Here is a 72089-nt window from a genome sequence, read left to right as displayed (position 1 = left end):
TGTGGATTAGTGTTTCCAAATTTGATTATGCCTCAAAATTATCAGGAGAGATCTTTTAAAAGATGCATTCCTAGTTTATATCCCCAGCCCCCAGAAATTCTTAATTCAGTGGGTCCAGGAAAGTGCTAATCTGGATTTTTATCAAGATTTTCTTAGGTGTTTTTCATGGATGGCATGGCTTGAGGATCACTGAACTGGGGATATTTTTAAGAACTTGTATCTTTTTTCTTATCCCCCAGAACTTTTGTTCTTCTAACATTTTCACAATGTGCCTTTTGTAGTAATTACTTTTCTATAGCTTATCTCCCCCGTGTTTCTGTTCTCTGAAGATAGAGCTGACTATTTCTAATTATTGTATCCCTTACAGCACCTAGCACAGTTTGTAGTGTAAAGTAGATATATTAAAAATAAATTGAATTCCTGTCATCATTCATTTTGGTGCATGTTGGTATGCCCTGATCACTTATTTCTTAACCCCAATCTCTGAATTTAGACCAATATTTCATTGTTTTTCAGAGACAAAAACCAGGACAAAGGTAAGGGTAGGGTGAGATGTTTGCCAGACCGCTTTCGGAGAATTGCTGCAGAAGAAACCACAAAACCTCTCTTAAAGATGCTTTACTATAGTGATCACTAATATTTTTCTTTTCATGAATAAAAATATTTGGACAAATCTAAAAATACTTAAGGAAGCAAAGTATTTGAAAATAAGGGTCTTAGAAGGTGAAGGATATGTGGTCACTAAGCTCAAAGCATGTGCAGGTGAATTCATCTTGTGTCAGTCACACATACACATGTGGAGAGAAGGGCTAAACCTAAAATATTTCTTGAAATATAATTAACGCAACCTTCCTTAAACAACAATAAAAATATATTAAATTATTGACAAAATATTTTTACTTCAGAACCCACCGAAGTATAATTCCATCAATGTGTATGGGTTATTCTTTTAAATTACCTCTTTATAAAAAAAGAAAAAATACATAGAAAAACATTTCACTTTTAACATGTAAACTACATTACCCATTCCATGTTTTAAAAATCTGCTTAGTAAGTATAACCAAATTCTGTTAACATCCTTGGAGAAAATGTAAAATGTAGCTCTAAGTTTTTTTCAGTAATTATGAAACTTTGATAAAATAGAAAACTATTATTTCAAAACATTAAGCATGCCAAATCACATAATATTTTCAAGGTTTAGCTACCTGAAATTGTGTTGCAATATTACCATGATCTACCTTAATTTTACAAAAGATAGAGACAGACTAATCATGAGAATGGTTCACATAAACATTGCTATCTATATTTTTCAATTCAAAACAAAAGTTGTGTGGGAAGGGAGGAAAGTGGTAATTTTAAGCATGCTTACCCCAACTCAAGTCTGGTTTAGGAAATGTAGCATTTCTTTGATTTTTAATTGTTTCTGCATTACTTGTGAATGTGGCCACATGACTATAGTTTATGCTATTATGTTGTCAGGCTTCTGATAATGGGAAGGAATGTTTGTTTAGACTGTGTAGCTCTTCACTTTAATTCACTCTGGCTCCAGTGTGACATGTTAAAACTGCTATCAATGGAAAATCCAAATTTCCCAGCAAGACTTAAAACAACAGCAACCCCTGTGAACCAAAATTATCTCCTATTGAGGCTAATTACCTTAGTCCACTCAGGAAAGTACTGCCATAGGAAATCGGTTGCCTTGGAGTCTCCTCTTCTGTAAAGTGCTTTTAGCTGATATTGAAGTCGTATATTTGCTGATTACTCTATTGCATCTTTCAGTGCCGGTCTAGGTGTGAGAAGAAACACAAAAGCTGAAATGACATATTGTGCCATAAACAAACTTATTACATAATGCATGCAACTTTTCTCATGGCTTTAAGCCTGTGCTTAGAGAACTGACCCCATTAGAGTGTGAGTTTTAAAGGGGGGAAAATGGAAGGCTTAAGATATAAGGGGGAAAAATTTGAATTACTAAATAAAAAAATCTACTAACTCTGAAAACTCACATATAACAAAGACATAACGATATTTAACAGATAAACAAGCTGTGTTTTCTTATCTTTTGCTGCTGTTTTGAGCATACCATTACTCAATCCTTTAAAAAAGCCGAGTTCTCTGGGCACATTATTTAATATAAAAAATGATAGTGATTCTATTTGACATTTACAAAAACAATCATAAAGTGAAAGGTAGAGACCCATAATTATTCTCAATTTTAACAAGGTAGTTCTTGATAACTCTGTAAAACTATATTGTTTACTTGAATTTAGGGTGAAATTGAGTGTTATTGAAATCAACATTAAATGGATATATAAACCAATTATTTCTGGATCCTAACAGAAACATTTTCACTCTTCATTTATCATTATACTTGCTGCCAATTAACTGTTGCAAATTGGGCAAAAAAGAATCTGTCCAACAGGTCTATTCAACTCAAATATGGTACCTAATGCCACAATGTCAGGTTTTTATTTGTTTATTTGTTGGGGTTTGGCCAGCCAATTTTGCTGTCTATAATTATGATTATTAAGTAATAATTATTCCATGATTATTCAATTCCCATCCCATTTTTCTACATTAAAAATGTTGCTATTTTTTTTTATTCATACAGCACATTGTCACATTATTTGGCCTTCACTTAATGTAAGTGGGATTGTAAACACATGCACAAACATGAGAACTGATCTTGAGCAGCCATACTCAGACATAATTGGTCATCTACATCGTCCAGTGTATGTATATATTAATTTTTGGGATTATCATGAAAATAGAAACACAAAATTAAATTCTCTTTCCAAGAATTCAGTGATGTGGGTTTGAGGAAAATTGTCTAACATAGGGGCTCAATGAATATGCCTATTAAAAGTCTTTGATTTACAATACTTCATTTGAATTTTTTATGATGTAATTTTTTTATTACTTATATTCAAATACATGTTAACTTCTAATCTGCTTTTGGCATTAACATTATATAATCAAAGTAAAATCTAATTAAAATAAGTTTTACAGTAAGGAACTGAAATTGTGTCAGTGTTTCTCAAGCATTTCTAAAAATAAATTAAAATGTTTTGCATGAATTAATGAAAATAACATATCTGTAGCCAACACTATGGGTAGAAATACGAAATACTAATAATTAAATACACAGGCAGAAATGATCACCTTCCATCAAAAGTAGAGTCAGCTTGTGAAGTATGTTTCCTAAATTGTCCACCATACCTCGTCCACAGTCTTTTCCTTGAATAGGAAAAAGTAGAACCCCCAGAAATGCCATTGTAAAGTCCATCTTTGTCTAAGTGTAAGCTGTGTCCAAGGTCATCTTAGCCTCATTCTTCAACTTGATGTTCTACAATTAGTCACTGAAGTTTGGGAAGCTGGTGTCATGCTTCCATACATGATTTTTAAAAAATAATAATACTTGCAAAACTTGTCCCTTAAGGCCTTAATGAGAGGAGAGTTAATTTATCTCAGAGGTGTGAGTAGTAAGTCTCTCTGATGCCTATTTGCTCATACGTCTTGACTGTGTGGAGGGAATAAGTTTAAAAGTCTTGTTTCTTTACATCCTTGGATGAAGAGTCAGCTGTATAAAGAACAGCTTTCTGCATAAAAATCACCCTAAAAGCCCTACCTGGTTTGGCACAGTGGATAGAGCATCAGCCTGCGGACTAAAGGGCCCCAGGTTTAATTCCAGTCAAGGGTACATGCCTGGGTTGTGGGCTCTATCCTCTGTAGGGAACATGCAGGAGGCAGGCGATCAATGATTCTCTTTCATCATTGATGTTTCTATCTCTCTCTCCCTCTCCCTTCCTCTCTGGAATCAATAAAAATATATTTTAAAAAATCACCCTAAAACTAAGCAGTTTAAAACAATAAACATAATATCACAGTTTCTGTGGTGTCAGAATTCTAAGTATAGATTAACTAGGTATCTGGTTTATGCCTGGTTTCAGGATTTCTCATGAGATTACCGTCAAAGTGTCAGCTAGGAGTGCCGTCATTTGAAGGCTTGACTGGGGCTGGAGACTCTGTTCACACATGCCTTGCAAGTTCGAACTGGATGTTGGTGGAGGCCTCAGTTCGTTGCCATGTGGACTTCTCCATACGGCTGTTGGAGTACCCTTCCTGTGTGGCTAGCTTCCAGAATGATCAATGCAAGAGAGAGGAAAGTGGGTGCCTCAGTGTCCATGTTGTTTTAGCCAAGTTTGAAGTTACACAGTCATTTCTGTAGCATATTATTGGTTACACAAGTCAGCTCTATTAAAAATGGAGGGAACTAAGCAAGCATGGATATCAGAAGGTATGGAGGTTGGCTACTACACTCCCCTAGTGCGGCAAACTCTTTCTTGGGTAGAGCCCCTAAAATCTAGACATAGGGTAAAATATATTCTTCAATTCCGCTACTTTAGCAATTTAGCTAACATTTTGGTTCTGAATCTTGTATCTGTTTCTTAAATAGTTACTCTCAGAGAGGGTTGGCTTATGAATTAGTTAAATTCCACAATTAGCTCCCCATCACCTTTAAGATATACCTTGATTTTGCCTCCATTCATTCAATTTGTATTCCTAATGCCACCCTTCTTACATCAGACCCCTATTAGCTCTTTGGGTGACTATGGAAATAGCCCTTAAGTGATTTCCTTTCCTCTAATGCTTGATGCCATTGGCCTCTTCTCCATACCAGCACTGCTCAGTAGAACTTTCTATAATGGTGGACATGTTCTCCATCTACATTTTCCGTATGTAGCTTCTGAGCACTTGAAATGTTGCTACTGCAACTCAGGAACTGAATTTTGAATTTTGTTTAACTTCTTGCCTTCTTGCCTCTATTAACTTTCCCACTAATATATCCTAAGTATTAACGTTGGATTAAATTTTTTTCAAAACACTGTATTCCTCTGGTTGTTCAATGTCTCCCAAGTCTTAAGGGATATAGCCCAATCGCCTAGGTATAGAATATAAAAATTATCATATTATAAAAGTATTTGACGCCCTCTAAATTTGACCAAAACTGGCTTTCCTTTTCATGCTGTGTCCCATTATTTCCCTCCACTGTTTCCTTATTCAAGCCAGGGGCTCTTCATATCAACTCCCTAAACAAGTTCTTCTTGGTCTGGTCTTGCCATCTTTTTCCTTCTACTAATTGAAATGCCCTTATTCCTTCCAGGTTAAAGACTTTCCTAAATACCAGAGCAACACTAGCTTTCTTTTCTAAAGTTTCAATACACCATCCTCTCAACTGCAGCATAATTTATCTACTTAACGAATTGGAAGGTCTTTGATAACAGTTATCACTTGTTACGCTTTTTCGCATCCCACAATTAGGGCAGTTCTTGGTGCATGGTAGAGATATAATAAGTACTTCTTGAATTAAATGTATACTTTTTCTTGCTACTTCTTTTATATTTTAGTGTAGGAATGATAATCAGAGAAATCTTGTATAGTGTTCCTAATTTATAAATTTAAATCCCCAATCATAACAGTTAAAATAAGTCTATTTTTATTGAAAATACATGTTATTGATATACTAATACAACGTAGGAAAGATACTACTTGAACAGAATAATGCAGTGTGATAAAATGTTTTTTATGACTATATGGACATGTTTACAAAGTTTCTCTCCTACTTTAAATGTACCCAAAGGCAACATGAATTTATATTTGCCATTTCTCACTGTTATTAAGTCAACAAAATTGACTTTCATAATGTGCCTTTATATAGAAGCCTGGTGGTCTCATTAATTTGGTGGTAATATAGAAATATTTCCATAACTCAGTAAATAAAAATAATTAGAATAAGTACAAAGTACCAAAAAATAAAAGAGAGATAATTTAAGATAACTAAAGTCCACAAATGTTAGGTAAGAATCTGTTCATTTCTAAATGTTTTATAAATAATATTTAAAAACCTGTTTCTTACAATTCAATGATTGCTTTTTCTCAATTGCTTTTTTTGTTGCAATATATAATTATTATATACATTATTTGTTAAGTAATGCTATGTGAACATATACAACAACATGGCACCTTTTCACAAATACTATTATAAAGTTATTTCACATCCAAATGCTTTAGAAGAGCCCCCACCTCAACAACCCCTTCCCCTCAAGAATTAGCAATGTGCCTTGTTAGCAAAACTTCAAAGTAGGAACGTGATTTTGCATTTGGCGCATTACAATTATCTGTGCTGGTTGCCAGGTTTCCCACTGATTGAATTTGTGCCAACTTAGTCTCTGTTTTAGTTAATTAAACTGTAACTTTTCCATGTACTAGGGAAATCAATAATGTGCTACAATTAAAAAAAAATTTCACTTCATCAGTAGCTCAGCTTCCTGTGTTGTGAATACACAGATTTTAATTGACGTGGGCTTTTATTTTCAGTGAGATAGCTAATTTGAAATTGTAGTTAAGGTGAAAACTAAAGATTGAAAATCAGAAACTAGAAACAAGACAAACTGTGGCAATTACTTCTATGATTATCATCTTGAAGAATATTTTATACATGTTTATACTAGATTTATATGTTGTGGAAAAGCTATTAAAGCTACTAAATCTCTTTGATAAATTCCAGAATCCCCCAAATAAAAATTCACTCATTAAAAATACCTCTCTGATTATGTGGTTTCAGTAACTAATGTAATTGATTCTTATTCACCCACACAGCAACAAAAATTATATTTTATGTATGCTTTTATTTAGTTCTTTAGGTAATATCACAACCTTCCTTGAAATTAAGTTGTATCTCTAGTATGTTTTTACCAAAATGAAACAAAAAGGTAACAATGCTGTCACAAATCACTCAGCATATATTTTTCTAAATAGTAATACTTTAGCTGATATTATACATTATCTTTTTGGAAGAAAAATTAAACTTTTCCTACAAAGACAAAGATTTATTATTTAGAGATACAACTATTTAAATTTCCTTTTTAAAAATATAAAACATTTCTCACAATCTGGTTGCTTTTAAAGAAACCCCATTTCCCAAAGATTTACATTAAAAGATTAACAACTCCCTTGACATTCTGCATAATCAACAGCAAAGAAACTCTTGGAAAGGGGAGTGGAATATGATTCAAACTCATTGTACAGTATGTGTGAGAATTTAAATCAAAGTATAACAACACATTTTTCAGGGAGAAAAAACACATTATTCATCAAAAATTATGAATTTGAAAATAAAAAACAGTTCTTCAGTCATGGTAGGATAAGAATTGCACATAAATGCCCTCTAACCTTTGACTCAAATCTTTTATGTCCTATAATACAAACATAATTCCAACAATGAGGAATATTGATTGGACTGCAAAGCATCCAACATGAAAACCTAACACATTCCACAGCTGTATTCTGCTACCAGCAGGAGCCATTCATAACCTGAGTTCAACAGGGCAACCAGAAAAGTCTCCATTTGAAAATGCAAGTTCTACATGCCACAACACACGTGGCATTTTTGTCCCCAGTGAATTAAAAGTAGAGCAAATGACAACACTGATGAAAGTAAAAAAGAAAGCCAGAGACAGAAAAAGTAGAACATTAAGAGGTTACAAGAAACTCCCTTTTTATGATTTTTTCCCCTACCATTGTCCCAGATGTGAATTGCAGAGGTTCTGAATTATAGTTATTCAAGATGTGGTAGGCAGATTAATTATTTGACTGGCAGGTGATAGAGTGGAGGAAAGGCAGGAAAGATTGTTTCCTTCAACTTCTGATGAGTAAAGATACACGAGGCACAATTGCTATGCAAGGAGAATGAGATTAATGATCATAACTCTTCTCTCACACAAACATCACAGTGTGTAACTAACTATAAATGTTCCTGATTGCACTGCATTCCAGTGATAGAGATATAGTTCACATGTAAATAAAACTAGCCAAATCCAATCGAGAATTTTGCAAATTATGCAAAAACAAGGTTCATAAACATGTCTGTTCTCTTTACTAATATCCCAAATCCTAGAATTCTACCCTGCCCATAGTAGGCGCTCCATACACATGGAATGAAAGAAAGAAAGAAAAATCCTTATAAATTAATCATGAATGTTAGTTTGGAAATAAATACACAAAATTTTAAAATCTATTCTAAAACCAGACACATGGGGTAGTCTTTGTATCTTTCAACAAGGGAACGGATTAGGAATTCCATAAACTGCATCTGCAGGCCATTAGGATTCAGAGCTTCATCCTGTGGCAATTGGGAGATTGAAATACAAACAGATACAGTCACGTGCCGCATAACTACATTTGGTCCCCTAGGATTTTAATGGAGCCAAAAAACTCCTATTGCTTAGTGACATTGTGACCCTCTTCATTGTCTTAGTGCAGTGCATTACTCCTGAGCTTGTGGCGATGCTGGTATAATCAAACCTGTGCTTCCGGTGTATGAAAGTATAGCACATACAGTTACGTACAGGACACAATACTTGATAAGAATAATAAACAACCATGCTACTGGTTTATGTATTTACTGTACTGTACTGTTATTATTATTATTTTAGAGTGTAGTCTTTCTACTTATTAAGTAAAATTGCTGTAAAGCAGTATGCAGGGTTTGTGCAACAGCAGCTTCATACATCTTGTGTTTACTGGGAACCTAGATTGCATCATTTTCTCTTGTGCTTGATTTAATCTGGTGATGGCTTATAAATTTAGTGTAACCAACGTGTACAGTGTTTATAAAGTCTATAGTGGTGGACAGTCAAATCCTAGGCCTTCACATTCACTTACCACACACTGACTCACTCATAGCAACTTCCTGTCCTGCAGGCTTCATTCATGCTAAGTGCCCTACACACGTGTATCATGTGTTATCTTTCATACTGTATTTTTACTGTACCATTTATATATTTAGATATGTTTAGATACACAAATACTTACCATTGTGTTACAGTTGTCTACAGTATTCAGTAAAGTAACATGCTGTGTAAATTTATAACCTACAAGCAATACCATTGAGGAGCTATACCATAAAACCTAGGCGTGTACCATCTAGGTTTGTGTAAGTGCACTCTGGATGTTTACACAAGTACAAAGTCACCTAACGACTCATTACTCAGAATGTATCCCTGTCTTTAAGCGGCACATGACTGTAATCTAAGGGCACGTCATTTTAAAGATACCCATTCATATGTGTAATTTATTTTTTAAAAGACGAAAATGGATCAACTGCATTGGAGGTCTAAAATAATTAGACTTTTGAAAGCAAAGGAGATACCTCTCTTTATCACCTATTTGCAGGGGCGTTAGAAAGAAATACATTGAGATTTGCTCGTGAAAATGTTTAAAGCCGTAGGCTGTGAATTGATGGGGTGTGGTGGTATAGAAGAAAAGACATGTGTGGACAAATTATGAGGCTTTCCCAGCCCAAGTGCCACTTATTAAAAGTTTATGATCTGCCCACCAAGTGGCCAGATATAGTCCCTATGACCTTCACCACACACTTGGTTATTGGCATTTTGACACCTTTTTTGCACAGTGGGAGGCATTCCTGACACTATCAATATAATATACCTGTTTCAGATCACAAACATTACTCATTAACCTCAGGGCAGAAATTTAACATAATCAAATATCCCTTTACCACCTAATTTAAGTCAACAGGAGATTGGAGAGATTGGAAAGCAAACAATAGAGGGGGAAAATGCTCAAGAATTTATGTAGGGCTTTTCTCTTCTCAGAGTTCAAAATTTGTCACAGTTCCCAGGTTATTAATTATTTTGGACACAGTGCACTAAAAGGGGTTCAAAATATGGATACTGTCATTTAGGGGAATTACACTCTTTAGCAGAGTCACTTTTACTAGTGTTCTCTTTCCTTTCAATAAATATTCATGTCCTCAAATATGACAGAAAAGTTTTCAAGAATTAAACTATTCCTTTTTAATTCTCCCTGATTTCCTAAAAGTCACCTCTTACAATCAATTCAGAACATACTGTTTCTATTTTGGTCACACCACTCTTCTAAAACCTGTATCTCCTGGATTTGTATATTGCAGTTAACTAAATGTGACAATAATCACCTGAAAAGTTTAAGAGAGACAGGGCTGTCCCTACCTTGTCTCACTTACCTGACCTCCTGATAAGCAGGGCCAGGAGGAGGGTGCCTCACTCACTTCACCCTTTTCCCTGTTCTGCTGCTGACCAGATGCTAATTATGTCCCTAAGCAGTGCATATTTTAAGACACAAAGTGATGAGAATTACTATTAGATTTGTTTGTTTTCGTTAATCCTCACCCGAGGATATTTTTCCATTGATTTTTAGGGAGAGTAGAAGAGAGAGGGAAAGACAGAGAGAAACATCAATGTGAGAGAAACACATCGATTGGTTGCCTCCTGCACAAGCCCTGACCAGGGCCTGGGCCGGGGAGGATCCTACAACCAAGGTAAGTGCCCTTGACTGGAATCAAACCCAGGACCCTTTGGTCCATTGGCCAATGCTCTATCCAATAGGCCAAACAGGATAGGGCACTATTAAATTTTTAACTTCTAAATCACTATTGTATCATCATGTTGTCCCTAAAGATGCTTCCTCACTTTAATCAGAAAAGATAAAAAAGTAGACTTTAACATTGGAGCAAAGCTTAACCTCCAGAATTTTTATGGAACTTACTTTAGATGACGTCAGTTTTACCATGGCTCTTCACTACTTGAATTATGTCTAATGGGCAATATGCATAGTGAAAATGCTTCTATTACAAGTAGATTGAGATTTATTTTATATGCAGAGAAGATAAAGAGAAGAGTTGATTTTGTAGTCCAAACACAAGCACAATTTTCTTATTTCAAAATTTCAGTGACTAAACAGTCATCTTTTATTTTGGGGGCTCCTCAGATATAACATTCATTATGTTCATTGTATATTATCCTAACAGCATTATTTAAGTGTTGCTGAATCACACTGAAGGACAATTCTGTCTCCTTTCTGAAATATAAGAAGCAGTAGCTCTGATGGCAAGATGTCAACATCTAGTCCCTTCCATGAGCAGGAACATGAGTGAGGCCAAGAAAATCTATGGCAGCATATATAAAAGCCAATTACATTCCCCATTCTCCATCTGTCTCTCCTGACTTCTGTAGTATCTTCTCACCTTCACCCAAAGCAGGTCCAAAAATACATATATTACCTGGCAAGTCATCTACCTGCCCAGCTGCACTCAATGGGAATGTCTGGGTGTCATCCAGGCCAATGCTTAGGTAGGATCTGGAGCAGTCCAAGGAAGCTGAACACCCAGGCTTCCCTTTGCCTGGCCACAGGGAACGACCTGATGTATTTTGATGTGGTCATGTTTCAGAGTGGTTTAGAGCTGTCTAAGGACAATCTTGCTCCAGAAATTTGAATGAGAAACAGGAAAAAATACCTTTTCTCCGTGCCTCAATTAACTCCATATTTATGTACATCTAAATTGTAGTGTGGGTAAATCTGTGTAAAATTGTAGTGTGAATAAATCCACTACAATAATAATATAGTCAGTCTTCGGATCTGAGACCAGAAACACCTTGGACTTTCCCTCCAAAAGCTATCCCCATTCCCGGATAGAGTCCAAGTGGCCCCCACATTCTCCTTGGAGGTAATTCACTTCTTCATGCTCCTGCCTGTGGTACTTCTCTTCACTCAGTCACTTGTCAGCCATGACAGGTTGCTAATGTTACCCGTCAGCCAGCCTAGACCCTCTCGGTGAGTGACACTATCTCCAAATCAAGCCCAGTGTAAGGACTATAACTGGGTATGCCAGCCATACTCACCCCTCTAGACCAGCCCTGTGGCTCAGGAATATAGGTAGGACAGATCCCGGGGATTTCTTCTGTCTTCCCAGCTTCTTATTGAAGTCCCCACATGCTTCACAATTGAATTTTCTTTCCTCGATTATAGCACAACTGGTTCAAGAGTCCCGGAAGGGTGATCTCATTTTTTTAGTTTCCTGATGTCCCTTGCTCAATGAACTTACATTTTTCCAACTCTGAGTTGGAGGACATTTGAATAGAACCTGAAAGCGCTCACCTAAAAGTGTAGTGTACTCTCTGCCTCAGACATCTGGTCATTTCTTGTTTCTGCAGTTTTCTGCCTATCTGAGGTGTTTCTAGAAAGCTTCTTCTATCATCCTTTCAGAGTCTTAATTCCTATAGCCTGGAGTCTGATCATTAATTCCCAAATCATCTTTCATAATGTCCCTAGTGGGTTTATTTGGTCCTCATAAAAATCAGACCCCTCTTGCTCTCCTCATATTTTAAGGGCACACTATATGCTAAGCACGCCACTAGACTTTTGGGATTTCATCCTTAACCTGGGGGCTTTATAGGTCTGAGTGGGAGGCAAACACAGAACACTAGAAATCCCAAAGTAATCTGTATCCTCAGAATTAATATTAGAAACACACATGAATTCTCAATCTGAACTTGGGACACATTCGTTAAAACTGCCAATATTTCCGCCCTCACAGAGAGTGGAATAATCACCCAAGTGTCTCACTGGTCCTGCTTAAAACTGTTAACATGTACCAAGCTTTTGCAATTTATGAACTGAAACTAAAATTAGTAGATCGCTAAGCACATCTGAAATGTCTTATTATTATTTAGCCCACGTTCAGAAATACCATGAAGCTAACAAAACATGAAATATGCAAGGCACCTATTGCCTCCTGGATTATCAACTAATGGTAGCATGGTTGACGTAACAAAATTAATTTTACTTAAGGAAGCAGAGACAACAGGAACTGAGGTCCGATAGGTGAAAAATGAGTGCTTTATCGGCTAAAGTACTCAGCTCCAAACTCCCCTTTTTCTTAAGTACAGTGTCATCTAAGTAATGTATTACTGGGTTTTGGTGTTACATTGCATGCCTACCCATTCTGTCATAATTAAAAATTGGAGAGACCTAAAAGCTGTTAATGGCTCTCCAAATGCTCACTAAATGAAAAATACCCACTAAAACAGATTTCTGTGAATCAATCAATTTATAGAAGACTAGATATGACATGGTTATCACATAGAGGTTTTCAAAAGATAAACTATGGGGGAGATAATCTTCAATTATTAACACACTTAAAGTTTCTTTTGTTGAATTTTATTTTCCAGACAATTTACTGTGTTAAATTTGACTATATTTTAAGATAAGGAGTTGAAATATTCTCAATTAGATCCTTCATCTTTTTAAAAAAATTTATTTTGGCATGTGATAGTATGATTTGATTATCAGCTATAGTGTTTGGTTGTCATAATCTGTAATTTTAACACCTTATGCTGGGGTCCTTTCTAATTTATGGACTGGGATAGCAAGGAACTAAATCAGCCAACCATGCAGCTAGGGAGTTGCAGGTGACCAAGACTCTGCCATTCAGATACACTCCTGAGAGTCTTGGGCTTAAAAGAAAGTAAGACGAGATAACAGATATAGGGCCATCATGTTAAAAGATAAACTTGGGGGTATTATGCTTCATTATAGTCTTTGCTTTTATAGGCTTATTTGGTGACTTTAAGGAAAGGCATGATAACTTTTTGCTTAACTGCACTTTAGGAAGTTAAGATGATGCATTTATTTTGTGTTGTTGAAAGTTGTTAAGAATGTTCTGAAGTGGTTCTTAAAAAGAAACAACTTCATAATTTTATAAATGTTGGAAAGCTATGGTTTTCAAAAAATAAGTAGGTGTTCATTTGGATTAGCCACTAAAGAATGTGGGGAATGAATAAAAGCATAGCTTACATACATTAAAAAAATTTTTTTTTACTTTATAATGTCAAGTTCTATCTCAGTTTGTATCTACTTCCTGCCTTGACTTCACTACAAATTTCAGACTTGTGAGACTTGACATTTCTTCCACTTTGTACAGACAGTTCCCCAAAAGAAAATATGGAAGGTCTAGATGTTTAAAGTCAAGCTATGTTCTTATTATAAAACTAGAGGCCTGTTGCACGAAGAGATTCGTGCAATAGGCCTTTCCTTCTCCTGGCTGCTGGCACCGGTTTTCCTCCGGCACCCGGGACCCAGGCCTTCGCTCTGGCCGGAGCCGCCTTCCATCTTCGCTGCTCCAGCCGGAGCTGCCTTCAGTCTTCCGTCTTCGCTGCTCCTGCTTGTCTTCAGTTTTTGCTCCGCCGCTTGGAGCCTACGTATGCAAATTAACCGCCATCTTTGTTGGGTTAATTTGCATACTCTCCTGATTGGCTGGTTAGCGTAGTGAAGGTACGGTCAATTTGCATGTTTGCCTATTATTAGGTAAGATGAGGAATACTTCATGTCAGATTCCATTTTAATGCTCGTAGTAACCATGAAAAATGTTAGTTACTATTTAGCATTTAGAGGACTGTGTCCTCTGTGGAGTAACACAAGCTCTTCACCAAGCTCTACTTGTCTGCCTTACTGGATTGTCTCATGCCTCCATGCTAGGAATACAATACAGTGACTGCTATTTGGAGCCTGCCAAAAGCTCCGGCTTCATCTGGCAATTTTGCTGTAGGGTCCCATGCACTCTTGTGATCACAAGTCAAGTCATCTTTGAACCAAGAGTCAGCTGTGTTTTATCTAAACCTATTCATGCTAGTTGTATTTGTTATTGTAAGTATGTAATTTAGTTAGATATTATATAAATCAATTAAATATTAGTGCAAAAAGAAAGGTATCTTCTTCTGGAAACTAAAAGGAATGCTTCAGAATATTTTAATAAAACTACTCACTGAAATGATTGCTGTTGAAAGTGGTAAAGTAAGAGAGATTGGGAGAAAATCAATGTAGATGAATTTTTGATCATATTATTTTGAAACTTTCTTATTCACTTGAAAGAAAACAGCAACCTGAAATTGTAAATAATGCCCTAAATGTGTGATTTATACTAGAAAGATGCTTTAGAACCCCGATGACATATCCATCAAAGAAAGGCTTGGAATTGCATAAAATTTTAGTAAAATTCATGAACATTTATTGTTTTCAAAATAACTAAAGTATATATATAATATTCCCAATGATTCCTCTCTCTGTCTCCATTACACAAGTGAACACCATTATTAATTGTATCATGAAAGATGTCTTTTCCTGTAAAATCAAATGAATTGCAAAACCAGTTTTCCAGACTAACCAATCATCACTGAAACTTTCCACTGGATCTCACAGATCTAATGAGACACTGGATTCTATTTCCCAAGCCCCTTTATATGTATATTATCATTTTCCTGAACCAGACTTTATCTCCTCAAGCCCCAATAGCCCTACTTATCCTCCAAATGTATCATCACTTATTGTCTCCTTTGGCCCCACAATATTATAAAATATTATGATATTTAAGTGCTCATAAATTTGTTGTATTATATCATTTAGTCCAAACTTCACCTAGCATTACAACTTGGGTAAAACTGGTCATACCCTCTGCTTTCTCATTACTCTTTGATTTGAGCACCTCCCTGGTGTGGGGAGCCTTCCTGCTGTCCCCTGAATGCACTCTACTGAATTCACACCACAAGGCAGCGATAAATTCTTCCTGCTTGGTGCATTCCTGCCCATTCTTAAGTGCCTGATTCAATTCATTGCCTCCTCCTTCAGAAGGTTTTCCATATATGCATACTGACTGAATTTTCTTTATTTCCATTTGTCGCACATTCTATTCTATAGACTGACATGGTTATTGAGGATGTGGGTTGGATGTCTTCTCTCACCAACTAAATTCCCATCTTTGAAGATGGGAATCAGAGTTTTTCATTTTTCTAGTTGCCTATCATAGTACATTGTATGTACCCAGCTTTTAGTAAATGTTGTTGATTGAAAAATGATGATACTAAAGAGAAATAGTGTGTTTGAAATACCCATAAAGTACTTCTGTATTAAAAGCAGAATACATAGGTACTTATATCTAGGATAAAATTTCATTTCTTGCACTTATAATGAGTGCAATTTCCTTCGTTTCAACAATCCCTTGGTTTTCACAGGATTGTTGTGGGAATTAAGTAAGGTAATTCAAATAAAGAATAGTGCCTGAGACATCACAGGCTATCAAAAAAATTAATTCCTTTTCTATCACTTTTTTTTCCATTTATACACTTTAAGTTTTGTTTGACTAGAACTCCAATTTTTTTCTGAAAGCAATGTATATTAAACTTTTTTAGTGGGGTATCTCAAAGAACAAAATGATTAATTTGGTATATATAAGTATTTATTATGTTTATCTAAAAACTTCAAGCAGCTCATACTCCTTAATAAAAATGAGAAGCAGGCAATGAGTTGATAATGTGACTGAAAATTTACAGTTGAGGGAAAGGCAGTCACCCAACTCAGGTGCAGGCTCACCTTATCTCCTTAAGTCAAAGTGAAGGGCAGTGGACCCTTAAGGAACACCACCAATGGTAGGTTCTAGAAGAGACAGAAATGAATTTCTGTATTTAGAAATCAGAGCTGCAAAGATTTACATATTAAACTATCATGTAGTCCCAGAGTAATGTATGTCAAAGGAGCATTATTTTTACAAATAGGAAGTTTCACTATGAGTTGATGGAATATCTCTCTTTAAGTTTGCTGAAATCAAGGTTAGAATGGGCTGTCATAAAGAATAATTCAGAATTAATAACCAAGACTTAATTTGGGAATTCGTATTTATTTAAATATTGGCTAGTTGCACTGTTTAACACACAGTCCTCACTCTTCTTTAAGCACCATCATAAGGCAGGTTGTTCAATCCAAAAGTCCCAAGTCCAAGCAATATGTATCTATCCAAAGTATATCATAATTTTAGAAAAAAATCTGAGAAGCAATAAACATTTTTGAACAGTTCTATTGTGAAATCAATTATATTATTCCTGATTTACTGATGAGAAGACAGCAATTCTAAATATAATTCAGAACAATAGATCCACATCTAAGGGTTTTTGGATATGAGGGAAATAGAGAACTAACAAATTATTACATATTACATCATTCAGGAAAATAGATATTAAACAGTGGAACCCATTTTCTTCATGGTTATTGCCTCCACCCAATCCCCCAGATTTCTGAAGAGGCAGATAATTGTCTACCATTAAACTCTTTTTTAAATTTTTTTTTATTGCTTAAAGTATTACAAAGAGTAGTACATATGTCTCTTTTTTTTATCCCCCTTGACCTTCCCCCGGCCTTCCCTGCCCCCCCAATGTCTTGTGTCCATTGGTTATGCTTATATGCATGTATACAAGTCCTTCGGTTGATCTCTTAGGAGAAGAGTTTGAAACGAGCCTAGAGACATAAGGCTGTTAGCTGGCTATGGTCTCTCATTTCTCCTGAAAGTCACTGGAGCACCGATCTGACCATCTCTATGGGTAAACCAGAAAAGCCTGACATTTGCTATAAAAATGACACATCCTTCTCAAAGGTGGCATTAAAATGAACTAGCCCACTAACAATTTTTGTTAATTCACAATAAGATGTTTCATTCACCCATTTACACCTGGAAAATTTCATTAAAGGTCATATTGGGAAAGAAATCTTTTTTTCTAATTGTGCTGAATTTCTCCCCTTAATATTAACAAACAAATCAGTAGCTTTCACCATGTACCAAGCCTTGTCCTGAGTAGCTTATGAATTTAATTTTTTCAACAACCTTGTGAAATCAGTTCTATTATTATTCCTGATTTATAGATGAGGAAACAGAGGCACAAGTGCTTAGGGATTTATCCAAGATCACATAGCTGTTAGGTAGTGGAGGCAGGAGTCAAACCCAGTCTCCTGGCCCCGCAGTGATACTTTGGCCCCTACACTCAGAGAAATGGTTTTCTGAGCTAGATGCAAGACATACAAGAAAATGTCCTTCCTGGAGAGCAAGGCAGCATGCTCCCATGTAGCAGAACTGCCAATCATGTAAAACAGCTTCTCTAGTCTCAGAACCACTGCAAAAAACTAGCTTAATGGGCATAAGTTTCATGTATATATGAGTGCCTGTGGGTTTGTGTGTGCATGCATTAGTGAGAGCATCTGTGTTCGTGTGTGCGTGTGTGTATAGTGTGACGATCTTGGTTCACACTTGTGTGTGTGTGTACGAATGCATGTATGCATGCATGAGTTATGCATATGTAAGTTGCAGAGCCAGGATTCAAGCCCAGATTTGTCTGGTGCAAAGAACACATTCTTCTGCTCTATTTTCTCAATAGAAAACAGGAGATAGTAATGGGTATTTCTGTTTGACTTTAAGGCCTGCAAAATTATGTTGTGCACTTTGCCTCAACTGAATAAAGGAAAGGCACCATGGAGTCTTCCATCTGCAGGTCCAGAAGGTTACCTGGAAAGTGGCAGTCAAATGGGTTGGGAGTTGTGATAAGTTTATTGTGTGTAGCAGCTGACAGACCAGGATGGGGAGGAGGGTGTAGAAAAAAAATCACGGAACAGAAACAATACCTTTAGGAATATATCGTCCTTTCATCAAGAAATCTCAGAGCACATTTTGGTATTTTCTACCTAATTTTCCCACGCATTGGATAGCGTTTCCTTTGTTTAAGGTACACAGTTCGACGTGCAGATTGCTTATGTGATTGTCCAGAACCAGGCAGCAGGTCAGTGGCTCGGCCAAGTTGAAAATTCAGCCTTTAGGAATTCAGCTCTTCAGGGGAGACCGCAATGCAGCCTTTAAATGACTCGGCTATTTTACCACAAAGGGATACAGTTGTCACCGCATCCTTTAGGGCATCCTCCCTTCTGATGCCAGCTCAGTTTCCTGTGGGACGCTGGTCCTCACCTATTACCGAGCTCCACCAATAGCTTCAATAGATGGTCTTGGAAAGAATCAAAGGCCATTCCAGCTGACGCTCTCCAGAGGAAACATGAGGCAGACACTCTCACCTCCTGGTCACTCTGACACACTAATTTGCCTCCGCCACCTCACTTCAAGACGAAGTCTGGCACCACGGTGGCGGGAGCCCTAATCAGATACCAAACCAGCGCTGACTGTGTCAGAAATGATGTCAGATGGACGGCGGTCCCGGGACCACTGCCTCATTTGGGGCAAACACTGAAACACTTGTTTTTCAGGCTACTTTATGACTTGCCTGAAAAATGACTTTGTTCACCGTGGAAGGCCACTAATGTATGAGGTGTTACCCCAGGATTTTAGCACTTCTGGTGTATGCACAACCTCCTTTTATGTACATAGCTACACAAACACTGGAAGTATCATTGAACTGCTTCTATTATCAATGCCATATATCAGGGGAGAAACTACATGGCAAAAGGTGCGTTAATACTTTCCTGTATGTAAACTCGAGTAAGAATTTTCCCAAAGATAGAAGGCGAAAATGTTTTCATTTTCAGCCAGATGGTTCGGCTTATATCGGATTTACACATGCGGAGTTTCTTATTTATTTTTAACGGTGGTCCCTCACCTCAGGTACATGAAGGCGGTTTTCACCTCTGCTCTGTTGGGACTGTGCCTGTCAAAGGCTCCATTGACTGTGGCTCTGAGCAATTGCTGGCCCTTCTGTTGGCAGGGTCTTCCTTTCCTCCTATCTCCTCACAGTAAGGTTCTGTCCTCTGTAGAGCATCTGGCTCATTCAAACTGCCACCCTTTCCTGCGACCAGGACTGTCTGCCTCCTGACACCACTGCGGGTCCCACTGTCAGTCACTCACCAGCGACTGCGCAGAGAATATCGCTTCTCCTCACGCTCCCCTTTCCCTCCCTACTGCTACTAGACCCAGCCTGGTCTCCTTCTGGAAATTATTTGGTAATAAGAAACAGACCCGAGGCGGTGCTGGGAGGTGAGGCTGTGACCTTTCACCTTTGGAGACCTGGGTTCCAAGGCTGTCTAGAGGTTGGTGGTCTTTGCCTAGTCAACACCAGGAATTTTTCAGTGCCGCACAGCCGTATGGCATTGGGGAGCAGCAGTACCTTGATCCCCAGGAGGAATCGGTGGTAAGGTGGCAGACACAGGATTGTGGGGAACTACATGCCATGTTCCTGCATCCCCAGTGTCTCAGGTCCAGTAGACTTTCTGGTTTGATTTCAGTAACTTCCAGTTTCGTAGAAAATAATGTGTAGAAGGCAGGGTGCTGGTGGCGATAGATCAACTATTTTGTCTATGTCATGGTTTTCTTAGATTCATGGTGTTGGTTTACAATATTTCTGTCTAGGTTGTGATTAGTCCAGATTCTAATCCATAATTTCTAACATGAATATCATTCCTTTGATTCATTACCTATCAATCTTCATTTGGCATTCCCTCAAATTATAACCCAGAAACTCTGATGTAGAATGCTGTTGCTATAATGGTAATACATGCTTTTCCACTTTATTTACCTTCAAGGATAACCTAATATATCAATTTTATCCAGTGGTAGCTTTCTTTACTCTAGAAAGAAATCCACTCCATTATAGTAACTAAGAATGGCTTTATACTATTATCACAGTTCCAATGCTAAACTTCAGACCATTTGAAGACAAAGTTCCAGGTCTTTGTAAGCCCTCACAGGTCCAGCTCACAGAAGCTAATTATATATCTAACCTTGAGTGGCTCTGAGGCTAGTGGGAACCACATTGCTTGGATTCAAATCCACAGCCCTGCCCTTAATCATATGGGTGATGGTGGGCAAGTTACTTAGTCTCTATGCATCTCAATTTTCTCATCTATAGAATGGGAATTAGGGCTGTTGCGAGCTGATCTATGGTGAGTGCTTGGGGTTGTATCTGTCTCACAGAGTGTTATAGAAGGGTTTACTGTCTTTCACAAGAGAAAAACAACAACAAACCTCCTTTAATTTGGCAAGTATTTCCAGGTCACAAGAGACCCAATTGATAATAAAAAGTATTGTCCATAAAAACCTAAAAGTGAATGGTCTAAATAAAGATAAAAGAGAAAGAAGTTAAAAGGAAGTTAAAAGAGAGAAAAAGTGCCCTAACTGGTTTGGCTTAGTGAATAGAGCATCGGACTGCTGACTGAAGAGTCCCAGGTTCAATTCAGGTCAAGGGCATGTACCTTGGTTGTGGGCACATCCCCAGTAGGGGGTGTGCAGGAGGCAGCTGATCGATGTTTCTCACTCATTGATGTTTCTAACTCACTATCCCTCTCCCTTCCTCTCTGTATCAATAAAGTATATTAAAAAAGAGAGAGAGAGAAAGAGGGGGAGAGATACAGACCCCTCTATTTAGTCAGGCAAATTTCAACACTACTGTATTAGACCAGCCAGTACCCCAGAACTGAAATTAAATGGAGAGAGGACCAGAGGAGACCGCCTCCTCTCATTTCCACCTCAGTTTCACCCATCGGTATCCTCTAACGCTGAGTGTGCTCATGAGATTCTTTGGCACTTTTATTCCAAAATATTGTTTGGCACTACACTGTGCCTAACAGCCCTAAGTAACATTAAGTCTGCAGATTGGTGCAACCACTGTGGGAAACAGTATGGAGTCTCCTCAAAAAATAAAAAATGGAACTGCCTTATGACCCAGCAATTCCCCTTCTGGATATATACCCAAAAAAACCCGAAACACTAATTTGAAAAAATATATGCACCTCTATCTTCATTATTTACAATAGTCAAGATTTGGAAGCAGCCCAAGTGCCCATCAGTCAATGAGTGGATAAAAAAGCTATGGCCTGGCTGGTGTTGCTCGGTGGTTGAGTGTCAACCCAAGCACCAAGAGGTCAGTGGTTCAATTCCCAATCAGAGCACATGGGTTGTGGGCTTGATCCCCAGTAGGGGCCATGCAGGAGGCAGCTGATTGATGTTTGTCTCTCCTCAGTGTTTCTATCTCTCTCTCTCTAAAATCAAGAAAACGTATTTTTTTAAAAAGCTGTGGTATGCCTAGCTAGTGTGGCTCAGTAGATTGAGTTTTGTGAGGTGCACCAAAAGGTTGCTGGGTTCAATTCCCCGTGAGGGCACATGCCCAGGTAACATGCTCAATCCCCAGTAGGGGCATGCAGGAGGCAGCTGATTGATGCATTGCTCTCAAATCGATGTTTCTCTCTCTACTTTCCTCTTGCTCTAAAAAGCAATATATACTATAAAAGCTGTGGTACACTTACACAATGGAATATTACTAGTCTGTAAAAAAGAAGGAAATCTTAACCTTTGCGACAGCATGGATGACCTGGAGAGTGAAATAAGCCAATTAGAGAAAGACAACTATTATATGATTTCACTTATATATGAATCTAATGAGCAAAAACAAAATAGAATCAGACTCATAGGTACAGAGAACAGACTGATAGCTGTCAGAGGGGAGGGCATTAGAGGGCTGGGTGAAAAAGGTAAAGGGATTAACCAAAAAAACACACAACAACTCATAGACATAAATAGCAGTATGATGATTACCAGAGAGAAAGGGGGGTGGGAGAGGTGGATAAGAATAAAGGGGGAGTAAATGGTGATGGAAGGAGGCTTGACTTGGGGTGGAACACAGATCACAATTTACAGATGATGTATTATAGGATTATATACCCGAAACTTATATAATTTTATTAACCAATGCTACCCCAACAAATTCAATTAAAAAAAAACCTCTTAAAATATACCTATTGGGATTCAAGTAATCAAATTAAGTAAAGTTAAAGAAATCTTAGGGTTAGGTGGAGAATTTAACACCTTGGGCAGTGAGTAGAACTTGGAAATTTAGGACGAGTCTAATCTTATTGCTGTTTTTTTAATTGAATTTATTGGGGTGACATTGGTTCACAAAACCATACAGGCATCAACAAAACATCATCCAACACTGCTTGACTAAGGAATTGCACTTTGTTGAAAGACGTCTGGATGAAGTAGAGCCCTTGGCATGCCAGGCTCAGGGATTTTCTGAAGACAACTAAGCTAAGAAACTCTTTCTTTGGTACAAAAGTCTTATCATTCAGGTCTTAGCCAGAGCACAGAACCAGCAAAGAAGTCCAGACAAAAGATGAAAATAGATTCCTTCCTCTGTGTCGTTGGTATGGGGGCTTCTTTCAAGTGAATGAAGAACACACACACAGCAATAGGGAAGTGGGAGCTGTGCCCCATATGGTGTGTGTCTAATTTCAAGCACTTAACCTGGATTTCAATTCCTTTTTACAGAAATAGATTTGGCTTATCTAAATTATAACTAGTAACCTACTTTACGCCTACATTTCAGATCTTGGCATTGAATATTCCTTCATAGAAACACCTAGTGTAAAAAAAACCAGAATCTAGAGAAATTTTTTAATTATTAAAAATAAGAAAAATAATTATGTTATTTACAAGCTCATCATTTACACTTACATTGTGAAATTGCTGAGCGAACACTGGTGTACGTGTTTTCCTGTTACAGAAAACCGAAATATTTTTTAAAAATTTATAAAGGCGTACATGAAAGCACTTACTCATGCTGTCTACAACTTTACATAAAAATTGTTACAGAAGTAACAGATTGGCTTGCCAAATATTGAAAGATCCACTTTAAAGTTTTATATGTCTAGCTTTTTCAAATATTTGGGCAATTTTGAAAAAGAAAGAAAGAAAGAAACTGTGTGCAATTTTATGCCTGTGAGTCAAGGCCTGTATTTCTTATAAAAGTCAAATTTTGGTGGTCAGACTTCCCACTAACAAGAACCAAGGGTTCTTAGAGGAATAACTGATTTGGGTTGAGCAAATGTGTAAGATGTGTCAGAAAGCAAGAAATCTATCAAAGGGGAAAAGTAGCACATCTAAAGGGCATAAACGATACCTGAAGGGCTCCCACTAGCCTAAGACAGGATCATTTTAGTATGAAAATAACTGCAATGGATTAAAATGCATCATATATATACAAATCTTTGCATTTATAATGATGCTAAAAAGAACCCCACTGTGGGCACCTTCGGGGTTGTTAGTGAAATAACACATTATCCTGAACCTCAATAAAGGAAAGAGTCCTGTGTTTCTGGGTAACTAAAAATGGATAAAGTAGAATTCCTTTTATAAAAGAATTCCAGAAATGACAGAATTAGCGAATTATTATCTTGCCAACTGCAGTGAAATAATGAATCTATGCAGTGGTAGTGAATCAATGTTAAATTAAGTGAAGTGATGGGGATCATCATCATGGAGAATCAGGCTGACCCCATCTGGACCCACTGATTAGTCTTAGCCATACAAAGCAGGGTGACCAGACAGGTGCCTCATAACTGGTTGCAGTAAGTACTCAGTGCCACCCATCAATCAGGTCCCTGAATGTGATCAAGCCTCTAGATCTAAATACCAGTTTATAGGAAAGCTCCAAAGAACAGAGATGACAGGAAGAGGAAGCAATTGGCCAAATTCAGAACTCAGGACACTCCAATCCCTCTATCAAATCAATGGTGCAAAGCAAGTGGGGTTGAAGAGGACTATTACAGGTTAAGAGAAACTTAAAGGAATAACACAAAGAGCAGTATATTGATCTTATTTTTCAGCTTTACTGAGATATAATTGGCAAATAAAATTGTAAAATATTTAAAGTGTACGTCATGATGATTTGATATATGTATATACAGTATTATGAAAGGATTCCTCTCATTTAGTTCATTAATACATCCATTCTATCTATCTATCTATCTATCTATCTATCAGAATATATGTATATATATATATATATATATATATATATATATATATATATATATATATGTGTGTGTGTGTGTGTGTGTGTGTGTGAGAGAGAACATTTAAGTTCTATTTCTTAGCAAATTTCAATTGTACAGTATAGTGTTAACCATAGTCACCATGTTTTACATTAGATCCTTAAACCTTATTCATCTTATAGCTGAAAGTTTTTACCCTTTTACCAATGTCTCTCTATCTGTCCCACCCCCTCCACCCCTGGCTACCTAAGTGATACCATGTGGTATTTGTCTTTATTGATATTATTTGGATCTTTCTTGGAACCAACCAGCTGTAGAAAGACATTTTCAAGATAATCAGGGTAACATCAATGCAGACTGGAAATTAAGTATAGATGATATTTACCAATTGTTAACTTTGTTGGCATGGGGCATGTTGGTTCATTTTTTAAAAAGTCCTTAGAATTTAAAATTGCATGCTGACAATATTTATGGGTAAAATGACATGATGTCTGAGATTTTTTTAAATATTCCTAAAAAATGTTGGGGAAAGGTGTCTAAAGATAAAAAGTGTTGAATAATGTTGCTCACTACTGTGACTCAGTGAGGGGTACATAGGGCATATTGCAGGATTATTGGTACCTTCATGCATACTTGAAAATTATTTTAAAACTAGTGTCCTGGTGCATGGATTTGTGCACAATGAAAGGAAAATAATTAGAAGAAATATTTTAATATCGTTATTCATGTCTTGCTAATGAAAAGAAAATAGGATTCTACCGAGTCTCCTATCTACCTACTCCAGGACTTCTGTGAGGATCAAATGAGATGAGACATAGGAAAACGCTTCACAAACATTTGGTTACCAGCCGTGGGCAAACTACGGCCCGCGGGCCAGATCCGGCCCGTTTGAAATGAATAAAACTAAAAAAAAAAAAAAAAGACCGTACCCTTTTATGTAATGATGTTTACTTTGAATTTATATTAGTTCACACAAACACTCCATCCATGCTTTTGTTCCGGCCCTCCGGTCCAGTTTAAGAACCCATTGTGGCCCTCGAGTCAAAAAGTTTGCCCACCCCTGGGTTAAACTGTAAAACGTTTGCACCTGGCTATAAAGTAAGTCAGGTTCCTGGGCTGAAGAAACTCCAAGGAGGCTAGTCACTAGGGAGAGGAAGTCGGGTGTTGCTATGTGACATCATTACCCGGTGCCCACAGCCACCATTTCTGGGCTGGGCTATGGGCTGCATTTTGTGCCATGGGGTCTTGGCAGCGTTGGCTGCGATTTGGTGGGGTGTGGCTCCAGGGTGGTGGCAGGGCCTATGTCCCACTTGGGGCAAGCCAAGTGTTGGCTTGTCGAGGCCAGGTCCATGGTGCAGTTTACTTTTAAATGGCCAGTGCACGTCATGGCAGCTCCTGCCTTGAGCGTCTGCCCTCTGGTGGTCAGTGCACATCATAGCAACCAGTCGGACGGATGGCCACTTAGCCTTTTATATTATTTAAAAATTGATAAACAGTGTCTCAATGATGATTCTGAGTGTCTCCAGTCTGGGTATCTGGATAGATTTTATACATCAGGCCACCCATAATGTTGTACAGCATATGAAGAATTTTGTCCCTAAACTTTTCTGGCAACATTTCTAGACTATTTTTACATGGCTACAGCATGATAAAATATCCGTCATCATTAAGTATTCTTGAGGTTTTGTGCTTTTTTTTGTACTAACTTATTAGGCAATGGTATGACATCAGCTGTACATATTTTAGGTGTTTTCTCACTAATATCCTTGGCAACAACTGAACACATGGCTATTTCTAAACCATTTCCTTTAAAAATAAAGTTGATGGAAAAAGGGTCCAGCTCTTGATGAGGCATTCTGGGGCAGCATGTAAATACATAACAACACATATTTCAAAATCTGTCCCCCCAAACAGGGGCAGAAGCAGGGACATCCTTGGGCAAAACTCAGAAATGGGGATGTGAGCATGTAACCTCTTACTTCAGGTTCACAAATGGTGCAGGAGAGATTATTTGTTACATTCTCTATGAAAAGAGCAGCTGTTTGAGGCTCTGGGGTTCTCCTAGATGACAGCTGGAAAAGCTGGAATCCAAGCAAGGGCTAGCTCCAAGTATCCAACAGTATTCCCTGAAAGACATAGTCTGTTAGTGAAATAGTCACAAACTTGTCAACACCAATGACGTCTGGTGTCTGCACATATTACTATACTGATATCGTTCATCATTTTGACACTTGTATTAGAATATTATCTTTATTTTTTGGCTGCTTCATGCCTCAAATTCTAAAAATGAATAAATGTCTCATTGCACTATTCTGGGGTTTATTAGTAAACACCTGAGACAAACTAAATAAATGGCGAACTGTACCATTTATCATTTATATGTGTAGCAGAGAATATAGTGTAGTACACTTAACATGGTTTTCTTTACATTTATAAATTTCTCTTAAGACTCTTTATAATTTATCTTCAGAAATTGTACTAGGATTATCCCGCTTTACTTTATCCAAATGACTGAATCAAAAGTCCTGCTTTGCTGTAAAGCACCAAAGCAAATCAAGAATAAGTAGAAATGCATGTATGTTTCCCATTATGTATCTGCTGGGCTATCTAACTCTCTTAAAGAGACAGGAGAGCTTTTTATTTTTTTAATTCTTTATTGTTTAAAGTATTACATATAGTATTACATATGTCTCCTTTTTTCCCCCATTTACCTCTCCCAGGCCACCCCCACTGCCCAGCACATGCCCTCACCCTCCTAGGGTCTGTGTCCATTGGTTATGCTTATATGCATGCATATAAGTCCTTTGGTTAAGGCACCCCGCCCCCCGCCTGCCTTCCCTCTGAAGTTTGACGGTCTGTTCAATGCTTCTATGTCTCTGGCTCTATTTTTGTTCATCGGTTTATGTTGTTCATTAAATTCCACAAATGAGTGAGATCATACAATATTTATCTTTCTTTGGCTTATTTTGCTTAGCATAATGCTCTCCAATTCCATCTATGCTGTTGCAAATGGTAGAATTTCCTTCTTTTTTATAGCCGCATAGTATTCCATTGTGTAGATGTACCACAGCTTTTGAATCCACTCATCCGCTGATGGGCACTTAGGCTGTTTCCAAATCTTAGCTATTGTAAATTGTGCTGCTATGAACATAGGGGTGCCTATGTCCTTTCTGTTTGGTGTTCCTGATTTCTTGGGATATATTCCTAGAAGTGGGATTACTGGGTCAAATGGGAGTTCCATTTTTAATTTTTTGAGGAAACTCTATATTGTTTTCCACAGTGGCTGCACCAGTCTGCATTCCCACCAGCAGTACACAAGGGTTCCTTTTTCTCTGCATCCTCTCCAACACTTGTCGTTTGTTGATGATAGCCATTCTGACAGGTGTGAGATGGTATCTAATTGGAGTTTTGATTTACATCTCTCAGATTATTAGTGACTTTGAGCATGTTTCCATATGTCTCTCGGCCTTCTGTATGTCCACTTTTGAAAAGTATCTATTTTTAAGTCCTTTGCCCATTTTTTTTATTGGATTGTTTATCTTCCTTTTGTTAAGCTGTATGAGTTACCTGTAAATTTTGGAGACTAGGCCCTTATCAGATATAACCTTGGCAAATATGTTCTCCCATGCAGTGGACTGTCTTGTTTTTTTGTTGATGGTTTCTTTTGCTGAGCAGATTGTATTTTGATGTAGTCCCATTTGTTTATTTTCTCCTTAGTTTCTATTGCCATAGGATCTGTATCAGTAAAGATATTGCTACGACATATATCTGATATTTTTCTGCCTTTGGATTCCTCTACTATTTTTATGGATTCCTGTCTTAAGTTTAAGACCTTTATCCATTTTGAGTTTATTTTTTTGTGTATGGTGTAAGTTGGTGGTCTAGTTTCATTTTTTTGCATATATCTGTCCAATTTTCCTAACACCATTTATTGAAGAGACCATCGTGACTCCATTGTATGCTCTTGCCTCCTTTGTCAAATATTAATTGAGCATAATGGTTTGGGTTGATTTCTGGGTTCTCTGTTCTGTTCCATTGGTCTAGATGTCTGTTTTTGTGCCAGTACCAGGCAATTTTGAGGACTGTGGTTTGTAATATAACTTGATATCTGGTATTGTGATCCCTCCAATTTTGTTCTTCATTCTCAAGATTGCTGTGACTATTTGGGGTCTTAATTTTACATGAATTTTTGGAGAGTTTGTTCCAGGTCTGTGAAATATGCCATTGATATTTAATGGGGATTGCATCGAATCTCTAGATTGCTTTGGGTAGTATGGAAATTTTAATGATGTTAATTCTACCAATCCATGAACATGGTATATTCTTCCATTTGTTTATATCTTCCTCTATCTCCATTTTCTATGTCCTGTAGTTTTCCGAGTACAGGTCTTTTACCTCCTTAGTTAAGTTTATTCCTAGGTATCTTAATTTTTTTGGTGCAATAGTAAATGGGATTCATTTTTTTGTTCCTCTTTCTGTGAGTTCATTATTGGTGTATAAAAATAACAGATTTCTGGGTGTTAATTTTGTATCCTGCTACATTGCTGAATTCATTTATTAAATATAGTAGTTTTTAGATGGAGTCTTTAGGGTTTCCTATGTACAATATCATGTCATCTGCGAGTAATGACAGTTTTACTTGTTCTTTTCCAATTTGGATACCTTTTATTCTTCTTGTCTGATTGCTAAGGCTAGCACTACCAGTACTGTGTCAAACAGGCATAGTGAGAGTGGGCATCCCTGTCTTGTTCCTGTTCTTAGGGGAAATGGTTTTAGTTTTTGCCCATTGAGTATGATGGTGGCTGTAGGTTTGTCATATAAGGCTTTTATTAGGTTGAGATATGATCCTTCTATTCCCACTTTGCTGAGTTTTTATCAAGAAAGTGTTGGATTTTGTCAAATGCTTTTTCTACATCAATTGATATGATTATGTGATTTTAATCTATCACTTTGTTTATCTGATGTATCACGTTTATTGACTTGCAGATATTGTATCAGCCTTGCATCTCTGGAATAAGTCCTACTTGGTCATAGTGTATGATCTTTCTAATGTAATGCTGGATCTGATTTGCTAGAATTTTGTTGAGGATTTTAACATCTATGTTTATTAGATGCTAAAATCTTCTAATTCTCAGGCCTGTAATTCTCTTTCTTTGTAGTGTCTTTATCTGGTTTGGGGATTAGGGTAATGCTGGCTTCATAAAAAGAGCTTGGAAGTGTTCATTTCTCTTGAATATTTTGGAATAGTCTAAGGAGGAAAGATTTTAGTTCTTCTTTGAATGTTTGGTAAAACTCCCCTGTGAAGCCGTCTGGCTCAGGGCTTTTGTTTCCTGGAAGTTTTTTTTTTTTTTTCTTTTTTTTTTTTACTGCTTCAATTTCCTCCATAGTTATTGGCCTATTCAGATTCTTTGATTCTTCCTGATTGAGTTTTGGAAGGTCATAGTCATATTTTTCTAGGAATATGTCCATTTCTTCTTGGTTGACCAGTTTATTGGAATAGAGTTGTTCATAGTATTTTTTTTTTTTTACTAACTTTTGTATTTCTGTGGGGTCTGTTATTATTTTGCCTCTTTCATTTCTGATTTTATTTATTTGGGTCTTCTCTCTTTGCTTCTTGGTGAGCCTGCCTAGAGGTTCATCAATCTTGTTTATTCTTTCAAAGAACAAGCTGTTGGTTTCATTAATCTTTTGCGTTGGTTTTTGATCTCGATTTCATTTATTTCTGCTGTGATCTTTATTAGCTCCTTCCTTCTGCTCACTTTGGGCTTTTCTTGTTTCTCTCTATATAATTCTTAAAGTTGTAGAGTTAGATAATTTATTACCAGTTTTTTGTTTTTGTTTTTGTTTATTTGTTTTGTTTTATTTTTTTGAGGTAGGCCTGTAATGCTGTGAATTTCCCTCTCAGGACTGCTTGCACTGTGTCATAGGTTTTGGATTGTTGTGTTTCCATTGTCATTCGTTTCCAAAATGTTTTAAATTTCTTCTTTGATCTCTTTGGTAACCCAATCATTTTTTAATAGCATACTATTCAGCTTCCAAGTGTTTGAATTTTTTGATTGTTTTGATTGTAATTAATTTCTAATATTATGCCATTGTGATCTGAGAACATGCTTAATATGATTTCAATCTTCTTGAATTTGGAGAGACTTTGCCTGTGACCCAATATGTGGTCTATCTTTGGAAATGTTCCATGTGCACTTGAGAAGAATGTATATTCTGTAACTTTGGTCTAAAATGTTCTGAAGGTGTCAATTAAGTCCATCTTATCTAGTGAGTCATTTAGGATTGCTGTTTCTTTGCTGATTTTTAGTCTAGAGGATTTATCCAGTGATGTTAGTGGGGTATTAAAGTCCCCTACTATAGTCATATCGCTATCAATATCTCCCTTGATATCTTCCAGAAGTTTTTTAATATATTTGGGTTCTCCTGTATTGGGTGCATATATGTTTACCAGACTTATATCCTCTTGTTATATCGACCCCATTAGTATTATGAAGTGGCCATCCTTATCTCTTGTTACGGTCTTCACTTTGAAGTCTATTTTGTCAGATATAACTATTGCTACCCCAGCTTTTTTTTTCTTTTTCATTTCCATTTGCCTGAAAAATATTTTTCCATCCCTTCACTTTCAGTCTGTGTGAGTACCTTGTTCTGAAGTGGGTCTCTTGTAGACAGCATATATATTGGTCATGTTTTCTTATCCATTCAGCCACTCTATGTCTTTTGATTGGAGCACTTAATCCATTTACATTTAAGGTTATTATTGATAGGTACTTGATTGTAGCCATTTCTGTTCTTTATGCCTGTGTTCCTTCTTCCATTTCAAATTCTTCTTTTTACAGCAGTCCCTTTAGCATTTTGCATTGCTGGCTTGGTAGTGATAAACTCCCTTGGTCTTTTTTTGTCTGCAAAGCTGATTTCTCCTATTTTGAATGATAGCCTTGTTGGATAGAGTATTCTTGGATTCAGACCCTTGCTTTGCATCACTTTGTTTACTTCATTCCATTCCCTTCTGGCCTGATGTGTTTCTGTTGAGAAATCATTTGATAATCTAATGGGAGAGCCTTTGTAGGTAGCTCTATCTCTCTCTTGCAGCCTTTAAGATTCTTTCTTTGTTGTTAACATTTGCCATTGCAATTACAATGTTTCTTGGTGGTCTTTTTGGGATCTTCTTGTTTGGGATTCTCTGTGCTGTGTGACTTTTTCTTCCCCAAATCAAGGAAGTTTTCTGTCATTATTTCTTCAAATAGGTTTTCCAATCCTTGCTCCTCCTCTTCTCCTTTTGGCACCTCTATTATATGTATATTACTTTGTTTCATGTTGTCCCAAAGCTCCCTCAGGCTTTCCTACTTTCTAATTTTTTCTCCAATTGCTGTTCAGATTGGTTGTGTTTCACTGCCCTATCTTCTAATTCACTAATTTGGTCCTCCACTCCTTCTAGTCTACTGTTGAAACCTTCCATTATGTTTATTATTGTAGCTATATCTTTTTTTTAATTTTCTCTTGATTCTTACATAAGTCGATTTTCTCATCCATCCAGTTTATGAACTGTATGACCCTTACTCTGAGTTCTTTTTCTGACATATTGCAGGCCTTTGTTTCATGTAGTTCCTTTTCTGGCAATTTCTCTTTATCTTTCCTTTGGGGGTTGTTTCTTTGCCTCCCCACTTTTGTTGTCTCTTTCTGGCCCTGGGCTTCCTGCTAGGGGTGCAAGGGGTTGAATTCCCTAGCAATGCAATGGTCCTGGACTTTCTAGCCCTAGGGGACTGAATCTGCCTTGAGTTTCATACCTTTATTGTCTCTGCTCTGAGTTTTACACCCTTCTCCCATGGTTCTGATCCCTCAGTTATCCATTTCTTGTGGTTGGTGGGGGTGGGTGCACAGTTCCTCTGGTGTGTGGGCCCAGAGCCCTCTGGCATGCAATTCGCTTTGTAGCCCCAGGCTCTAAAGTGGGATGGTGCCATAGGTCCACAGTGCACTTGCAGTGTGGTCCTGTAACCTGTGGCTCGGCACACCAGGTTGCACCAGCAGCTCTGACCTGGGCTAGGGGTAGGGCGCATGCTGGTGACAGCTCTGTCTGTGCTGGGTGCAGAGTACACAGAGACCAAAGTTTCTGTCTGTGCTGGGGGTGTAGCACACACTGGGTTGTAGCTCTGTCTGTGTCAGGGGCAGTGTGCACACCAGCCAAAGGTTCTGTCTGTGCCTGTGGCGGAGCGACCTCTGTCTGTGCTGGGGATGGGGAGCTTGCTGGGCAAGGGCTTGAGATAGGAGAGCTTTTAACCTCCAATTCATTTTGTGCCTTTGACAACCTCTTGCTTAGGCATAACAGTGAGCACATATGAGTATTTTCAGAAAAGAGAAAATCTTTGTCTATGATGGGTCACTTTTCCATTGTAATGTTTAAGCTAAACCATCTGTTCAACATTCAAAAAGAAGGAACAAATAGAGAGAGCAGATGTCACTGTTACGAGGGACAGGTGATGTTCACTGTGTCCTTGAGAGGAGCTTGAATAGTCTCATGGCTTGCATGGGGCTTCTGGGTACTGATGCCTGACTGCCTACACAGGTTGAGCTTTGCGATCCAATCAGCTCTAAGATCTACCTAGTACCTCTCCAACTTCCTTTCCAAGCAACTGAGTCTAGGAATGCAAAAAACCCTAACTCACTTCTCTTCAATCCTAGCTTCTCTTGTACCTAACCCACAGCTTGGTCTCTGATATCTTCCCATTGAGGTATTGAGTGAAGTCCAGTCCAGTAGAGTGGAGAAAATGACCTCAAGGTCTCCACACATTGACGATCAAGGAGGAGAGTTTAACATATTATCCCAGTGTACATTTTATTACAAAATCAAAACACTTTCCACTACAAACCGGAATGTTACAACTGCACCAGTGAAGCAGAGATTCCTTTTTTTGTTTGTTTTTTCTTTAGCATCCTCTTATTCTTCAGACTCTACCCAGTCCTCAAGGCCCCAGCTTACCCACAGTCTTCCAGCATAGCAATCCATCAGGCTTGGCCATTATGGATGCAGCCCAATTTATAAAGTTTTCAATAACCTACCCTTCATTCCTTTAAAATTGTACCAATCTTGTCTCTAGGAACATACTAGTAGCATTATCAGGTGAATGAGATTTAGTTCATTACTAAATTTATAAATGTGTATGTATTAATATAGAGGAATCCTATATAATAAAGAGTGAATATGCTAATTGACCCTCACACCATCACAAAAGATGGCAGTGCCCACAGCCAATCAGGAGGGAATATGCTAATTGACTGCCCCACCCTCAAAGATGGTGGCACCCACAGCCAATAAGGAGAAAATATGTTAATTGACTGCCCCGCCCTCAAAGATGGTGGCGCCCACAGCCACAAGATGGCCAGCAGGGGAGGGCAGTTGTGGGCAATCAGGCCAGCAGGGGAGAGCAGTTAGGGGCTACCAGGCTGGCAGGGGAAGGCAGTTGGGGTCGACCAGGCCAGCAGGGGAGGGCAGTTGGGGGCAATCGTGCTGGCAGGGGAGCAGTTAGGCATCGATCAGGCTGGCAGGGGAGTGGTTAGGGGGTGATCAGGCTGGCAGGCAGAAGTGGTTAGGGGCAATCAGGCAGGCAGGCAGGCGAGTGGTTGGGAGCCAGCAGTCCCGGATTGTGAGAGTGATGTCCAACTGCTGGTTTAGGTCCAATCCCACAGGGCCTAAACCAGCAGTCAGACATCCCCTGAGGGGTCCCAGATTAGAGAGGGTGCAGGCTGGGCTGAGGGACACCCCCCTCCAGTGCACAAATTTCATGCACCGGGCCTCTAGTATATTATAATTCTTTCACTAAATAAAACAAATTACTTTGAGTAAAGTTATTTTAAAAACTTATTTCTTAAAAAAGATACTTAACCTCACAGAGTTGTGGCAATGAAATTGAATATATAGCATCCTCTTATTCTTCAGACTCTACCCAGTCCTCAAGGCCCCAGCAAAGTCAACACTAAGCCATTGCTTAATATGCACAGAGGATATTCAGTTAATGTTGATATTAATGATACTATTTGATTGAGCCTACGTTTGGCCATGTTTCACCCAAATGAACTATTATTTTTATTGTATATAAAGCCCAGACATCCTTTTCCTCAAGATAGTATGTTTACAATGGAAAATATTTTCAAAATAATTAAGTCACTTTTGAAAAAAACTCTCTTTAACAGAGTACATGCAAAAGTCTTGTTATAAATTACAAACAGTGGTTTATGGCTGTAAACAATATATATCCCATTTGTGCATAATAGTTACACATGTTGTTAGATGTACTATTGTGGAGTTAGGCCATGCCAACGGACTTGGCTGCCATCAAATAGACACAAATCCAGAAGACCACATATATACCCAAAACAATTGCATGGGGTGTGATATCCTGGAGCAAGGAAAAGGAACTGGGTATCAGGATTATTCTAATTATGCTAATACAAAGGCAAATAGAGACAAAGTAAATACAAAATGAGGAAGCTATGAGGTAATAGCTGTAAAAAACACCTGCAAAATATAGAAAGGATGAAATAAATTAGAAAAGGCATAGCAAGATATAAAGAAAAAGGAACATCAAAAACAACAAAAGCAAAATGATAAATGTATTTTCTAAGTCTAATGTGTGACCAGCCATAAATAAACTGAAGAGAAATATCAAATCGCCACGTTTCAGAAGAGTTTGACAATCTTGGTTCTGTAATGACAGGACCACGAAGGGAAGAGAATAATGAAATGCACACAGGACTCCCAGTGACATCCTTTTCCATGCCCAGTGCCAGTGGTAACATGCCGGCATGAGGACAAGAAAGTGAAGATAAATATTTTCATGCTGTGCTTGTTAGTGGTTAAAAAAAAATCTGTGGTAAAAAAGTGGGTAAATAAATAAAGTGACAATATTTTTATAGGGAATACAAACTCTTCATAGCCAACTGTCCAGCAGGAGGAAGCTTCTGAAGCTGAGGTCCAGGAGCACCAGTCTTTCTCACAGTCAACCAAGGAGTCGTGTAAATACACCGAGGAATTTAAGAGCGTACCACAGGATTTTTATGAAGTCATCAAAAGTGGAGAAGACCCATTTCATATCAGCCATGATTTTACACAGGGGCTGAAACTGTGGCTTATGAGGCGAGATGTTGCAAGTGTGTGGAAGTTTGAGCCAAAGAAAGTATTCTTTCTGAAGGCAAATAATTCTATTTAAAAGGAAAATGTAAATGTCACATTAAGAACTGGACTGTGGCTTCCATTATGTAGTATATTGGCCTCTTAAAAAAAGCAGTGAAAACCTCATTATGGATTTTATTAAGGGAAAGAAAGGACATGTGTTAAGGTAGATAATGACTCTATTCAACTATGAAATTGATTTTATATATGTATATATCTAAATAGTATGTATTATATATGCAGGGTGTCCCAAAAATATATACATTGTTTTGCCAGCTGATAGGTCAATTTTGAAAATGAAATGTATTTTAATAAACACGGCCTTTATAATTATTCAAAGCGTGTGTATACATTTTGTGGGGGCACCCTCTTATATTATATACAGCTGGGTCCTTAAAGAAGACAAGGAGTGATGGAAGAATGTCAAGGAGGAGATGATCAGTGCCTTGGCCACTACAAGCAGATCAAGATTAAAAAAAACAACAACACTCTAATCTTCTGCTTCTAAAGACAGGAGAAAGCTCAGGAACTTGAGGCCAGACCTCACTCACAGAGCTGCTGAGCTGGTCCTGCTCCACTGGACTCTTAAACAGAGTATGTTTTTTTAAACAAAGAGACACATAACTGTCCACCTGTGTCTCCCCTCCCCCTTGGCTGCATGGAGCCAGGAACCTCATCAGAGCCTGAATTTTGCCTTTGGTTCTGCCTTTGGTGCTCTCCCTCCCCGGAGAGGGTGAGGGGGCTGGGAGGTTGGAAAGGCAAGGAAAGAAGGGAGTAAGATGCTCTTGAACCTGTGCTCATTTTGCAAATCAATCAGTCATTTGGCTTAGAATGTTCATGAAAAATAGTATATATAAGTGTATGTAGATGTGCATCTGTATACAATAAACATTTATTGATTCAACAACTGTTTATTGATTGCCTGCTGTCTTCCAGGCATCAATCTAAGTGCTTAAGATACTTCAATGAATAAAACATTCAAAATACCTTTGCTTTTGTGAAACTTATGTCAAGTAGGGTAACATACAACAGACAATGAACCTAGGAAATAATATTCTATTGTATGTGAGAAGAGAGTAAGTGTAGAGGGGATTGGTAGGGTTATAGTTTTTAGGTAGCATATGCAGGGTAGACCTCATTGAGCAAAGATAGTGATGGAGTTATAGGCAGAGCCATATCTGCAGGAAGGGCAATCCAGACAGAAGGAACAGAGTGTGGGAGGGTTAAGGCATGCGTGGTGTGTGGAGGAACAGCTAGAAAGCCAGAGTGAGTAAATTAGGGTGAGGGAGAGTGGAGACAAGTAGAAGAGGGCTAAAGGGGAGCACATTATGTAGGCTTTTGGCCACAGAGAGGAATGGGCACTAGTTAAACTCATCATGTACCCATCGAGACACAGGGCATACAGACCTGGAACACAACCTCACCCATGCCCTCTTAACTGGCTGTCTGTCTGCTTATGGATACAAGCAATTACAATGCGATGCGGAAAATGTGGAAGGGGTGCCCTGGGTGCCACAAGTCCCTGTGAGTGTTCCATCTTTTCCAGATCTGGAGGTGGGGGGTAGAAGACTTTTCCTAAGTGGCCCAAGTTTTGAAATATGAGGAAAATTCAGGCAGGGGAAGAAAGGAGAAGACTTTTCTAGACTAAGGGAATGGCATGCAGGCATCATTCTATTAACAAATAATTATTGGACATTTACTAAATTCTAGGAATAGTTTTAGGCCTTGGGGAAACAGTGGTGAACAAAACTGATGCATTTTTTAAAATCCTTGCTCTTATGGAGAGGGGAAGCATGGGGTTATTCAGGGAACTTCAGGCACTTTGGTGTGACCTGGGGGGAAAGTGGCAGAGGCGAGGCCAAATGGTAGTTAACAGTGGCAGCTCCTAAAGAGCCAGTTTTCATGCTAAGAAGTTTGGCTTTTACCCTAAAGAAGGCGGTGGAAGAATGTCACTGGAAGATATTCCTCAGGGGAAATACTTAGTTTCCCTGGGTCCATGTCAGATACCAAAAAATTCTACATTTGAGAATACAGGAGATAGACTACCATTGTTTTCAAAAGATAGCTTGCAAGCAATGGCCTTCCCCCACCTTCCTCTTCTTAGAATGTTTGGAAAGAAAACACAACTGGGAGAGAAGATATTTGAACATAACTATATGTGAGTGTGTGTGTGTGTGTGTGTATGCTAGTATATATATAACTATATATATATATATATATATATATATAGAGAGAGAGAGAGAGAGAGAGAGAGAGAGAGACTTTGGAGTATTTACATGGTTTATGATTCATTGCCATTCCCTTCTCCATGGGAAAATTTCACTTGTGAAACACTCACATTCTTCCATTGTAAAATAAAAGCTTAAAAATAATACCCATCCATCCTTGTAAAACGACAGGCCAATTTAAACTTGGGGGGGAAACAACTGGAAACAGGTTGGGAAAGGGAGCAGGGGCCTTTCATTCACGGACTTGTGTGAGTTGACTAGATAAGGACACACTCCCGGCTTTTATGTGGGCGAATCTCCCATTGACCCCCCCCCCGCCCCCCCGCCCCAGCCCTGCTGCGGCATCCATCACAAAGTAAACAGGGCCCTTTTTGCTTTCTAATTGTACCCGCTGACACTGTTTTTCTCCCTGAAGATAGATTATCTTCTTCTTCCAATTACTTTTTATTGCCTGAATTCAGCTTATATTTTATTCAGAGTCTGATGTGTAGAAAGTTTTCTTTTTAGGTACATTGGGGTAGAAGGGTTAATATAATCTTCCTGTTAACACATGTATTTTACGGATCTCAATTTTTTAAGACCTCATGATCAAGACTGGTTTTGTTTCCCAAACAGGACGATCCGGGGCAGCTAAGAACTGGCCCTGGAACTGAGCCCCACAGGCTAGTTTACAGCCTCCGAGTTTCCTGAGCCAGACGCTGGCGCTTGAAAGCAGCATTACTCACCTTCCCCAGGAGGTGAAATGAAGTTCTTTTCAAAAGTCGCCAGAGACTCTGCCTCACTTAAGAAACCTGTGGCATCTGAGGCGATAACAGAACCCAGTCGTTTCAGGCTGGCTGCCCAACTCGGCTGAAAACTTAGTGACAGATAAAACATAAATCAGAGCCCTTATCACGCTGCTTCCTTGCTTGCCAAATGGGGGGTTAGTTTATCAGCGACCTGTGGGCCCACTGACGGCTCTTCCCCTGCGTGCTGGGCAGCGCAGCCAAGCCGGCGGGAAGCTAAATGGCTGTTCTAAAACGTGTTCATGTAAACAAGCCAGGGTAAGACTTCCTTGAACTGCCAGTTAGTGAAGTGTCATCCATCTCACTAAACTGTACATTTGATAGGGCCATATCGTCGATATCTTGAAAAGAAAACAAATAAAAAGGAAAAAAAACCAAGTTCCCCGCTTTAGGCTGGGACCTCTGGTGTTGATAAAAGTACTAAGAATTAAATTGCCTGGCCCAAGAAATGGCTACTCATTCACAGGAAGGCAGGGGGTGGGGCAGGGAGGGACAATTTTTTTTTTTTTTTTAGGACATTTAGAAATATCATTGGCATCCTCCGAAAAAGCATGTGGTTGTCCCTTTCACGTTCGCTATACTAGCTCTAGTAGGTTTTCCTAGTATTTAAAGAAACAATTCTACAAACCTGTTCGGAAGATGTTAAAATTGATGTTATTTTTTCATGGTTTCATATGGTTTGCTGACAGGAACACCATGGTCTTCTAGGCATAGAGGTAAACCCAATCCAGGGTCACTGCTCTAGCCTAATAATTTGCCAATACCTGGAAAGAATTAAGTCCTCTTTTATAAAGCACCAGTACCGCCCCCCCCCCCCCCAATCAGCACCCCCAGAAAAGTAACAACAGCTTGAAGATCTCACTATAAGATCTTCCTCCAGGAGAATGTAAGTCTCTCCTTTGGAGGAATGGATACACATGTTTTCAGACATAGCTAAGGCAACTCTACTTGGAAGGAAAATATGTGACCTTTATAAAAGGCCAAATAGCTGTGTGCTGGCACCGAAGTTAACAGGACGCGTCCAGCCAGAGGTAGAGTAAATGTCTGGAAGTTAACTAAGCTCGGCCTTGTTTAAAATGTTTGAATGTGGAACTGACACTTTAGGAAGAAGAAACAATAGGTGCATTTTAGAAAGACCAAAACAAAATACTTTTCCTCGGCACCAGGGTGAGAGGAGGGACACCCAAATGCGTTCAGATAAGTGATGAATTTCCTTATTGTGGTAGGAACTCGAGATGCAGATGCATGTGCGTTATGTTGGCCACGCCTATACATTGTATCATGTGTTGTGTGAACGCTACTTTCTCACTCGAGATTGGCGCAGTGCCACTGAAAACTCAGATGTTTCCATTTAAAAATTGATGCATGAATATAAATATAGAGAAAATAAACCTGTGACCTGCCAAAGATACCAGCACACAAGTTTACTAAACACTGTGAAAACTGAGGCCAGACACATTAAAAAAAAACACACAAAAACCCAAAGGCTTCCACTCAAAAAGTCATTTTCATTGTAGATTTCAGGTAATGCATCACAGGTTATAAACCAGGCTTTTAACTTGATCAGGGACCTTCTATTTAAATAGAATGTTTTTTATTAGAGTTTGGTGGTTCCATTTGCTTTTCTCGAGTTGATACATGCAGTGACTATTCTTTCACAGAGTCATTTGAAGCCATACTACCAGAAGAACTTAACTTGCAAAAGATTTTAAAACATTGATATATTTACAGAAATTATTGATAACCTACAGAAGACTGATCTCACAATTTATCTCACTGGAAAAAAATCCAAATTCTATTACACTTAAATGCAGCATTGGCTTATGAAGTTTTTGCTATATACATGTATTAGACCAAACTGGAAACATGGGGATTTGCACCACGCTTTGGCTACTTTTGCCACCTAAACAGTGCAAGTGCAGACATTTGGGTTTTTTATTATTATTAAACATATATATATATAATATATACATATAATATATCTATATATATATATATATATATATATATATGTCCATTCACCAAATATTTTGGAATGACTACATGTCTGATAGCACATATACACATTTAATGAGTACACTATAGTTCTATGCTTACAAAGGCATATAATAATAAAGTAATACAATAGACTCAGATCTTGAGGGGCTTTCAGTCCAGTTCCAGATATAACATTTTGATACATTTTAAATGCAAATTTTATAAGACAGTGATGAGATGTCACAAAATAATACATTTTAAAGAGAATTTTATTACATCTAAGAAGAGACATTAAAGATGGCTCCACTTGGAGGCTCATTGTGTTTGAAAGGGCTAGTGATCTTGTCCGGTCTTGTCACCAACTTTCAGAAGCACTCCAAGTATCTGAATAAGTACTGATATTGGGGTCGCTATCTTAAATTGTCTTCTCCAATCTTATACTTATCTGAGACTTCAGAGGAGGCCCTACTTTATTATCATTGCCCTCCAGAAAAAGAAGAGTCACAACCTGTCTCAAGTGTTAAACAACCCTGACACTTAAGAAATCATTCAAGTTAACCTCCAACCTTCATGCTGCAAGCTTAGCTTGTTTCATTAAGTCCTCAAAGATGTTTGTTAAATTGTTTTGTCATTCTCTCCTTCAAACTGAATAATGCCAAATCCTATCTTTCCAGAAGTAGTCCTTTCATTGTCAAGTACACTGTTGATGTTATTAGCGTTATTGTCCATTTGGTATTATAACAACTCCAGCTCTTTGAGAGCTAAAAGCTCTGGGAAACAGCCCAGATTAGGGGATTGGAATGAGTCAGGAAGTATTGCAACGCTGTGTTACCAGACCACGTCTGGTCTAGGTCAGTAATGATACCAACATAGGCGACACTTCTTTGGTCTACATACACCAGCACTCTCCATTAACAATATAACTCAAGACATATATGCAGTTTTAAATTTCCTGGTAGTCACATTAAAAAGAATGAAAAGAGACAGGTGAAACTACCTTCAATAATATATTTCATTTAACTCAGCACACCCCAAATATTGTCATTTCAACATGTAATCAACAAAATTACTAATGAGATAGTTTACATTCTTTTTTATGCTAAGCCTTTGAAGTCTAGTATGTAGTTTACACTTGTAGCACATCTCAACTTAGACTAGTCACATTCAAGTGCTCAACAGCCACATGTTGCCAGTACCAGACCACATAGGTCTGCATAAACTAGATGGCAGCCCTAACAGGTTTGTCTCAGTGGATAGAGCATCAGCCTGCGGACTGAAAGGTCCCAGGTTCGATTCTGGCCAAGGGCATGTACCTTTGTTGCGGGCACATCCCCAGTAGGAGGTGTGCAGGAGGCAGCTGATCGATGTTTCTCTCTCATCGATGTTTCTAACTCTCTATCCCTCTCCCTTCCTCTCTGTAAAAAATCAATAAAATATATTAAATAAATAAATAAACAAACAAACTAGATGGCAGTCTCAGTGAGTCTCAATCTCAACACATGGAATCTCCCCTGCTGATAAGGCCACTGGGTATGAAAACGGAATCCATTCTCCCTATCAGAGGTGGTCCTTGGTCTCAGTCTCTCTGCTGTTTATTCCAAGTTTGAACAGTGGTCATTATAGTCAGTTTTATCACATTTCAAAATATTCTCAAATGCTACTTGAAGTCTACAAGCTGAATGGCAATTCCCTAGTACTCCTTAATGAAGAGAGACATCAGGTGTGCCTTGTTTGTTTGCTTGTTTACCATATACCACATCTCTGTTTTCAGAATCAGTCAGCCTGTCAGGCAATATTTATTAGGGCCAGGCATGGTTGAAGTGCCAGGGACAAGCCATGAGGGACACAGAGTCCTGGTCTTTAAAGAACCTCTCTCTATTCTAGGTCCACCAGGTAAAATGATTTCTGTTTTTCACAAGTTTTGTCTCATGAAGGAATATAACACAGACTTGTCAGACTACCCATTTGCACAGTACCCTCTAGGGCAGTGGTTCTCAACCTTCCTAATGCCGCAACCCTTTAATACAGTTCCTCATGTTGTGGTGACTTCCAACCATAAAATTATTTTTGTTGCTACTTCATAACTGTAATTTTGCTACTGTTATGAATCGTAATGTAAATATCTGATATGCAGGATGTATTTTCATTGTTACAAATTGAACATAATTAAAGCATAGTGATTAATCACAAAAACAATATGTAATCATATATGTGTTTTCCGATGGTCTTAGGCGACCCCTGTGAAAGGGTTGTTCGACCCCCAAAGGGGTCGCAACCCACAAATTGAGAACCGCTGCTCTAGGGTATAAAAATAAAAAATGAAAAATATCTTTAGTCTCTTTTTGTCCTGTAACACTCAGTTTGGCAAAGTTTTTTGAAAAATGAAAACTCATTTGCAAGCAAGTGCATCAAATTGCTCTCATTGTACCTTTTCATAAATATTTTGTAACTGACTATAATACGATATTATATCACTTGTCTTAAGTGCCATATTATACCTGATCTATTTCTTCTTAAAAGTAACTGCAAAGGAAAAAATGCTCCCTCCGCAAGAAAAAGCCCAAAGAATAAGTCAGATAAAAATCATAAAGTGGTGTCCCTGGAGATACAAACCATCTGTATAATGAACCACCAATTCACCAATTTCAAGTATTCTGTGGGCAGAAACTGCCTATTTAACGCTGGTAGCTCCCTGAAGAACTGACAGAATGGCTTCCATCTGAACCTAGTGAATGAAATGCTTTCTGATCTCAGTTGAAAGTTAAGCTCGCCTTCTCATTAGATGTCCCACCATCATTTAACAAAGCAAAGCGCTCAGAACTTCCCTGGGCACAGTGTGCTCTTTCCCCCTATTTATCAGCTGACTTTAATGTTCTCTCTTTTTAGCTTTCAAGTTTCTGTGACCTTAATATGACATTTTAGTGGGGTGATTAATTGCTGTTAAATGGCACTGCGCTGATTAAACGAAGGCCTTGTTGGCATGAGCGTCGGTTACAATGCTGTGATTCAGTGTGATAAGCTTAAACATACACAATTAGATGTAGTAATATCTAATTTGTCAAAGCTCTTGTGGCTTAATTTTCTGCCCCAGAGCTCGAAGGAAACAGTGACTGGACAAAAAAGCTCCAGATTTATTGCTTAAGTACCTTCTAGTAAATTGATCTTGCCCATCATGTAATCTCATTTTGGACATTTTGGGCGACAGCGAAGCTCAACTAGCCTGAAACCTCCTTAAAAATGGGCCTGAGGGTTCCTGATCACAGAACTCCAAAGCTAAGCAACAAGATATGAATGTCTCTTCAGAGACAGACAACAACCCATTTGCCCGGCCAGCGCTTTCCTTTTAGGATAATTGCATAAAAAGAATAAATGACAGTAAAAGGATGAAAGATTCATGTAGGAAAATAAAAATATATACCGGCTCCTGAAAACATCATGCTGAAATAGGACCTAGCTCTATTATGTGAAAAACGAAACAGGAGCAGCTGACATTTCTTTTAAAAGGGTTATTACAATCATAATGATCTTATCCTAACAATAGTCAGTTTTTCTGGAATACGTTTTCAAGGCAGGCTAGTACTAATTGGAAAAAAAAGGCCTCTTGAAATTTTTGAAGTAACAATTACTTTTCCATTTGATAAATAGGAAAGGAGGAAATGTGAACATCTCTTCAGATTAAATGTGCAAAACATTTATTTTAGACCGATAAGTACACAAAGAATAAAACTGGCATTCAATGACTCTCTCACAAACATGGATTGTGTGATTAAAGGCATTGTTTTAGATGTCAGGGAGATGGAAAAATTAGTGACATGATGATAGTCTTTGCGGTGAAGCCTCTAGGAGAATATATAAACATAGGCATAGTTTTTCTATTAGACAAAAATAATGTTGTAAGAGAAGCACAAAGTAGGAGTTTATTTTTACTGGAAGGAAGAGTTCCTTACCTGGAACAGCATAGAGGCATAGGATCGGCTCAGGAGAAGAGACAAAATAGCAAGTAAATCGTATTTGAGCAAACCCTTGACAGAAAAATAGAATTTCTACACATGGGTAAGGGACATTACGGGGAGAGGAAATGGTATGAATAAAACCTGATGCTGTAATGGTACATGGCAGAATCATTTCATACCTAAGAAAATGTGATATTAACTATTTACACAGATTTCCATACTTTCATATCCAAAGTTGGCCTGCTCATTAGGATACAGACTGAGATTCCCAAAAGCACATTTGCTCAAACAAGACAGACGTTTTGTTCTCTTTCAAGTCCAGTGTGAGTTGGCAGTTCAGGACAGGTAGGTTGCTGTGCTCCTCAGGGTCAAACAGGGACCCAGGCTCCTTCTACCCCGTTGCCCTGCTAGCCTCAGGAGTGTCCTCATGTGAAAGGTTGATCTAGCTCACTGGCACCACATCTGCATTCTTGTACCTGGAGAGGGAGGAAGAAAGTGGGGGGCAAGAAACTTCTTTTCTAAGGAAGTGACACGCATGTTACTCATATTAACCAACAGCAAGGATCTCACCGAGAAGCTTGTGTCCTGTGGGAAGTCCAAAGTGTTCTATTATGAATATGAAGAACGGGAGATTGGATACTGTGGGACAGTTAAGCAATTTATAACATAATAGGTACTTAGTAATGTGCCTTGCTTAATTAGTGAATGAATAATTAAATGAACAATGGGATGTCTTTTGTTCCCTGCAAGACTCAGTCTAATATAGGAATCAGTAACTTCTTTGTTCCTTTTATGAGTCAAAGGAATTAAAGAGGAATTGTGCCAGATGCTTCTATGGAGGGGTGTGTATGTGTGTGTTTTTTCAGGGAAGGGAAAGATGAAGAAAAGTTGAACTACCAGAGAATACTGGGGTGTCATTGGTAACAGCAATTTCTGTTAGGAAGTCTTCTGGCTCCTTAATTAGGGGAGTCATTTCTCAACCTGGAGAGAAGAGATTGTTTCTAAACCTATGTCTAACATTGGGACCCTGCAGTCATTTTAGCGCCACAACTCCTTTCTACCAGCCATGTCTCCTCATCATCTCCAGACACTTGATACTCATCTCATGCCTCCTATGAAATGGGCTTCTCTCTAGAGTAATCACATGCTTCTAGTCTCTAAGATGTCAAATCTTCATCCTTCTATTTGTACCTATATCATATTTTCGTAAGAAAATTTTAATATTGTATCCAGGAGTTTTAGGATGTTTCAGCAGAGAGGGTTGATCTGGGAAACTAACTTTCTGTATTATCAATAAGAACAGTCCTGCTGCTCAAATTCTATATCAAATCACATGTACACAAAAAAATGATACCTCTAAAATTACAAACCTGAGTTATAGTTGTAAAAATATATAACTATATCTGGCTCCAAAACCTTATAAATACACACACACACACACACACACACACACACACACACACACACATATATATATATATGAATCGCAGTCTAGAACTCAGGGTAGGTAGAATTGAGCAAATGTGGAGTTGAATTTAATGGAGCACCTAACTTCAATGTCATGGAAGAGACTGGTCATAAATTACCATATGTGCACCTTCTCATATAATGTTAGTAATCAGTGAAGAACTATGAGTCTAGACCAGGGGTGGGCAAACTTTTTGACTCGAGGGCCACAATGGGTTCTTAAACTGGACCAGAGGGCCGGAACAAAAGCATGGATGGAGTGTTTGTGTGAACTAATATAAATTCAAAGTAAACATCATTACATAAAAGGGTACGGTCTTTTTTTTTTTTTAGTTTTATTCATTTCAAACGGGCCGGATCCGGCCCGCGGGCCATAGTTTGCCCACGGCTGGTCTAGACAATAGGTAAAATTTATACCTCTAGAAGTAGCCATAGATATAGATATAATTTCAAAAGCAAAGAAAATTTATTTATCCTATATAATAAAAGCATAATATGCAAATCGACTGAATGGGGAATGACCGTTCACTATGACATGCACTGGCCACCAGGGGGGAGATGCTCAATGCAGGAGCTGCCCCCTGGTGATCAGTGTGCTCCCACAGCGGGAGCGCCGCTCAGCCAGAAGCCAGGCTCACAGCTGGTGAGTGCAGCAGTGGTGGTGGGAGCCTCTCCTGCCTCTGCAGCAGCTCTAGAGACCCCTTGGGGGATGTCCAACTGTTGGCTTAGGCCCACTCCCCAGGTCTAAGCCGGCAGTTGGACATCCCCCTAGGGGTCCCAGAATGTGAGAGGGCACAGGCTGGGCTGAGGAACTCCCCCCACCCACCCAGTGCACGAATGTCGTGCACCGAGCCTCTAGTATTTTTATAAATATGTCATTTCTAGCAGACAAAAAGCAGCATTAGATGATAGAGATGGAACTTTTACCAAAAGGAAGACACTACCTTTCCATTATCTGGCAAGGTCAAAGCTGATATTATTTTTGTTGTTTTGTTGTTGCCACAATTCCAGGGCAGAGTGCATCCAGGGGTTTTGTTATTTATAGTGAATGCTGCCTGGAACAGTGCAGGTGCTGAAGGGCCCGAAGTCAGAAATATGAGTCTTTGGAATCTCCACTCATTCATTCACTCCCCCACTCCTCACTCCATGAAGGGACTCCAACTAGATAATTTATGACCCCTGCCTTCCAGAGTCTTCCAATCTAGTAAGAAATTTATATCCTAGTGGAGTATTGGTGTCCACATTTTGATCTTCCACACCTATCTGTGAAGAAATTTTATGCATGTACTCTTTATTTGTGTTCATTTATATATAAATGACATATATACTACCATACTAATTACATGCATTAGGAAATACAAAAAAATAAAAATGCTTTGATAATAAGCAATAAAAAGGAAATTATATTTTGAAATAGGTAAATGTAATAGCTTCATTCTATCATTAATAGTTCACCACACAACATATACTTAATGAAAGTTTCGAGTTAAAGCTGGTAGATGGAAATCTATTTTATTAGCCTTGTTGATAATTTTTTTTTTTTGCTAACCACTTGACTGAGAATATTAGACCAAATTTTTACCATGTTTTGTGGCTGACAGAGACCTTTATTGATAGCAGAAAATGTACACTGTGCTGTGTTCTCTTTGAATCCATTGAGTTTACAGTAATAATATTGTTTATAGTAGCAGTTTAACAGAAGGAATAATTTTAGCACCACATTCTTATGTGGAATGTGTTTTAGTGATAACCATAACCCACATAACCAGAAACATGTGAAAACTGTATTATGTTGCAATATTCACAGGTGACCAAATGATCTAATGAAGACACCACTGTTAACACCTCCTCACAGCGAAGCTGGTGCTCCTACCTCAATTTACTTTGCATAGAGGTCATGACATGCAGTTGTTGGATATATGAGACCCACAATGGAGTGAGGACGAACCAGTGACAATTAATTTACTAAGTACAGCAAAACTAAATTCTTATTTTTAGATAAAAAAAGAAATTTGAAGATGAATTCTAATATTTTTATTGCACCCCAATGAATTGTTTTGTGTGCCCCACTCTAGAGAACACTCTAGTAGAGTTGGGATTAAAATAACTATTCCGAAAGATTTGAGCCATGATTATTTAAAAAAAAAAACACACCCAGGAATCCTCGTGGTAGAAAGCTTGTTTTGTTTAATTATTATTTAAGATACAATTCTTATACCTTTCATCATGATTATGTGTCTTGTTTTAGGCCAAGAAAACAAACAATTACCATTGTGACAAACCTTTGGTTTTAGGAAAAACTTTCATCAGCACCCTTAGCTCAGGTTCTAGAATTCACAAATCATACTTAAAACATAAAATGATTAGAGAATAATATAAAAGGTTAAATAATCCAATACTGCAAATAATCACACACTGTGGATGCTAAGTGGAGATTAATTTGTTAGTGTATGAAAAGATTCATTGAAAAAGACTATTAATCAGGTCTGGGTCGTATAGAAAAGGCACATTTTGTCTGGAAATATACGTCTTTGGGGAGACCGAGAGAAACAGCATGAAGTGGGCAGTAAGGATAATAGATTATTTTTATTTAGGTAATTGACATCTCTCACCTATAGATACTGAAATATGAATTACAAGTGCAGTTTAGGGAATGGCCAAACCTGAGGAATTCTTAGTTAATGGGTACAGGCTGATGGAGAGACCTAGGTCAAATGCATCTCTTTTACTTCATCTTATATCATATTAGTAACTAATATGGCTTAGGGCAGAGAATTCTATAGATTTTTTTGAAAAAAAATTACTTCTCTCATTTCCTTCTTTACAAGAAAAAATGTTTGAAAATTATTGAATAGTTACTATGTATTGGCATTATATAATTCAATCATCACAGGACGATGCAATGTGAATATTCCTATCTTGCAAATGGGAAAATGGAAGCCCAGAGTCACAGAGCTGTGCCACCAGTCCTACCTGTCTCCAAAGCCCATGTTTGGGTCACAGCTTTTAAGTCAGGGTACAGGAATGCAGCGTGCAACTCTTAAAGAAATACAATCAAATAAAGCAAAAACAAATGTGAAGGCATGCCCTTAGGTTTATAGAAAAAAGGCTTTAAAGAAAAAAGTCTAGGCTTATCACAGGCAAGGATGTTAATGAAAACCCCTTGGGAAGACAAAGATGCTGCAGACACTGGGGGCTTAGGAACTACTGCTGAAGGGAGCGCAGCTACCAGAATTGCTCAAGAAGACAGAAAACTCGAGGGAGCTGTCAGAGGGAAAAAAGCAAAGCAGCAGAACTGGAAAGGGTCTGGAGAGATTGAAATTTGTCTGCATTTTACCTTTCCTTTGACAATTCACATCCATCTTAAGCAGAATCATTGTTTATTCTTACGATGCCAGGTTTCCTTTTCTGGTCTGCCGGTTCTCTAGGGTTTCATAGGCCAGTAGTTGGAGTTTTCACATTTCAAAAGCATTTGGGATTTCAAAAGGACAAAATGTACAGGATACCCAGCAGCACCGTTTACTTAGGAGGTTTTAATCATAATAATCTGCATAGTGTATGAGAAGTCTTACACCAACCGCCTGTCTCCCTTCTCCTTAGTGTCTGTGGAAAAGCCAAGAACCTCTCCCTCCAATTTAAATGCCCCATAAAATATGGGTGGAAGTATTTTGTCCCATTCTATCTTCCTGTTTCCTTTTCTGCTGTAATGAACCCAATTAACTTGTAAGAGCTGCCATGGAGACACTGTAATAAAATGGGTCATGGATAGAGAGTCAAGTGCTGCATTATGATTTAGCTGTCATTACCTTATGGAACTTGGCAAGTTCCCTGAATGCCAGAGTGCAACCTGGGTTTACAGGCTATAGCTCTGGAGATCTCGAAGACTTGCTGCAGCCATGGCTGGGAGTGGACTGTAAATGCTGACACCAGTGAAGAGGTGCCAAAGTGAAGTGATCACAACTTAATCTGAGCCAAAAGGCATTTCTTTGCAGCTGGCATAGAGCGAGATCAAACTCCCATAACCCATACATAACACAGAAATCATTGCTAAAGAGATTCAACATCATCACACCAGACACAAAGTGAGTTATGTCTCCCCTTCCCTGTCTCACCACAGTTTCCTCCCACTTGGTCACACATGGTAAGCATTCATCTAACCTCAACTACAGTCCCCGAGTCTTGATAAGATCTGCACTCCCTGCTATTTAAGCACTCGGAGTGCATATTTCCAATGTAAAAATCCTGACATCATTATTTTAATTAACTAGTTGCCAGTTTGCATTCTTTTTCTCCCTATTCCTTCACTTAACGTCACTCCTATCCACTCTACCCCAGCCAAATTTTTTTTTCTTTCCTATATTCAGTGAAAAATTATTATATGTTTAGGATCTCAGACTCCATGAAAATATAGATTGTTTTGGTGTCATCTGCAAGCTGTCACAATACACTGGGCATCACTAAAACTTTGACAAGAGGAATAATTGTATTGTATTGAGGGCTTTAAACAATTTTGTGATTTTGTTAGCATTTAGGAAATGTACAATGGTGTATTTCCTTGGACACTTTGGCCAAATGAGAAAGTGGACATTAACTATGTTTTCTTCAATGAGGTCCAAAACAGAAATTGCTAGTATGTTTCATCAATGGTGACTATATACAAAACTTTGTATAACACTATAGTTTATGCACACTCCCTTTTTAAGGACTGTGCATTTATATAGCTGAGTTGACTAAAATATTTTCAGAGACATAATGAAGAGAGACAATATATAAAGTTAGATTTCCTCAAAGGACCTCTTACAACTTTTACTGCATTTTTTAAAAGAAGGTTTTGACCACACACATGTACATTCTCTAACTTGGAAGATTAGTTTCCTGTTATGGTCAACACAGATTACTTTTGGAATTGAAAAAAGTCAGACAAATCTTCTAAATTGTTGAACTCCCTGGGTACACGTATCTTCTGCTTCATTAAGTTTATTTACTTTGTACAGTTTCCCTTCTTTTCTTGCTTTTGAGCCTGTTCAATATCACTGACTAAATCATGGAAAGTACTCCAAGATTATCTGACTAAGCCACAATCACTGAAGTAAGTGAATGCTTATTTAAAGAATCGGGGTAGGTGGTGATCTCCTCTATTATTAAATCACTATGTGGCTCAAAAATATAAATGTTGTCTTTCAATTCTAAAATATCTTTATATATTTTATTTATTTATAATTATTTTCTCACCAATGACTCATTTAAAAACTCCATACTCTAAAAATTGTAATTTTAAAAAGCAAATTATATATTTATTTGTTTCCCCTCTCCTTGATACTATTTTAAGTCCTTTATACAAAGAACGCTTTTTTTCTCATGACCACCTGGTGTCCAATTGAGTGTTGTCCTTCAGGGTCAACATCTTAGGGGAAAGAAACTTACTACAGATTTGTCCTGATTTCAGTTACATCTATTCATAAATGGCCCCCAGGTTGCTACCTTTGGTAGTGGCACTTTAGTTGAAGAGAGGGCATTCTTCAAGAACAAGATAGCTGATGACCAATAGGAGGATTGAGAAGAGGATGCAGAGTGAAGAGGGCTCCAAATCTTCTCATGCAGTGACATTCACCTTGTGGGCAATGCACAAGGAGAGCTGGTTTGGGCAAAAGTTTATATTATAAGGAAGAAAACAGATCATGTATTTATTTTCTTCTTTTTTCATAAAATCTTGATGCCCTCAAAATGAATCTGCATAAGCTTCTGACAATTTCGTAATAGAAAAAAAATTGTTTCATTATGGAATTTTTCACAATTTGCCTTCTTGGTCCTGAATTACTTATTAGATTTTAGACAAAAGATAATAGAATATTTTCTTGGCTACTTTGGCCAAATGAAAATCTGATTATCAACTTCTATTACCATCATCAATAAGACTCAAAATAAAGACTACAGGGGCATATCACCAGCTTGCTTTATCAATATAGAGCTGCATTGATTTAGTCTGCAAAGAAAAAATCACCAAAGAGCACGATTTCCTAGTGAGCAAAGTCAAACCTGCGTAGTCTTCTGAAATGACCAAAATATTTACATAAATACCATAATTATTTTTCCAAATGAATTGTTGTGCCAAAAGTTCTAGTTTGCTAAAAAATTAACTCCTACATTGCTCTGATTGACTATAGATTATATTTCTGAATTATAATTCTGTCTGATTATTTCTCTTATTAGGTTGTAAAGTGGAATAATCATGTTTTCATTCAATACTTATTTGGCCTCCACCATGAGATAGGCTAATTTTTATTCACTGAGAACACAGCAGTGAACAAGCCCCAGTTTCTGTTTTCAGGGACTGTAGGGCCTAATTGGGATATGGAGGTGGCAGTGGGTGTATGTAGAAAACTGACTAACCAATTCCAAGACAAGGAGATACATGCTATCATGCAGGTAAACATAGGTAGCTCTGGGGTTCATGATATTGTTAATCACTTCAGGAGTGTTTACTATGTGGCAGATACAGAAAACCAGCATTTTACATGTAATATCTCCTTTAAACCTTCAAGGGTAGGTCCTTATTCCTATTTTACAGATGATAAAAGAGAAGCTTAGTAGTCTGCCCAAAGTAACTTGTTATTAAAAGTATTGACTCAGAATTGGAACCTAGGCACCATGACTTCCAGTGTCTTACAGCAAGCTCACAGGATTAAATCAAGACTAAAGAATAAAAATTGTCCAAGAATGGGGATGGTAGCTATGGCAGGAATATCGAGAAGATTGGTGTGGAGAGAGAAAAGAGCCCAGAAAAGAAAGAGAGCATGATCCACCTCCTTTTACTGTTTTATCAATAATAATTTTTATTAAAAATAATAAAAATGTACACAGTGTCTGGGAGTTGTCTGGGAGTTCATACCACATCCACTCCAGGAGGAGGCCCACATTCCACCCCTAGCTTCACCTTCTGCACTGTCTTAGGGTGTGTGTGTGTGTGTGTGTGTGTGTGTGTGTGTGAATGTTACTCAGTTCAAAACTCCCAGGAGTTGCCCATAAATGCTTTCTAGAGCTTGGGTCTTGGCCTGCCACCAACCCCATTGTGGGGCCTGCTGGCGTGAGGCTCCCACCTCCTGTCCTGGGAGACCTGGTCCTTTTCAAAGGCCCCACTAAAATGAAGAACTCCCCAGATGAAAGGAGTCCCCAGGTGCCATGCCACCACACCAGCCTCAAGTCGGTCCCAGGAGGTCAGGGAGTGGGAGTCATTGACTGCCTTCGATGGAGGGGACATCCAAGTGGGGCATCTGGCTCTTAAAGTTCTTAGAAGAATTGGCCACAGGAACCTGTGAATGCTGGTCCACATTTGCCTTTGACTTGATAGTGTGGCCTTTGAGAGATGGCCTGGAGGTTGGTAGGGGTCTACAGCACTCTGAAGGTTGATAAGTGGATGGATGCCCTTGGTGGAAATGGAAGTCCAAGGTGGAGATCTCAGATTTGGGATCTGGCAGCAGTCCAAGGTTGAGAAGTGTCCCAGGTGTGGCTCGAAGCTGCAGTCATCTGAGTGGGGCGCTATGGGCAGGGCACTGGTTGGAGGTCTTATGGGTGGAGCCAGGTTGCAGTGATGGACACCTGGTCAGGCCCTCCCCTGTTGGGTGAAGGTCTGATTGGCTCAGATTGCCAGAACCCTAATGTCCCACTGCCTAATGGGGGCACCAGGGCAAATAGCCCCACCAACTTGGATGGGACAGGGTTCCAGGAGGCACCCCATGCAGGTATGCAGATTGCAGGGACCACAGAGGGGTCTGAAGGTGTAGTGCAGGGAGTGGATTAGGGGTCCAGGCAAGTGGCGTGCAATCAGGGGAGATGCAGGACAGGATGAGGGAGAGGTCAAGGCATAGAACATCATGGAGATGGAGCAGAGAGCAGGAAGAGCTGAAGTGGGAGCACCATCACTCTGCTAAATGTGGCCTTGGGCCTCTGCCTAGGCCTTATGTATTTAATTTTATTTATTGATTGATTTTTAGAGAGAGGGGAATGGTGGGGGTGAAAGAGAGGGAGAGGGAGAGGGAGAGGGAGAGAGAGAGAGAGAGAGAGAGAGAGAGAGAGACATAAATTTGCTGTTCCATTTATTTATGCATTCATTTGTTAACTTGTGCATGTGCCCTGCTTCAGGATCTAATGGCAACCTGGCATATAGGCACAGTGCTCTAACCAGCTGAGCTACAGCGCCAGGACCTACCCCATGCTTTTAAAACCACGCCTTCACCCCCTCACCCCCACCCTCATGCCTGCTTCCTTAAAGCCTCCTTACAGTACCTGGAGCTCCCAGAGGCACCTCCTGATACCACTACTGTGAAATCCTCCACCATCCCCTAACCTCCCCGCCCCCACAATTTGTTAATGTATTTTTAAGTATAAAGGGGACCAGGGCCACAGGCAGTGGGCAAGGTATCCGGAAGCCCATGTGGAGGTGCACCATGGAACAGTCACCAGTTTAGCATGACTGAAGCACAGAGTTCAGGAAGAGGGCGTAGATAGGGTGGGTGATTAAGCAGGTAGATTCCTACTTTGCAGAGCAGCCTGCTTAGGTGCTGGTGCTTCAAATTCCTACAAGGCTGTAGAGCAGTGATGGAGACCCTTTTGAGCTCGGCGTGTCAGCATTTTGAAAAACCCTAACTTAACTCTGGTGCTGTGTCACATATAGAAATTTTTTGATGTTTGCAACCATAGTAAAACAAAGATGTATATTTTTTATATTTATTTTATATATTTAAATGCCATTTAACAAAGAAAAATCAACCAAAAAAATGAGTTCACGTGTCACCTCTGACACGCGTGTCATAGGTTTGCCATCACTGCTGTAGAGGAAGCTGTGGTCTGTCTTATGAAGCATAAAAGCCAATTTCATCTGTTTGGGGGAAGTTGTGATTTCCCCAAAAAAACTTTTGTTCTAGAACTTTAAAGGTGATACAGATGACTTAATTCTTATTTTATAGATCAGAAAGTTAAATTTCGGCATGGTAAAGTGACTTGCCAAGGTCACTAGTCAGAGAGTAAATTCTACCTAGAACTTTGGTGTCTTTTCATTCTATAACATGTCTATCTTATTAATGTCCAATACTAACTTCCAAAACAATGTTTATCGCTAAAAATGAACCTGCTTTTTCCACTCCTGGACTGTCTCTTTTCTTAGCACAGATGATACCAGATTAATCATTTTGAGATACAATTCTAAACACTTTACTCCTTATTTCTATGCAATCATAAATATTCAATTATGATCAATAAAAATAACAATTTCTTATATTGAAAGAGTTTGTTATTTTCATCTCACTTCATAAATTACACATATTCAGTAGAGTCACTTGGGATACTATGAAATAAATAAGAATGTTTTTCCCACCAAATTATATTTTGTATTATAGCACTTTGTCACAAATTTGGTGTTATCAGAGTACAAAGACGGCTTCAGGAAATAAAAAACAAAGTGAGTCCATCAACAGGTTCACTAATCTATCATTCCATATTTTCCTTCTGATAACCTTCACCTATCAACTGAGTCACCATTTAACTCTTAGTGATAGTTTCCATTCATCTTATCTCTACAAATTTCCTCACCAAAAAAAGGAGTCCATTTGCCTTATAAATACAAGTTTTGAATGGAAATACAAAATGATGTATTATTCTCCTATATAACGTCTACCAATATTGACTATATCATCAAGGTGACAATTTGAAAAAAAAATGAGCCAATATACATTAAAAATGGATAAGTCCAGCCAGCGTGGGTCAGTGGTTGAGTGTCCACCTATGAACCAGGAGGTCATAGGTTCGATTCCTGGTCAGGGCACATGCCTGGGTTGCAGGCTCGACCCCCCAGTGTGGGACATGTAGGAGGCAGCCAATCAATGATGCTCTCTCATCATTGATGTTTCTCTCTCTCCCTCTCCCTTCCTCTTGATATCAATAAAAATATTTTTAAAATGTTTAAGAATGATTTCATAAAGTCACTTTAATTTAAAACCAACATTTGCACATTTGACAGCTTCCCCTGCTTCATCTTTCCCACAAATGAAGACTTGAGAAAGTTTCACCTAAGGCACCATGAACCGAGGACTGTGTGCGTTTTAGAGATTGTGCTGCTGCTCTGTAGTGGGTGCAAGCTTTGATGGCCTTGGAAAGCCCTGGAGTCCTGGAAGACATGGCAGAGTCCTCCCAGAGGCCCCTGCAAATTCAGACTCCTCAAACGGAAGGCTGACATGGACCCGTCTGATTTGCATCCCTTGCTGTGTCTGAAAGCAGACCCTAGGAGTTAACTGTCTCAACACAAAGCCTCAGACACTGTGGATCTTAGTCAGTCTCTAATATGCCCCTCAGCCTGCACACATCATTTTTGGCAATCTACTAAGATAAAAGTCCCTGAACATATTTGTTCCCCTTCCAGAGATATCACAAGGATGGACTTGTTCTCAGTTCCCAAAGAGAGCAAGTAGAAAACATGTCCTTCTCATCCCACTGGTCATTGCAAGCTAGCCTCAAGGGCTGCCATTCATTAATGCCAACTTGAATGAAGTAGCCACTAACAAAATGGAACACTTTTTACATGATTCAAAACATTATGGCCCTTGTCAGTTTGGCTCAGTGGATAGAGCATTGGCCTGTGGACCAAAGGGTCCCGGGTTTGATTCTGGTCAAAGGCACATACCTTGGTTGCAGGCTCCTCACAGGCCCGGGCCCTGGTTGGGGCTCATGCAGGGGCATCCAATCAATGTGTTTCTCTCACATCGATGTTTCTCTCTGTCTTTCCCTCTCTCTTCTACTCTCCCTAAAAATCAATGGAAAAATATCCTCAAGTGAGGATTAACAACAACAATAAAATATATTTTATTGTACAGAAGCTGTATATGTGCATCTGAAGTTTTATATAACTTCTGATTTGAGAAGTAACTGAGAAAGGAAAATTAATGCTTATTTATTCATGAAATATTACTTTAAAAATAGAATACTGGAAGTCAGAGAATTGAAACCTGAAATAGTTAAACTTGCAAAGAGACTCATTCATTACTTTTCAGAAAAGAAAATCTTCTTAAAGCTAAAACATTCAACTCTTGGTTTCATTCCAAAGGTTCTGTTCAGTTGTTTTGAAGTTACAGGAAAAAAATGTACTTTTCCTATCGTACCCATTGACATTTTTAAACAAAAATAATTCAAAGATATTTAAACAGTACAACTTCAAATGTCTGTTGTTAATCCACTGTGGGAAGAACTGTAGGAGGAAAAAAACCTATGAAAAAATAAACTCAGAGTTTGATCATCCTTCCAAACACTGAACCAAACTAAAATCCTGCTGGTTTATGACTGTACTATCAAAGTTGGGTTTATTTTTAACTAAAAGGGAATACAGATTCCAGTATTAGCTCTTCTAAAAGTGTTTTTTAAGGGAAAATTTTTTTAACTATTGTATTTAAAATAACAGAACAAAATAGTCACATGCCAGAAAGTTGTTTCACAAAGAAATATAAATTATCCTCATTATCTTACCATTTCAGAATACTTCTTGGAGAGGGCTACTCTTTATTAAGATTATGCAAAGTAGAATTAATATGTGACCTTTACTCCATATTTTTAAACGATTTTTTAAATTGATTTTTAAGATGGAGAGGGAGAGAAACATCGATGTAAAAGCAAAATATTGATTGGCTTTCTCATGCGCCCCCCGTCCACTGGCGATCGAGCTCACAACCTGAGCATGTGCCCTGAGCAGGAATGGAACTGGCAACATTTGGTGCATGGGACAAAGCCCAACCAATGAAGCCACACTGGCCAGGGCACCTGCATTTTTGTGTTATAATTTAAAAGCAAATTCTGTTCTTAAGATGTCAAGAATGCACACTTTAATTTAAAGGAAAAAGATGTGATACAATAGCCCAGAGATAATAGCTTACTGATATGTCACTGTAAGTTATATAGTTTCTTGCATTTAGAAACAGTAGAAGATTGATGGATTTGAATTCTTGAGTAAGATATTTTATCTCTTGGAATTTTGGTCTCCTTATCTGTAAAATGGAGCTAATAGTAAGATTCTCATGAGAAAAGAGAAGATATATGCAAAACAGCATAGGTAATATCTGGCAAAGTACATACTTAGTCCCCTGCCCGGCATGGCTCAGGTTGCTGGTTTGATTCCAAGTCAGGGCACATGCGTGGGTTGCAGGCTCGATCCCTAGAAGGGTGGCATGTATATGGTGGCTGATCAATGTTTCTCTCTCATCAGTGTTTCTCTTTCTCCTTTACTCTCTCTCTCTCTCTCTAAAAAAATCAACGAAAACATATTTTTTTAAAAAGTGCATACTTAGCAATTATTAGTTTCCTTGCCCTTTTCTAGAGGCAAATATTCATTATTGTAATTATATATTATAAAATATAAGTAAATGTATGGCACTGAATAATCAATATTAAAGATTTTATGTAATAAATTAAGTTGCTCTTCATTGAATCAGTGTTCTCAAGTTGTACATATAAAATCACCTTAGTTGGTTCTAACTAGAAAGGAAAAGAAAAGAAAAAAAAAGAGAGAAAATACCAGAGTAGAAGGGTATTGTTGCATTAAACTTTCATTTCAGTTATGTCTGTGGTGTGTTTATGTATTGCAAACTAGGTCACAATGTAAAATGTATTTCTTACTGTGGGTCCCAATGTTTTAAAATTTTAAAAGCATTGCTTACTTTTTCTGTTCTTCTTATTCTAACATTGCTGTTTTTGAGTTTACAAATATATGTAAAGATGACCTTCAGCATATGCTACTGTGTGAAAATTTACTAATGCATTTTCATCAACTGAACACATTTTCAACACCCAAAGTGGCTAAGAATTACAATTTATTGAGCAAGAGAAAGAAAGTAGGAGGTACTGTGCTATACACACTCTCTTATTTAATCTTTAAAACTGCCTCGCACGGTATGTAATGTCTATTTTACAATGAGGAAACTGAGGCTCAGTGAGTTGAACCCAAATTCCAGTTTGGTCTTACCCCCAGCCTTGCTTTTCAGCATTAAACCATAGCATGCTTTTAGGTGGCATATAATTATGTACCAGGGTAAGTGGAACAATAGCTTCCACAGCCAAGCTTCTCTATCAAAGGTTTGCTGAGTGGAAAGTAATACAGGCCAGGGAAGGAATGCACCACACAAAGGAAACTGCACGGAGATGGTGAACACTTCTCTCATAGAGCACATTGGGTCTACCAGTGACTGCCTTAGTCATAACACAATTTAGCCTTTTAAAGAGGCAGAATTGTGTAAATACAGTACAGGAAGTTCAAAAAGTAATATTTTAGAAAGCACATTCTTTTCTCCAGAACAGACAGCACAGAAGGTTCAATTTCCCACGTTAAAACACTCTGTCTTCTCCTTGGGACACAGTGAAACATTTACTAAGAAGTCTGAACAGTCAGGAGCATGAACCCTGTGAACACTTTGGCTAAGTATTGCCCTGCTTTGCAGAATGGTATTCTGATATTATTAATAGTTGGCTCAGTTAAGTTGACCACAATAAGAGCTTTCTCCAGCCTGAGATAGAGCCAGTCGAGTCCTTGTGAATGTCAGCATTAAGCTTGGGGATGGGTTCAGATCCAAATTTTAAAATGTAGAAAACACTCTCCGAAGATACATCACAATGGTCTGGCTACTAAAAACCATCATAACATGGCAGTTGTGGAACTCCAAATGAAACTTTGACTGTGTCATATGATAACATATGGAATGGAACCTCTTAAGGATATTTCCACAATACCAACTAAAGAATGCATTAGTCTCTTTCTTTCTCTTTCTTCCTTTCTTCCTTCCTTTCTTTCTTCCTTCCTTCCTTCCTTCCTTCCTTCCTTCCTTCCTTCCTTCCTTCCTTCCTTCCTTCCTTCCTTCCTCCCTTCCTTCCTTCCTTCTTCCCTTCCTTCCTTCCTTCCTCACTCCCCCTCTCTCTCCCTCTTTCTTTCTCTTTCTTTCTTTCTTTCTTTCTTTCTTTCTTTCTTTCTTTCTTTCTTTCTTTCTTTCTTTCTTTTCTTTCTTCCTTCCTTCCTCCCTCCCTCCCTCCCTCCCTCCCTCCTTTCTTTCTTTCTTTCTTTCTTTCTTTCTTTCTTTCTTTCTTTCTTTCTTTCTTTCTTTCTTTCTTTCCTTTTCTATTTTTTGCTTGCTTACAGCTACAAAGCTTAAAGCTGAATTAATTTATTTTGACATGATATCAAATGATCTAAAAAATATTCTGTTTTAAAATGTCTTACCTATAAATGGTTCTCATTACACGATGTTATAAAGAGGCTTAGGAAGACATTATGAGCATCACCAAGAGGCATGCACCAGCAGCACAGTGTAACATCACCCCTGACACAAAGAAAGATGCTCAAGGGTGGCTGGGGAAATGTACTTTAAATGATGATAATCTGTTTCACACTAACATTTCTTTCTTGAAAACGAACCTTGTGGATATAATTCCAATCAAATGGGTCATAACCACTGTATTTAGACTAGAAACAACCTCTTAAATCATGTAATTCATGGAATAGTGAAGAATCTTGGATTTGTCTGCTGTTACAGGAATTCAGGAAGAAGTTATATCTTACTTTATAATGATAAACTTTTAGACTGTTGATAATTTTTCATCAACCCCACCCCAGCTCCATTAGTTGGGATTTGCCCATCTCTGCTCATACCATTCAACCCCCTGCATTGAGGAAAGTTTCATTTTAGATTCCAACTGCTACAGTTATTTGCCTCTTATATATGCTAACTTTTATAAAAGCTGTTTAGGCATTTCAAAAATATGTTTTTATTGATTTTTAGAGAAAGAGCAATGGAGAAGGATAGAGAGATATAAACTTTGATGAGAAAGAAACATCATCAATCAGCTGCCTCCTGCACACCCCCTACTGGAGATCGAGTCCGAAATCTGGGCATGTTCCCTGACCAAAATGGAACCATGACCTCTTGGTTCATGGATTGACGCTCAACTGAACTACCCTGACCAGGCTGTTTAGACTTTTAAGGCTACCCTTTAAAAGGCTGTTAGTTTCTTCTAAGCAATACATTTTTTAAAATATATACACCATTTTTCCCAATTAGGTAAATATAGACTGCTGTGTCTCTAAGTACATTCAGCAGGCTTAGAACAATGCCAATAAGTCATTTATTCTCTGCAAAAGTTGCTAAAACATAGTTTAATAAAGCAGCATGATTTTATCTTTAAAAAAAGAATGAGAAACACTGACATGTTTTTGAACCATATTGCGGGAAATGAAATATGGATCTAATTTCTAGAGAGATTTTGAGTGCAAAGAATGTGCTTGGGTACCTTAACATGAGCCCTTTTATTTTACACAACATCCCTGCGAAGTAGGTATCATTTTGCCCTCTTAGCAGATAAGATCATTGAACTCAGGATGAGTAACATGCCTAAGATCACACATTACATTTTAATATAAAAGGATGATATTTTTGAAGTATTTTTCAATGTGCCCTTTCTTTACTGTACCCATCTGTCGTTAAGAATAAGCCCAAAGCTCATTGTCCAAAGGAAAAAAGGGTTCGGTATAAAACAGATCCTAGGGGGAACGAAAAAGAGATCTTTGTTCAGTTTTGACTCCTGAGGCTGCATTATTTTGAGCCCTTGGTGAAATAAACCTTTTCTCACAGTCCTTTCTTCCTGTGGTCTCCATCTTTTCCAATGGCATCATGCCCTACATCACCACATCCAGACATTCAGTGGTCATCCTCAATTCTCTATCCTCTCCTTCACTTGCCAAGTTCAGTAGTCACCTGCTGATTTTACTTTTAGTGAGTAGGATATGCAGACTTCATTTCTTACTGTGTTCCAGTTTTGGCTTCCTCAATCAGGGTCTCATGATTTCTAAATTGGCTGCTAAAATCCTCCCTTATTCTTGACTTCATTGTGCAATATCCTATTCCCTATCATCCTCTTTTCCATAGTAAAAATAAGCATCTGAAAAACAAAACTGATGTTCTGGAGCCTCTAGTTAAACTTACTTAATTGTTCGGTTACCTATAGGATAAGGTCCAAATTATTTTGCATGGAAATAAAGCACCTTTATAATCTGGTTGCTACCTCTCTTTCACTGCACTTCCACCACCTTCCTCCTGTCACTCTTTATAGTCACACCAAATTACCAAGAGGTGCATGAATATGCCCTGATCTTTCTCAGCTACATGCACAGGCTAATTTTTTGTTCATAATGCCTCTGATCATGTGGGGAACTCTTGCTTAAATAACACCCTAAGATGCTTCCTGGACTCTAAATACTCAACCTCTCTTCTATCTCCCATTCCAGAGTTACTCCAATCCCTTCCTCTTCTGTCTCCCATAGAGTCATGAATACTTCTTTTTGTAATTACTTACGTTCATTTCTTCAGCTGACCTGGAACTTCATGTTTACTAATATTACTATTTTTAGCTACACTTAATAAAAATATGTCACTTGAGTGAAAACAGAAAGGAGAAGAGTATGGGGGCATAATTTGGACACTTCTGAAAATCCAAATCTGCTTATGTGATATGAAGGTGGAGGTGTGCAGTAGACAATTGGTTTTGTCTAGAAGATGCTGTTGGTCTTGTATTCAAGAGATTCATTAGTGCTGCAGATAGAGATTTGGGAATCACCAGTGGTGGTAGCCAAGGCCAATATGAAAAGGCAGCTAAGAATTGGATCCTAGAGAACATTGTATTAAGGAGCTATTAAAGTCAGAGAAACCAGAGATGACCGAGGAGTGCTCTGAAAGGTAGAAGAGAATGATCATGGGGAGGTCATGACAGAAGAGAATTTCTAGAAAAGGAAGTGTCTAATAAAGGTGATAACTGGGGGGAGGGGAGTATCCATTAGATTAGTATTTGGTTTGCTGATAATTTTAGTAGGAATATAAGTTTTTACAAATATATATTTTTATTGATTTCAGAGAGAGGAAGGGAGAGGAAAAGAGAGATAGAAACATCAATGATGAGAGAGAATCATTGATTGACTGCCTCCTGCACACCCCCTACTGGGGATCAAGCCTGTGCCTTGACTAGGAATCGAATCATGACCTCTTGGTTCATAGGTCGATGCTCAACCACTGAGTGAAGGCAAAATTTAAGTAGGCGACAGATAAAGAATGATAAAAATGTTGAGATAATGAGTATTGATTTTCTTGCTTCATAACTGTTGGAATTATTTGGGGGGGGATCTGCAGAGAAACTGTGGTGAGGAAAATGTGAATGGTCTTTCTTAGTCGTGGGGACAGGGCAAGGGTTCACAGGGAGGGACTGAAGCTCAGTATCCCTGAGCCTGCCCATTAGTGCCCCTATCATGGCGAAACCGAAAAGGTTTCCCCTCTGTTTTCCAAACCCTGCCTATGGGAGAGAACATCAGCCAATTGAGAGACAATGATACCTGGGTCGGGTTTGCTCTATCAATTCACAGGGTGCTCTATGGACTTGGGGAATTTTCTTGAATGAAAGATCCCACAAGAACATCTTTTAGCTGTGGGGTTATCAGAAGCCTTTCTTCGCTAATCAAGACTTATTATTAGCTTACTGTTAGAATCATAGTAGCCTTTCTCTTTCAGCCACTGCTCATATCTCACAAAAGAGGTTTGTATGCTTCTTGTCTATTTATTCCCAGCAGCAGTTTCACATCTGCTTCCTCCTGAATCCTTACACATTTTCTTCTGAGTAGATCTTTAATGCTACTTTTCCTGTTGAAAAGAACACCACTAACAATTCATTATTTTTAACGTAACCTTAGTCTTTGTGAACATACAGGTGTTCATTAATGTAGTTGTGTGTGTAGGTTAAAACCTCTTTTAATGTATTCCTGTGTAAACACATAATGTGAAACATATGTAATGTATTCTACTAGAGACACACTGTGCTAATCTCTACATTCTTTATTTTCCTCATTCTTACACCCTTCACAGAATATCACGTATTTTCCTATTCTGCCCCAAATTCTCCTGATTCTTGGAAGCCCTTCTGAAGTCCCCTGGTTTTAAGAAGCTTGGCATTCAGGGTATATATGAGCATAAATTCTAGTAACCATATAAAAACTTGCTACTTGTGTGCTCTTAGGCAAGCCCTGACCTTGTAGAGGTTTGGTTTCTGAAACTTCAAAATATTATTATCAGCATGGCCTCTATTACATACATGAACTCTGAGGTTTAAATAAGTTAATTTATGTGAAAGCAACTGTGCAAATAAGCCTACTATACGTAGTAAAAGCGAATTCATAAATCCTCTATTGTTTTACGCCAACCGTTTCAATAGACCTTTTTCTATTTAGGAATACATTTCCTTCTGGAGGTATGCTCTGCCTGAGATAGAGTTGTTTTGTCATTTCCTTCAAACAGCATGCTTTTTACTGAGTTGTCAAAAAGCAGCAGTGGATTTCATGATCTATGCATTTGCCCAGGAGAAACTGATAGCAGACCACCAACTTGCTTCACATTGAGCCCAAACAGCTCTCAGATGGAAACAATGACTTTTAGTCATTAACAGCCCGATTAAACAGAAACCATTGACCTAGAGGTGAAAGGCTCCATAGCCCATTCCCTATTCTTAGACCTGGAGTCACCTACCCATTTGCTTTGCTTAATTACTTCACTCATTAATGGAATGCCAAGCTTAACTGCAACACACACACACACACACACACACACACACACACACACACAGGTATGTATACCACCAGAGCAGATTTTTATATTTCAATTGTGCACTTTTTTCAGTTTTTTGGAGATAACCTAGGAGATTCCTGTGGCTTTGCTTAAGCCATACATATCACACAGGGAAATATCTGGAACACTGAAAGGATGTTTAAAAAGATCAGAGGAGATTATATGATAAAATAATATTTATACTGCTCATATATACCAACACAGTCCTAAAATGATTAGGGCCATGTTTCAGGTTTCAGAGTGAGTCATTTTCTGGCAAGCATGAGTTATTGCCACACTAAGAGCTATGTGGCTGCTGAAAGACTACCAGCCCGTGATAGGTTTGTGAACTGATAGAGGCTTTTTTCATTCCTTTCTCCAGATGAGTGCTATCAAAAACATGGTAAGCACCATAATATTTTGCTGTATAACACTAAGGGGAATATATTCACGTGAAGTGATTATCTCTGATGTTTCTGGACAATCTAAGGATACCTTACATTTTCTTAATAATACCTACCTTCTTTTTGATATGATGTTTTAGAAGAACAGCTTGCACTTATAATCAGTACAATTTATCACCTATCCCCAAAGTACCCTGCCGTTGAAATGCCTGACATATATATTGGGTGTCATGGATTTAGCAAAAATTGAATTATAAATTGCCCTGTCAGTTTTTGCCTCTGGAAATAATGAAAAAGTAAGCTAAAGAAATGTTCTAAACTTTTTAAGTGACGAGGAAGAAAGAAACAACCCACATGGGTTGCCAAAATATTATCTCTCTGAGCATAGATTATTTCGGCAAGTAAGAAAAATATAATAATAGAAATAGAAAAAAGTACAAATTCCACTGTCAGGAAAAGAAAGTGGTTGTAATGATGCAGTCACTTTAAACAATTGAAGGATTTAATGTCTGACAATTCTGGGTCTCCCTAAAGCCAAATAAATTGTCATGCAAAACCTCTTTGGAAATTATAATACTTTATTCTTGTAAATGAAATGATGACCTATTGGAGTTATTTCATTAACGGTCAAAGGGGTTTATTGCTCAGCATCACTCAATTTATTTAAACTTTATATAATACGCTTGTGAACAATTGCATGTAAGCTTTTTATTAAATGCTCATTACATAAAACATGGAAATGCAAAAGTTCATTAAAAAAATTAAATTGTATGCCTCCACTGAAATTTAGGATTTTTTAAATATTTTTCTCTACTATATGTTTTTTAAACAAAATTATGTGTGTACTCTTTATGCACTTTAATATTTTTTCTATGAATTTACAAGTTGCTATATTTGATAATATTCTAAAATGTACTACTTTTAATGATTGCATAATATTATTTCCATAGGAAAGTATACTCACTAAAATGTTTTTCTATTTTTGAGCATAGTGTTTTTCTACCTTTTGACTGTGAAAAATAACAATAAAATGACAATACTTATACTTCATCTATGTTTCATTTCTGACTATTTGCTTAGAAATAGGATTGCTGTATCAAAATGTATGAAACTTTTGAAGTTACTTGATAATATTTTTGAGTGTCTTTTCAAAAATATTATATTGCCTTCCCTTCCATCAGTAGCCAGTAAGCCTGCCCGTCACAGAAAGCCCTACCAGGGTTAAATTTTTAAGCCTTTGGCCTTTTGATAGGTGAACTATTTAATCTTTTAATTTGAATATTTTGTTAACATGTTGCAAGGTGTGTGAGTTTTTTCATATGTTTATTGGCTGTTAGAAGACTTTCTGTGAATTGCCTACTAGTGATCTTCTCTTTTATTGAGATAAGTAATTTCTTTACTTTTAGCTGAATTGATAGTACAATAATTTTATTTCTTCTCAGTAATATCTTACAATGACTGATAATTGACTTACATGGGGTATTTTTTCCTATTCTATATATTTATAGTTTTTTAAGAACACAGTTTTAATGGTCTGAAAGGTACTGCATCATTATTTAAAATATGCTTATTAGATTATTTTTCCATATTTATAGTAACTATCCAGTTTGATCTTTCCAAAATTTAATCATTTTGAGATTTCAGGCACAGTCATTTGGATAAAATGATCTTACAATTTCACTGATATTTTCCAATTAGTAACATATTTCATCAAAAGTTACCTTCTTGTTTTTCTCTGACATTAGCTTTTCTAATGCATTTACTTAGGTAGCAGAGTTTTCAAAGTCTCCATCAGGTGATTTTTGAAACTTACACAGGCACACGAAGTATACAGTATGCTTATCACTCTGATTCTGTATACTTCATAGGCCTTCATATATAAAGGACCTGACAGACCAGCTCTTAGCATATGTTAGATGCTCCACAAATGATGACTCCTACTGCTACTTGTACTACTAAAGTTCACTACAACTACTATTTATATTTGAACTTCTTCATTTCTTTAAAATGTTGTTCACTTGGCTATCTCAAATAACTTTTCTCAAACAACTTATTTGATTTTTTACACACAAAAAAAATGGGAAATAAGTTAGGAGAGGTGTTATTATCTTAGTTTTATAGATGCAGAACTAAGTTTCAGAGATGATAAGTAGCATGACTAGAAGTCCTATTTTGGTCATTTAATTTAACCTACGCTACCATCATCACTTCCATCCATCTATTCCATCACACTTTCAGGACTCAAATTGCAAAGGAAGCCAAACAAGGCCAATATTAGAGCGCAAGACCTCTGTCACTATTCTTTTTACCTCCTTTGCTTTCTCACACATCAAGCAAGTGCCATTTGAGTTCTAGGAACAACATAGGTTCTTCTCAAGGTGAACAATATAAATGGAATGCATGGAGGTACAAAGCCATTCTGAAAAGTGTTAGTTACTGTCCCTGAAGGTTAAACAGGGACAGCTATTGCCATGAGCTCCAGAAGCCTTTTGATAACTATCTCATCCACAAAGCTTATGATGATATGCTCTGATATTTCAGTATATTCTGATTTTGTGGGTGGAAACATCACCATGTCTCTGAGTCAGATAGTCTATACCTGTACTGTGGATTGCTCAGAAGTACATCTTCACTACATTGTTGAGTCCAAATTTTAATACTTTTGAGTCTAATTTTCAATATTTAAATCGTTGCCTTGATTGGCTATTTCCAGTGGGAAAAAATCAAGAAGACATACATGGTTCTTGATTATATTTTTATACTTAAAACTTTAGCCTTTGTTGGAGAAATAAACTGAAGTTTCAAATGCACAGAAGCCCAACTCTGTTTCTAATGTCATCCAAGCCCCTTGATCGTCCACCCTCCTAGAGGGTGATATTTCCTTCCAGAGAATTATGAATCAAGTATTTAAAGTAATATCTCAGAGACGGTGCAAACCATAAATCTGCTAACTGTTTTCTTCTGGGTTTATGTGTGGCATGACAGACAAGGAATTCAGACCTACGTAATAGAAGTAGCCAGCATATCCTAGCTAATGATGTACTTGTTGCCACTGGAATTACTGTCCTAAATAAATACTATAAACAATATCTGCTAGAGTTCATTTTCTTCTGGCTGACTTCCTGACTTTCCAAAATAGTGATAGAAGTCAAGACCAAAAAGGAGAATAGAGCCAAAAGAGAATGAGGATGCATGTCACATAGACATAAAACAGATCGGCTAAGCCTACCTTCACTTAAACACTAGATAGTAAAAGCAGAAAATAGAACCATCAAACTTCGTAGAATAAACTCAGTCAATTTCATAGACTCATGTAGAGATGGGAAGCGCAATGTACATGCTCATACAATTTAATTCCTTTAAACTTTAAATCTGCAAAAAATAACTATAGAAATTCCTTTTGATCTTGACAAATATAATCTAAGTTGAATTTAGAGTTTAAGGCTATGACATTGAAATGTAAGGTTGCATTTTCTCCTCCCTGTCAGTATCCTGGGCTTGGCTAGGAGTAAGAGCTTTAAATCAAACTCTTTTGGGTTTCCTAATAGTACTGTTGTGAATGAAGTAAACCATAATAAAATCAAAATACAATTATGAAAATAATGTCACACCTCATAGGCAAACTTGATAGTCTCATTTTAATTGGTGTTTATGATTTTAAATGATCACATTCTAATCGTTAAATTCCAGATAGCCGAAAGTGTCTATTTTTGAGCCCCAAGTTTTTATCTCTAGCTTCTAAAATTGATCAAATATATTTATTTTGGCACTGGTTTCCTCTAGTAAGACAATATTTTAACTATAGAAAGAGCAAAAGTAATTCAGATTGCCTACTGCCTTATGATTTGGTAAAATGTATGAGAAAGTCTTGTGTGTATAAATCCATATTGAATAAAGATATGATGTCTTCAGAAGTACTATAAAATGTAAAATATAAAATAAAGCTGTTTATTGTCTATAGCAGAGAGATTGAAGCATCAGTTTTTGATTCAGACCCCACAATTTCTAATGTTCCCTTTGTTCTCCCATCCTTCTTCTTGGTACCTATACCCCTACCCTCCCTCTCACCATACCTTGAAATACTAGAATTCTTCAGAGCTTGGTCCATGTGCTTTGTTTTGCTCAGTAATTCCAAAAACATAAGAAGCAACTAGAGTGCTTTTTTAAAACACAGATTACCACTTAATCAATCTGGGAATTCCTACTCAGTAGATATGGGGTAGAGCCTATGAATATATATTTAAAATAACTGCACAGGAATCTCTATGTTCTAACAAATTTGGGAAGTATTGTTCTAGGTTAGTGGTCGGCAAACTCATTAGTCAACAGAGCCAAATATCAATAGTACGACGATTGAAATTTCTTTTGAGAGCCAAATTTTTTAAACTTAAACTATATAGGTAGGTATATTGTTATTAACTGAATTAGGGTACTCCTAAGGCTTAGGAAGAGCCACACTCAAGGGGCCAAAGAGCCACATGTGGCTCGCAAGCTGCAGTTTGCCGACCACGGCCTAGGTCATCTTACCTATCCCTCTGGTTTCAAAAAAACATCAGCCCTCACTGGTGTGGCTCAGTTTTTAGAGCATCATCCCGTGCACTAAAAGGTTGCTGGTTTGATCCCTGGTAGGGGGTGTGTAGGAAGCAGCTGATCACTGTTTCACTCTCACATCGATGTTTCTCTCTCTCCCTCTCCCTTCCTCACTCTCTAAAAATCAATTTAAAAATCTCTAATGAGAATAAAACTATCAATATGCCGGTGATATTAAAATTGCAAATCCAATCCAGACATCTCTTACCTATCTTCCTATTTGACACCATCACTTTGATGTCTTGCAGACATCCCGTGTCTAAAACTGATCTCATTATCATCTACCCAACATTTTCTTCTCCTTTGGTCTTCCTTTTCTCTATAAATAATACTAAAATTTACCTAGTTGCTCAACCTAGAAACCTGGTAGCAATTATTGACACCTCTCTCATCCATTACTCCTACCTACAAACCATCGCCAAGATCCAAGGATCAGACCTCCAGAACATATTGAACCCATCCACTCTCATCTTTTACATCTGCATTACCACCCTCCTGGAAATAAGCCAACAATTTCTTGCTAGAAATAATGTGCTAGTTCCCTAGTTTTTCTCCTCCACTCTATTCTTGCTCTCCCTATTCAATTTCCATGCAGCAGCCAGATGATCTTAAAATGTAATCTGCCCCTTAGCAGATTTGGCTCAGTAAATAGAGCACGGACCTGCGGACTGAAGGGTCCCAGGTTCAATTCCGGGTCAGGAGCACATGCCCTGGTTGCTGGCTCGATCCCCATTAGGGGTTTTGCAGGAGGCAGCCAATCAATGATTCTCTCTCATTATTGATGTTTCTATCTCTCTCTCCTTCACCCTCCCTCTCTGAAATCTATAAAAATATATTTTTAAAAATAATCTGGATCACCCCTTGCTAAAAAATCTTTAATGACATTTCTTAGTACTTAAGATAAATTCCCAATTCCTACCCAACCCCCTTTCCAGCCTCACCTGAAGCTGCTCTCCTTTTACTCACTGCATTCCTGGCTTCTCTCTGACCAGTCCTAGTCATCATGCAGGACTCACTGAAATTGATTGTCACAGAGAAGCCTTTCCTGACCATCACCCCAAACTAAATGACTATGTCTCTTAGAATCTCTTGTACTTTTTTTTCATTCTGAGTGTTTACATGTTTCTTTTTTCTATTTTGAGACATTTGTTTCATACCTGTCTATCCCACTAACGTATACACTCAGAAAAGCAGGAGTCACTCATGTTTTACTCAACACTCTCCTCCCAGTGCTTGCCAGTATATACTCGGTGCTCGAGACTTGCTTTTAGAACTCATCAGTGAACAAAATAGAAAATAACCTTTGCTTTTTTCAATGAGGGAGCTATTATTACCTAAGAGTCCTTGATAATTTGTGAATAAGAACATGGGGGATCTTTAAAAAAATCTTAAATGACATAAAAGCATATTTTATAATATTTGTTTATTCTATTAATGCCCATTACATTGAGCACATCAAGATCTGTGATGTTTTGACTACCTTAAGGCTTATGTATTCAGAGAAATTGTAAATGGTGAGTGTAAAATGTGAGATGCGCAGTTCTGTCCCCAACTCCACAAGGGTGACTGATCCCAGTGTCAAGAGACATTCTTCAGATGAGTAGAAATAAGCCCATGTTCTGTGCCCTTTGCTCGTCCACCCACTGAAAAGCCAGGCGGAGGCGAAGCAGAGTCCTTTTTAGCTACAGAACCCTTGGCTGGCAGAGGCAAAGGTTGGTAGCGGAACATGTGAACACAGTCCCACATGGTCTTCACGTGAAGTGTTGGACTGAGTCAAGAAAAACATGGTTCCTTAATGAACAAGAAATAAAACAAGAAATTTTATGATATGTAAAGATTAGATACGTCCATTTCAGGTAACTAATGAGCTAATGAAATGAAATGAAGAACTCGCTAAGAAAACCACTTCTTCAGATTTTACTAAAACACTATCAGAAACATTTTATGGAAATTTTACAAAAGGGGGAATACCTCTACGTCCAAACGCCACAGTATGTTCAGGGTACGTCCAACTCTGTAACAAGGTTCATCAAATGACACTTGTGCCAACCAACGCCTAGTAGAAAGAGAAAAACAAAATATACCATTGTTAACCAGGGACCAGTAGGTACAGTCCATGCTAATGTGAGATCCTCCTCACACTTTAAGCGAAAGGCATTTCCCAGCTTCTCATTGCCTTGAAAGCACAAGATCTTGCATAAAAATGTCAGCTCCAAGTTTCTAAGCAAATGTTTCCTTTTATAATATGGCACACATCATAATTCCTTTGCCTGGCTCTCCCTGAAAAGAGGGGGAGTACAACCCCCTAACTAGCAGCCAAACACTATTCTCTTAAAAATGCAGTAAAAAGAAATGAAACACAGCCGCAATAAAACAAGG

The sequence above is a fragment of the Myotis lucifugus genome, unplaced genomic scaffold, assembly GCF_000147115.1.
Source record: "Myotis lucifugus unplaced genomic scaffold, Myoluc2.0 scaffold_1, whole genome shotgun sequence".
Classification (NCBI taxonomy): Eukaryota; Metazoa; Chordata; class Mammalia; order Chiroptera; family Vespertilionidae; genus Myotis; species Myotis lucifugus.
The sequence above is the reverse complement of the archived record's forward strand: the minus strand, read 5'-3'. Positions refer to the sequence as shown.